The sequence below is a fragment of the Oryzias latipes genome, chromosome 19 (genome assembly GCF_053564925.1).
Source record: "Oryzias latipes strain Hd-rR chromosome 19, Olatipes_Hd-rR_3.1".
Taxonomy (NCBI): Eukaryota; Metazoa; Chordata; class Actinopteri; order Beloniformes; family Adrianichthyidae; genus Oryzias; species Oryzias latipes.
In genome coordinates this window covers 27,066,449-27,138,537 of record NC_136255.1, presented here as the reverse complement: position 1 = coordinate 27,138,537, position 72,089 = coordinate 27,066,449, and the positions used below count along the sequence as shown (strand labels likewise).

Genomic DNA, 72,089 nt, shown 5'->3' with positions numbered 1-72,089 from the left:
AAACCATAACGACCTGGCCTGACGATGCACTCAGCAGATTACAAGACTGCTTTGAGCAGACGGACTGGAATTTGTTTCACCACCAGGAGCTGGAAACACACACAAGCACGGTACTGGACTACATCAAGTTCTGCATGGGAAATGTGACTGTGGACAAAAGCATCCGGGTTTTCCCTAACCAGAACGATGGATGACCACCCAAGTCCGCAAACTCCTCAAAGCCCGTGACGCTGCCTTTCGGTCAGGCGACAGAGCTCTGTACAGAGCTGCCCGTGCTGACCTGAGGAAGGGGGTCAAAAAGGCTAAACTGGACCACAGGAGGACCATCGAGTCCCATCTGTCCAGCAACAACACGCGGGAGGTGTGGAAGGGCATACATGACATCACCAACTACAGGGGATGTCAAGTAACCACAGACCATCGAAATGCAGCGCTAGCAGAGGAGCTGAATAACTACTTCGCACATTTTGAGGCTCCAGAACAACAGAACTCTGCTGCACCAGTCCCACCCCCACCCCCAATCCCATCCAGCTCCACCTCTCCAGTCACGTCACTCACTGTGACTGAGGATGACGTCAGGAAGGCGCTCCAAGCTGTGAACCCCAAAAAGGCAGCTGGCCCAGATGGGGTTCCTGGTAAAGGTCTCAGAGCATGTGCTCCTCAACTCGCACCCATCTTCACAGAAATCTTCAACCTCTCTCTGGCCCAGGCAGTGATACCCTCCTGCCTAAAATCTGCAACCATCATCCCAGTGCCGAAGAAATCTCCCATCTCCAGCCTCAACGATTACCGTCCGGTGGCGCTCACTCCAGTAATCATGAAGTGCTTCGAGAGACTGGTCCTCCGGCACATCAGTGATCACCTCCCCCCAGACCTCCACCCCCACCAGTTTGCATACCGCACAAAGCGGTCTACAGAGGATGCCATCGCCTAAGCCCTGCATGCTGCGCTGAGCCACCTGGAGGAGCAGCAGAGCTATGTTCGAATGCTCTTTGTGAACTACAGCTCTGCCTTCAATACAATCATCCCGGACATTCTGATCAGGAAACTGGACACTATAGGTCTGCCCCCCGCCACATGTGCCTGGATAAAGGACTTCTTCAACGACCGGCCCCAGGCTGTGAGGCTGGGCCCCCACCTCTCCCCCACATGCACACTGAGCACTGGCTCCCCACAGCGCTGTGTGCTGAGGCTCTACACCCACGACTGCAGTCCGCAGCACGACAGCAACCTCATCGTGAAGTTTGCTGATGACACCACAGTCGTCGGACTCATCTCAAAGGGAGATGAGGCAGCCTACAGGGAGGAGGTCCTGAAGCTGGCTGCTTGGTGTTCAGACAACAACTTAGCTCTGAACACCAAGAAAACCAAAGAAATCATCGTGGACTTCAGGAGGCACAGCACCGACCCAGCTCCCCTCTACATCAATGGAGAGCGTGTGGAGAGGGTCCACACCTTCAGGTTTCTGGGAGTCGTATTCTCCAACAACATCTCCTGGGCAGAAAACATTACAGAAGTCATCAAGAAGGCCCAGCAGAGACTCTACTTTCTGCGGGTCCTCAGGAAGCACAATCTGGACCCCAGCCTGCTGACAACCTTCTACCGTATGTCCATAGAAAGCCTTCTGACGTACTGCATTACGGTGTGGTATGGAAGCTGCACCATGGCAGACAGGAAGAGACTGCAGAGGGTAGTCAAAGCAGCTCAGAGGATCATCGGCTCCCCTCTCCCCTCCCTGTCGGACATCTATTCTTCCCGCTGTCTTAGTGTTGGAATAATGTATATAGGTTATCTCATATTTGCTTATTTTATGCATCACCTTGCTGTATATATATAGGTGATTTAATCATGTTTGCAGAAGTGTCTGTGTGTGTCCAAATCTGTTTCACAGGAAGGTGGAGGTGACATCCTTGGGAGAAAATGTTTATCTTTGCGTCTTTTCAGAATTCTCCTGAGAACCTGTGTTAGCTGTGTCTAAAATGAATCGAAGGACGCTCTGTGTTAGTTTATCTGTGAAAAACAGCTTTGCAGGTCCAGAGATGATTTGAGAAGACTGTGGAAGGATGGACATGTTGTAATAAATGCTTTCTGATAGCGCTGCAGCTGTGCTTTTATCTGTTTCCCCTCCTTAGAGCTCAGCGCATGTGTAACTTAGGGACAACCTAAATCAACTTATTAAAAGAGGAGGCAGCAGAATTTGTGCCTGAGTGGAGAGAGATTGTTTACTGGGTAGATCTGTCTGCTCTCCTCGTAAAGGTACCTTTGTCTGTTTGTCTTTCTTTCCTTTTTGAATTGTTATGATGTTGCAGGTTGTTTGAACCCAACATTAATTTGGTCCCTTCGAACCGGATACCAACATACCTGAGGATTTCAGCGAGCGTGGTGGGCCCCAGGAGACTGTGGCCACAGCTGACTCCTAGGTGAGTCAACCCTTTGTTGGAACTGGTGCCCATCCCGTTGGCTGGAGTCCAAAAGGTTGACGGTATACCGAAGGAGAAAGACAACGGAAAGGACGACGGAGTCCTGTGAAATTCCGTAAGTACGGACGACGTACTATTTGGTTGGACGGCGGAGTCCGTGAAATTCCGTGTTAAATAAAATAATGAAAAGAATACATATATGTATGAATAGATATGATATACAAAATCCAAGTACCATAACTTTCAGATGTAGGAACTAAGATAATTAAAAAGCCGGCATTTATAAATTAGTAAAGTAAAGAGTGTGTGAATGTTGTGCAAATCGCCGTATTTGCTGTTTGTTTCTTGTTGCTGTGTTTTGTTGTTGTGTTTAGCAAATCGCTGAATTTGCAGATTGTTTTTTTTGAACTGCTAAACAAGGGTTTTTTGTTTTGTTTTTTTTTTAAATGAGAAAGGCACAGAGTAAGGAAAGTCCAAAAGAAAGTTTGCAGAGCGAGGATTGGAAGTATGTGGAAAGTCTGGATCCTGCAAAAATCGAGCATTTGGATAAATGGCTAAAAGACTATGGATTTAATGGAAGGTTAAACACTCAGAGAATAATTGCATTACAGGATGCGATTAAAAAAAAGACAGGAAAAGATCAGAAGAAAATGCAGAAAGCAGGATTTGAGTCTATGGAATTTTGGTTGAGAGAGGCGGAAAGAAGGAAAAAAAGGGCAGTGGGGCTTCAGAGAACAGGAGAGAGCAGAGGGAGGGGGCGCGTGCACGAGCCTGCAGGAAGGAGGACGAGAACGTGCAGGAAGGAGGAGCGCCTGCTCCACACGGAGCCCCAGTTAGTAAAGGATCCCCCACCTAATGATGGGGAATCCTCTCAAAAAGGAATGTTGACTAGATCACAGACAGGGCAGAAATTACAGTGGTCAAAAACGATGGGAGAGGGACTTTCTCCTCTTCCCTCTGAACCTGAAGAAACTTCAGCAATGACAGAATCATTTCCAATGATCCAGGTTGCAAATCCCCAGGCAGGAGATGATCAACTCCGACTATTTTAGTGTATAGGACATGGACAATGGAAGATGTTAAGATATAGAAGGTGTGATTTCTTACAAAGCAAAAGTGAATCAGTTTGTGCAGGACATGGAAAGTTTGAGTGGAAGTGTTTTATCATGGTGGAGGCAGCCGAAGAAGGAAAGTTCCAGAGAGGACATGACAGAAGAGGTTTGAGATGTAGTGAGGATGTCAGAGAGGAGCTTATGGTTACCCCTTTTCAGGGAGTTGGACCTGTGGAAAAGAAGGAAAAAGCATGACGAGGCCAGGGGACAGGGGGCTTTGCATTTTTTTTTTTTTTTTTTTTTTTTTCTTTTAAGCTTAAAAGAGCTTTGCATTTTTTAATGCAGGACTCCCTGAAAAGCAGAATGATGAGTCAGATGGAGATGATGAGGTGTTGATGAAGTTCTAGGATTTATTGGCTTATGCAGATGTGAAATCAGAAATTAAATTAAGGATAAATGGGAATGTGATGATTTTTTTTTGTATGACGATGGTGCATGTAGAACAGCTATCAAAGACCAAATTCCAGGCGCAAAGCTTGCAGCCACGCGAGTTTCAGTGAAAGCTCAAATGGTGAAACCGTGTGTATTTCTCAGTTAGAGTTAGTGCAACTAAAATCACTTTTACGTAATTGTATGCAGTGCAGCGGTAGCTGCAAAAATGGGGGAAAACATGTTGAATTTTAAATCACCTTTGGTACGTCTTCATGCTGAATGGGCACAATCAGCAGTGGCAGGATCTGGGGAATATGGTTAGGATGGGGGAAAGTGCTGATGACTGGATTCCAACACCATCACCCCACATCCAGGGAAGTCCCTCAACTGGACTGACTCGAGTGGCTTTGTTTGGACAACTTCTGTTAAAATGGGTGTGCATTTGCAAGAAAAACCAAAGGATTGGGTCAGATGATTATTAGCATTAACTGAGGAGGAGGATGATCTGTTAAAGGATCTCCCTGACACTCTGTGGTCTAAAGGACCCACAGATGTAGGGTTAATTAAAGGCGCTTTACCAGTTCAGATTAGACCAAAAACAGAATATAGACCATGTGTTCGACAATACCCTTTAAGACCAGATGCACAAGAAGGAATAAAACCAGTAATTTCAGATTTAATAGCTGCAGGAGTAATTATAAAGTGCAATGACTCACCATTTAATACTCCTATATTTCCAGTGAAAAAACAGACGCCCTCCACTGGTTGGAGGATGGTATGAGACTTAGAAGCAGTAAACAATGCAGTTATTCAAAGAGCACCCTGTGTGCCTGACCCCTATACATTACTGAACTCCTTAGGATCGGATGCAGCCGCCTTCACAGTGGTAGACATCAGTAATGCATTCTTTCCTGTGCCTGTCCACAAGGACAGCCAGTACTGGTTTGCGTTCACATATGACGGCCAAAGGTACACTTACACCAGACTACTCCAAGGTTAGTGCGAAATGATAGCGAGCATGGAAAAAATTTCCAACCTCCAGGGTAAGTAAAAAAATAATTTATGTGGATGATGTTCTGATAGCATCACCAGAGAAAAAAAAAAAAAACTTGTATGAAGGATTCAGTGGCACTGTTAAAACATTTAGCTGATGAAGGCCACAAAGTCAGTAAAAATAAATTACAGCTGTGCAGGGAACAGGTAAAATATCTTTGTTATATTTAAGCGCAGCAGGACTCACAATTATGAAAGAACGGAAAACTGCAATTCTGCAAGCACCAAAACTTCTAACGAAGAAGCAAATGATGTCATTTTTAGGTCTGATTAATTCTTGCAGGAACTGGGTACCAAACTATGCTGAAATAATGGTTTCTCTCCAAAAGTTGATGTATGACAAAATTTTAAAAATGAATTCCCCTGTAAACTGGACACAAGAAGCTTTTGTAATATATATCACAGGTTCTGGTGTCCAGCACAGCCTTAGAGTTACCTGATTATAGTAAACCTTTTGTATAAATGGTAGACTGCAAAGGTAATTTATTGACCTCAGTTTTAGTCCAACAACATGGAGACAAAATGAAACCTGTAGCTTATTTCTCGTCAAAATTAAATGGTGTGGCATGTGTACTGCCGCATTGTGTTAGGACACCAATTGCGGCATCAATGGCAGTAGAAGTAAGTGCAACAATAGTACTATTCCAGCCACTGACTCTTAAGGTTTCGCATGCAGTTTTAGCATTACTTTTACAGACGAACTTAACTTTTTTTTGTCGCCGGCATGAAACTTATCCTGCATGGCCGCATTACTGTTCCAACCGCACCTCACGATAGAATGGTGCACCCAGTTGGACCCTGCTACAATGTTGCCACTTCCTTATGGTGGAAGTGTGCATGATTGCCAAGAATTAGCAGAGAAAACAGCACAGAGCAGAAATGACTTAATAAATCAACCACTGACGAAAGGTGAAATACTTTATGTAGATGGTTCTTCAAAGAAAAATGAGGAGGTTGACAAAGAAATACTTTAAGAAATGCAACAATGGAGTTTGGAACCTGAAAAAGAGCTCTGGAACAAACATAATGCTAAACTCCTAAATGGTATATATGTATGACCAGAAAACAAACCTACTTTATAAAAAAAAAAACTATTTTTAAATGGGCAGCTATATTGACCCATGGGGGGACCCATGTGTCAACAGGGGGGGGGGGGGGGGGGGGTGATGGGGCAGGTAAACAAACATTGGATTTAATTCTTATTCAAAAAATCTTTTATAGGAGCATGTAAGCACAATGCTCAGGGAAATCTTAGACCAACACGAGGGAAGTTTCCAACTTCCGTTTCAGGTTATACACATGGACTTGATAGAATTAAAAGGAAAAGTTCTGTCTGGTCATAATAATGCATTCTCTAAATCAGTGTTTTTCAACCTTTTTTGAGCCACGGCACACTTTAACCCTGACAAAAATCCCGCGGCACACCAGCATCCAAAAAAAAAAAAAAGCAGAAATTCATGATCTGTATTGATCGTCAGCCCCGCCCCCCTGCAATCTCACGTGGATTTTTGTGATAATTGTGGCAGAAAAAGCAGGAAGTTGCGGCTGTTTTTTCTAAGAGATGAACCACCAGCTAAAGACGAGCTTAAGCTGGTATTTTTGTTAGAACTGAGCGACTTTATCAGCATAATTAAGAACAAGGAAGTGAAGACTTTAACCACTTCTGATTGGTCAGACTGATGACATGTGATTAAGCCTTCAAGAATGATTGGCGGAGACAGTTAAAGGGGCGGGACTTTTCCTTACACAGTTATAGCTGCAGCTAAATCGCGGTACCGTGATTCTTATCAAAATGTCTTTAATAAAATTAAATAAACACAAAGAAAAAGTAATTTTAAGATCTTTTATATTCCTAACTACTCCGTGTTTTATCAGGGCCTGTTTGGATGAACACAGAGCTGAAATCCTGGAGATGGGAAATGTTTTTAGATCAGTTAATGAGGGCAATTTCCCACGGCGCACTTGACCATCTCCCACGGCACACTAGTGTGCCGCGGCACACTGGTTGAAAAACACTGCTTTAAATGGACTGAATTGTTCCCAACAAAACATCCTGATGCAATAACAGTAGCCAAAGCATTATGCAAAGATATAATTCCTCTGTATGGTATACCTGGAAAAAATATATATATATATTATTATTTATAGTGACAATGGGTCTCATTTTGTTAATCGAATTATAAAAAGGATAGGAACTATGTTTCACATTAATACAATAACAAAGAAGGATGCCCACTCCATCAGCCCTTTAATTAAGTGCTTGAAGGAATTACAAATCTGGATGGCTCTTAAATTTCTCCACCTCAATGAGGAAAACACAGAGGTGATTGTCTTCAGTCCCAGTGGCAACAGTGAGTCACACCCAATAGCTCTGGGCTCTCTCACTCAATCGGTGAAATCCACAGTCACAAACTTAGGAGTGAAGATGGATAATGGGTTTAATTTGGACAAGCAGATCCGTTCGGTGGTGAGATCCAGCTTCTTTCAGTTAAGGCAGCTAGCCAAAGTCAAATTGTTTTTATCAAGAAAGTTCTTTGAGACAGTAATCCACGCCTTTGTTATAACTCAGCTAGATTACTGTAACTCTCTTTACTTCGGTGTCCCTCACTCATCCTTGTCCCGTCTCCAGCTGGTGCAGAACTTTGGTGCACGCTTGTTAACTGGAACGTGGAAGAGAGAGCATATCACACCAGTTTTGGCTGCCTGTCCATTTTAGAGTTGGTTTAAAAAAAAATCTTTTATTTGTTTTTAAGTCTTTAAATGGTCTGGCTCCACCCTACCTCTCTGAGCTGCTACACCTGCATTCCCCTTCCCGCTCACTTAGATCAGCTGACCAGCTGCTCCTGGATGTGCCAAGGACACGGCAGAAATTCAGAGGGGACAGAGCATTTGCCGTTGCTGGCCCCAGCTTGTGGAATGCCCTCCCTATGCAGATTAGGAAGGCCCGTTCGTTGAATGATTTTAAATCCAAGTTAAAAACCCTCTTTTTCTCCCTGGCGTTTAACTCGGTGTGAGTTGATGCTTTTATTGGTCTAATTTATTTTTATTTAATTTATTGATTTTATGCTGTTTGTTTTAGTTTGTTGTTTTGTTTTATTCTGCGCTGTTAAGCCCTTTGGTCAGCTCCTGCTGTTTTAAAAGCGCTTTATAAATAAAGTTGACTTGGCTTGACTTGACATTGTCTTAAAGAATCGCTGTGCCTACCACCTGCAAAGTGCTGGGTTAGTAGACATAATGACTGGTACAGTCAACATATAGACCCAGGTCCTCAATACATTCCTTCAACAATAGGCTGAAGGAATGTATTGAGGACACTGAGGACAAGTGTCTAGATTTAGTGAAACTGTGCATAAAGTTAACATTACCAGTGCAATAACGCCGAGACCCTTTTTGGAAGACCTTACAGGTTACCACAGTTTAAAAACCAATGGGAGACTAATAAAGAAGCAAACCTGGCTGACTATATGAGGGCCATTTTAGTAAAACAAAGAGACATCTTGACTAATGAAAAAAAAAACCTTTTGCCCCTCAGCAGGAAAACCAGCTTTTAGAACCAGGTGATTGGGTTCTGATAAGAAGAATCAAGAAATAACACTGGTATTCACCCAAGTGGGAGGGGCCATACCAGGCACTGCTGGCCACTCCTACTGCAGTCAAATTCCCTGGAAGATCCACCTGTGTTCACCTGACATATTGTTTATATTGTAAAAAGGTAATCTCAACTGGAAACTCAAAGGTGGAAGGTGAGCTAAAGTCTGATAATAGGGTGGACTCAGACGTTTAGAGTCTGGGTAGACCCGAAAGTCAGTGAAGCCTCCTGTAAAGCCACCAACCCATATCAGAATCAGAATCAGAATCAGAATCCTTTTATTGTCATACGCACAGCTTTTACACCGACATACGAAATTACTTCCAGTGCAACCCGAACAAGATCAGACATACAACAAATACACATACAGTTCGAGTTTTACTGAGGCAGCTGCAGCGACTGCGCACCTTTTTCTTAGGATGGGTAAAGATGGTTACAATAGGTGGGTAGGGTGATGATTGGTGACAAAAAAAGTTGTATCTCAACACTGTGATACAATGTGTAGGTACAAGAAAAAAACACCGTCTGAACACAGAAGCACATATTCTCACAGCCACGCAGTACACAAGGATCACTGGGAGGGTTGGATAGGGGTAACCTGTGTTACACTCCGGTCGCAGCTGCTCCTCACGGGCGCTCGCGTCTCCAGGAGTGCTCACTCGGGGGCGGGGGGTGAGTTCCGAGGAATGTCGAGGTCAAGGGGCGGGAAGCAGCAGCATCGGCCTTCAGCACAGCGGCGGTTTTCACACTCTGAGAGCGAATGATGTTTTGGTTGGAGCCAAGGAGTCTCAGCTCGGGGGGGGGGGGGGGGGGGGGGGGGTCCGATTAGATTAGATTTTCCGGCGCCAGCAGGTTGTTTGCTCTGCTGGCTGTGTCCTTGACTGGTCTTGCACTGAGAGGCAGATTTGATTCAAAATGTGGGCAATTTAGACCAGTCTAGCCTCAATTCGGGCAGAAACGCGCTCCAAGTTGGTATCCATCTTCTGCACAAGTTCAAAGATCGAGAGCATCCTGCTTAAGTGGGCAAGACAAGCACAGAGCTTTTGATCCACTTGTGAAAGTTTCTCGTACTGAGTCTCTCCTCCCCGAAGAATCCTTCCATAGAGCTCAGACGAATCGCCTCTCTCCGTCTTCTGCTCCCAGACTGCTTAGATCAGACATAGATCAGAAATCCTCCGATCCCAATGATGAGGAATCCAATTATCATGAATCCAAAGAGGTACACATCCTCAACGTCTTCCACAGACAGCTGGGCCAGGCACACCAGCCTCCACTTGCCCCATGGATCGTTGGTGTATCCAGCCGCGTGGGTGCCATATGGGCAGGAAGGGTCCGCTTTCCCGTTCCTTAGTGTGGAAAAAACTCTGTCGATCCAGCTGATCAAATCCATCTTTAGAGTGTAAAAAGAGCAGGAGAAGCAGCAGGCAGAAAGATGCAGCTCCAGGGAAGAAAGACAAAAGCTGGGGGGGGGGGGGGGGGGGGGGGGGGGCTGATACAGGAGGAGCGAGAAGAAAAGCGTCCGTCCTCGACAAGAGCAGGAAGCATATATAAGGTTATATGAGGAAGACGACAAAAAAAGAAATAACAGTTGGTCGAGATGGTAAACCAAGGTTTTCAAATTTGTGTGAAATGTATTGTTGTTGTGATCATAACCACTGTTATAGTGTGGCATACCTGGCAGTACTTGCGCCCCCCTGGGTATGAAAATGGAACAACCCTTTCTTTTTTTTTTTTTTTTTTTTTTCAGCCCAAAGTTCAAGTAACTTTGAAAGAAATCAGTCTCTCTGGTCTCCCATAGCTAACTCCATGACTTAGGGGGTGGGGGGCCTGGTCGTCGCTGCTCCTTGCCCTTCTGCCGTGGTTCGGGGTGGGGGTCGGGGCCTCCGGTGCCTGGCGGGGGGTGGTGGGGGCTCCGTTGATCGGGGGGTCAGGTCCGGTGCCTGGGTGGGGCGGGCTGGGGCGCTGCGTGGTCCTCTGGGCTTGGGTGTGGGGGTGCGTGGTGGGGGGGTGGGGTGGTGGTCTGGCTTGGCTTGGGGGGGGTGGCCCCTTTGCCTGTGCTGGGGGGGGTTGGCGGGGGGCCCTGCTCGGGGGGGGGCGTTCTGGGGGGGAGGGGGGGCCCACTATTGGTACGGGGCGGGGGGGCTGACGGGTCGGGGTTTCCGCTGAGGCAATCGGTGGTTGCCCCGGCCGGTTGGCTGCCTCAGTCCCGTCAAGGCCTGACCAGAGCTCTTTTAAGGCCGGCGTTTGGGGATGGGGGCCTGGGCTTGCTCTGGGGAGGGGGGGCGACGCTTTCTGGCTCCTCTCACTCTGTGTGGGGTGGGTGGTGCCGGGCCTGGGATGTCGGCGCCTCCGGGGGTGGGGCCCCTGGGCTGGGTGGGCCTGGCCCCTCTGCTGGGGGGGGCTGTTTGACCACCGGGGGACGGTCTACCAGCTGTCCCCAACTTACCCCCTTCCTCATATAACCTTATATTAGGGTGAGGGGGTGGGGGGTCTAGCCTGCAATGCACCTTGGGGGGGGGGGCTACTTGGCAGTGGCCACCCTCCTATGGTTGCCGTATGGAGTGGGCCCCCCTCTTTCGGTTTTATTTGCACGTTAGACATGTAGGGTCCTTGGTAGGGGGGGTGCTTGGACATCACTGCCAGCAAGCAGCAGATGTCCTCCTACCACCCTACCAGCCAATTTTAACCGCACCTTAGACATTTAGGGCCCCTTGGTGGGGAGGGTGAGGGGACATCACTGTGAGTAATCAGGAGATGTCCCCTTAGTGCCCTACTCGCCAATTTTAACTGCACCCCCCCTAGTACACACACCACTCCCCCTTCAATATATACATTCCAACATAAACACACACACATGCACACACACACCCTCTCAAACACACATACACGCACACACATTTTGCAAGGAAGGTGGGACCTGGGTCCATCTGTCCCTTACCCCTCCCCTGGTGGGGGGTGCGGGCCCCTTGGCAACGGCGGCTGTGTCCCCTGGGTGCCGGCTTCCTGGGCCCGGCGGTGCTCTCTCCGCGCGGTCGGGGGGTTAACATTACACCTGAGCCGGGGGTGTTTGTGTCCCTGGGGGGTGGGTCCTGGTCCTTGCCCCTGAGCGCTGGGCCCCGCCAAACTTCCAACAGTGGCTGAGCCTGGTCGGGCCATATTTGAAACACCCCTTGTGGGCCCCCTTTTTTCCCCGGGGTTCCCCCCCTCCTGGGCGGGGGCGGCGGGCCCCTGCCTTGCTCCTCCCTGGACAGACCGTGGGCCGTGTGGGTGGCTGCCTGGAGTGCGGAGCGGGTTTCCCTTGGGAGGTCCTGGCTCGTACCTGGGGTTGGGGCGGGGGGATGCCCGGAACTGCTGGGTGGTGGTGGGGTGCTCGTCTGGGGCTGTGGGCGTACTTCTCCGGTGGGGCTCTGCGTTGGGCTCTCCCGGCGCGGCGGGGGGGCTGCTTTCCTGGTTGGGCTGGGGCGGCGCTCTCTTTCCCTCTGCGCCTCCCTGCTCTCTGGCTCTGGGGGCCTCGCGGCGGTCTTGCTGGCCCCGGCCTGGGTGGCGGGCTTGGTCGCCCGGGGGGCGGTTTTTCCCTGCCTGTTCTTGTGTGGCGTTGGGGGGATTACGGCTGCCGCTGCTGCTGCGGCGGGGGTCTTTGGGTGGGGATGGCTGGGCACTCTCCCTCCTTCTTTTCACGTTCCACCACTATTCATTTAGAAGAACATAAACACTCACCTGAGCACAGGTGTTAGCTCACCTTTGCACTAACAGTTTGCATGATTGAATGACTGAAATATCTCACACTAGTTGGTTTTAAGGCATAAGTATGCGTTTGTGAACACTATCTGTTTTGTGTGCATGTCGACATGTGGACATTTTTGCAGCTAACAGGTGTGTTGATAACATTTGAGTGTGTGTGTGGACAGGCCCCGCCCTTTTTGGTACTACATCTGAACCTTACCGTAATGATAAACAACCAATAGACTTGTTGCTTTATGCTTCTTCATGGTCTTATCCCCCCTCCCCTCCCATTATCACTCTCCTACCCCCTTTCTAACATCCCTCCCTTTTTCTTCCCTTCTTTCCTTTTCCGTCCGGTCCAACACCCAAAATTTTCAAACATGGTTGAAATTAATAAAGTTTGGCCTTAATTTACAAAAGGGGTTTATTCAGACATACCTCTGGTTTGTCTGAAGATTAATAACCCATATTGTTAAAGCAAAATATGTCCAACACAAGAGGCCCTCAGCTCTCATCTGTTTTCCCAGCTGTTGAACAGGACAAGTTAAAAAAAAAAAAAAAAAAAAAAAAATGGAACAACCCTTTCGACTGAGAGGAGGATTGTAAGGCCACCCACTCATGTTTGCCCAAAACGACTAATGGCTAAAGGAAATCCACTAAACCCAGAGAATACTGCCACTATTTTTAACTTGCAACTCTTGAAACTAAATTCTGTTACCTTTTTCTGTGTATCCTATAACGGTTTACGTTTTGGTTGCTGAAATGTCTGGTATTTATCCTCACAGATGGAAACCTCGCCATAAGCGGTAAGTGTGGCTGACAGACACTGACCATACTTACATAGACGCCATAGGGGTTCCTTATGGAGTACCAGATGAATGTACATTGATTAATCAGGTGGCTGTCGGCTGGGGATCTTCCCTCTGTTGGTGGTGTACGATTGTCAAAGGCGTGGACAGGATCAACTACATCCACTACAACGTCCAAAAAATTAGGTAACTGGACACGAGAAGGGTTTAAAGCTGTGCATGAACAGCTTTCTGTTACATCTATAATGGCATTCAGGAACAGGATCACTCTCGACATGCTGATGGCTGAAAAGGGTGGCGAGTGCACCATGTTCAGTGAACAGTGTTGCACGTTCATTCCTAACAACACCGCTGCAGACAGCAGTCTGACCAAGGCCAAAGAGGGCCTTCGCACTCTCAATGGAAAGATGAAGGACCATTCCGGTGTTGATACCACCATGTGGGACTCCTGGCTGGATGTGTTTGGGAAGTACCACTCATTGGTAGCTTCCGCTTTGGTGTCCATAGCTATATTTATGGCCATCTTGACCTTGTGTGGATGCTGTTGTATTCTTTGCCTGCGGTCTTTGTGCAATCGTCTCATCTCCACAGCTATTAGACCTGAAGAGACCCAGCTGCGTCCCATCTGTGTAAGTGTCTCCAACACACACCCTCCAAGTGTAAATGTGTTTGTGCTCGTAAACATGATCTTACAGTTAGAAATCTTGTGAAGTGGCTAACTAATAGTGATGTTAGGTTTGCGCAGATATGGATAAACAGGGGGGAGTTATGTTGGAATAATGTATATAGGATATCTCATATTTGCTTATTTTATGCATCACCTTGCTGTATATATATAGGTGATTTAATCATGTTTGCAGAAGTGTCTGTGTGTGTCCAAATCTGTTTCACAGGAAGGTGGAGGTGACATCCTTGGGAGAAAATGTTTATCTTTGCGTCTTTTCAGAATTCTCCTGAGAACCTGTGTTAGCTGTGTCTAAAATGAATCGAAGGACGCTCTGTGTTAGTTTATCTGTGAAAAACAGCTTTGCAGGTCCAGAGATGATTTGAGAAGACTGTGGAAGGATGGACATGTTGTAATAAATGCTTTCTGATAGCGCTGCAGCTGTGCTTTTATCTGTTTCCCCTCCTTAGAGCTCAGCGCATGTGTAACTTAAGGAAAACCCAAATCAACTTATTAAAAGAGGAGGCAGCAGAATTTGCGCCAGAGTGGAGAGAGATTGTTTACTGGGTAGATCTCTGTCTGCTCTCCTCGTAAAGGTACCTTTGTCTGTTGGTCTTTCTTTCCTTTTTGAATTGTTATGATGTTGCAGGTTGTTTGAACCCAACACTTAGCAGAGCTGGGAAGATCATAAAAGACAGTTCCCACCCTGGCTCTGGACTGTTTGACCTGCTGCCCTCAGGAAGGCGCTACAGGTGCATCAGATCAAGGACAAACCGCCTTGAAAACAGTTTTTTCCCCAAAGCCATAACCATTCTGAATTCCCACTTGCACTGACAGCTCCACCCCCATGTCTCCCTCTTTCACTATGCTCATCTCAACATGTCAACACCATCTCATGATGTGCAATATATTCCCATCATTGTGCAATATAGTAAGTGCAATATACCTCTGCCACCATGGGCATAACTGTTTTTTGTTTTGTTTAACCACTACCTCATCGGGGAAATTCCTATTTTCTATTGCACATTTTACACTTTTTGCACCTTTGTACATTTTTTTTCACTTGGTATATTGTATTCTTCATTTTGTGAAATTATTTCATTATTCTATTATTCCGTGAAATTATTTTCTATGCATGCAAGTACTGAATAGTGAGCAGCTTTTTTTCATTTCATTGTACACGCGTATGATGCAAATTGTACATGTACACAGTGACAATAAAGGCATTCTATTCTATTCTTCTATTCTCCTGGTCAATGGGGCACTGATCAAAGAAATAAAGAGAAAGAAGAAGATCCCAGACCAGATTTAACAAACTACTACAAACGGTACATACAAGCCATTCACAGACTTGACATGAATGGCAATTTCAAACAATGCATAAGACAGTTAGCATTTTTTAATCTCTCCATAAATTCCACCGTAACTAATTGTATTAGAACGGCTGAGAGTGAAATTCTGAACAACACAAATTGCACCCGCCTCCAACATTTGTCTTGTGAATGTATGATGAAAAGAAATCGCCATATTTGTCTTTCTCTTCCAGCCAAGACCATTTAAATATTTTTCTTATCGTCTTCTCACAACTGAGGTCATGACCACGCTCAATAATGACGATGCCCACCATTATTTTAACACAAATTTGAACACAAACTCTTCAGATTTGTTTGTGAGAGTTTAGTGTGGGTCTGCCACTTTTGGTCTCTAGGGAATTCGTCACGCTGACAATGTGGTACAGACAAAGCCAATCAGAGCCGTTGACGCATCCAAAAGCAACTAAAACGTCCCGTCATTGGTCAATAAGGCTGGAAAAAGCGATCCACGGAGAAATATCGAAAATAAAGCCAAAATTCACTGATTTCAGACAATTTTTTCATCCTGAAAGCGATTGGTCCGTAAAGATCAGGTCTTTATTTCCCTGAAGGTACGATCGGTTTGCTCAAAAACCCGGATTTCCGGGAATACCCGGAAGATTTTCATCACTGGGAGAACTGTATGAAGCTAAATGCTTATTTTTTCTGGTTAAAACACTAAATTGTTTGATTTTTACCTTCTGGTTACCAAGCAAAAGTCTATCTTGTCTTTGTCAAACTTCCAACTTTATTGATTTGTATTGCACCTTTCATTTTGGTTAAAAACACAAAGCTCTTAACTTAAAAGCAGATAAAATAGTCATAAAAATTATTTAAAACAGAAAACACAAGACAACCACACACAGATGGGACCCAACCCTCACCAGATTCTAAAATCCTACCACCCACTTCCCCCAGTAGAACCCTGAACAAAAACGAAGAACTGCAGCATACAGAAAAGTCTGGCTTGGTTCTGCTGTGATGAAACAATATCATGGGGATCCATTTAATCAAAGGCCCTGCCCAACCATACGTCATAACAACAGCGCCCGCCCAGCTCAGGTTCACCCTTAAAAAAATTAAAAAATATAATTTTTTACATTTTTAGTATTTCTTCTTCTTATTTTTTTAATTGTCATTAAATTAAAAAAAAATGCTATTTAATAAAAATTTTTTTAATGTTGAATCTGTTTGGGTTCAAACCCTTTGAGGATAAAACGGACGATTTTAGATTGATCCCAAAGTGAAACGATAGAAAAAAGTCATGAAAGAGGATGGAATAAATGAATACATGAATAAAGGGGCGACTGTGGAGCAGCTGAAGGGCGGTCGACCTCTGATTGGAATATTGCAGGTTCAATTCCCATATGTCGAAGTGTTCTTGGGCGAGACTCTGAAGACACCTCGCCTCTGGTGGACGGTTGGCGCCAGTGTTCAGCAGAGTGTGTGAATGAGTGAATGGGTCAGAGACTCTAACGTGCTATATCAGTTTACACCATTTAAGCTTTAAAAAATGAATGGATGAGATAATGAATGAGTAATGCAACCACAAGGGGGCAATACCCAGTGGTCTATTGTACCGGTCCCAAGTCTGAATAAATGCAGAGGGTTGTGTGAGAGCAAAAACCAAAGAAACATGTGAATCTCAAACACAGATGACTTCATGTATGTCTCACAAACTTCTCTGTATGTACGTGTCATCAAGATTCTGTTACATGGCCCCCACTCCTGTCACTCTACACCACGCACACTCTGGGCTCATAAACTCAGTCCCTTGAGACGGATTGGACTCTAACATTCTGGAGCCGCTCCTGGAGAGAGCAGGCAGGTTAGTGGGGGCTTACTCCTGAACCCCCAGAGCAGCCCCCAAGTGTTGGAGTTCACCCTGGTTGACGGGAGGGTCATGCCCCTTCGCCTTTCTGTTGGCTCTGTAGGTCGGAAAATGAGTCAGGAGGTTGAGATGTATGAGGTCCACATCAGGTTCTGTAAGAACTTCACCGCCAATCTGATGCAGAGGAACCAGAAAGCTGTGAACCGGTCAGTCCACCTCTGAATGGCCAGGTTGACATGAATCTGGATCAAACTGAAACGGAGGAAACTGACTTAGCAGAGATAGAGACCTTTCCTGAAGAGACTGAAGCCAAAGCTTCACTACCAGATTCTTTGGAGAATGTGTTTGAGGAGGCATCAGCCCAAACTGAAGAGTCAGAGCCAGAGCGGGCCTCAGAACAACAACCCACTGCAGATCCTCCCAAAAGACACAAGAGACCTGTGGAGATGGACACCACAGAGTCGCCTCCCTCTAAACACCTGAGGATCTGCAAACCAGTCCCCATAAGGACACGTCTGGCCAAACACAGAGTGGAAGTCAACGCAAGACTTAGTCAGAGGACATCAGACAAAACTGGCTTAGGACTTCCATGGACCTTCACTGACAGTGAGCCTGAAACTGAAGCTTCACTTCCAAATCCAGTCAGCATAACCACACCTCCTTCCGACCCAGAGAGTGAGCCAGAATTAGATGCTTCTCCTCCACAAACATTGGAGAACATTTTTGAGGAGGTTCCAGTCCAAATGAACACTGAACCATCCAACAATGAAAGGCAGGAAGTGGAAAGTTGGGACATTCTAATGAAGCAGTCGTGTCCCAACTTCTGGAAGAAGAAACCAACTGTTCCAGCCAATCAGAGCCCCCCAAAAAGCCAAAGGTCTCCCTCTGGAGAAGGTTCAAAAAGGATCTGACACCAGCAAGATGGAGGAACTACAAGAGTGACACTCCTGTACTCTTGGGCGGCTGTGGTGCAGCGGTAGGGCGGTCGACCCATGATCGTAAGATTGCAGGTTCAATTCCCGCCTTGCAAGCCCATGTGTCGAAGTGTCCTTGGGCAAGACACTGAACCCCATCTTGCCTCTGGTGGGAGGTTGGCGCCAGTGTTTGACAGCGGAGCCGCCGCCAGTGTGTGAATGTGTGTGTGCATGGGTGAATGGGACTGTGACTGTAAAGCGCTTTGGGCCTTCGTAAGAAGCACTATATAAGTATACGCCATTTACCATTTACCATCTCCTGTGTCGTCCCGGCTCAAAGCTCTCCAGAGATTTCAGAGGCAGCTGAAGATCTGCTTCCATAACTATCTGTGGACCATCAAGACAGAGACTCAGTGCTCGACTCTCAGTCTGGATTGGCTGAATAGGAAATGTCTGAAGACAAAGAAAAGTCTGATGACAAAGACGAAGAAACATCAGATTACGAAGACAAGGAAACATAAGATGATGAAGACGAGGAGGAAATATCAGATCATGAAGATGAAACGTCAGCTGATGAAGATGTCAAGTGTACTGATCAATCTGAAGACACAAGTGGGCAGAAGATTTCCATGTGGAAAGAGATTTAAAAAGGTGCTCACGCCAGTGAGCAAACACCAGTTCAAAAGAAGATTAAAGAACTAAAACCCGGTTCCGGGTTGCGGAGAGGGCGCGTGGCGTGCCTCTCGCGGATACAACTATCTTTAAATTACTTTAAAAGTTGATTTTCTCCAAAAAAGAGAGCTGACCCTGGCCCCTAAAAAAACCCAGGAATACGAAGACCTCAAAAAGACTCTATTTTTTTTTTAACTTGTCCTGTCCAACAGCTGGGCAGGCAGATGAGAGCTGAGGTCCTCTTGTGTTGGACATATTTTACTTTAACAAGAGGGGTTATTAATCTTCATAAAAACCAGAGGTATGTCTGAATAAACCCCTTTTTTAATTAAAGCCAAACTTTATTAATTTCAACCATGTTTGAAAATCTTGGGTGTTGGACCGGACGGAAAAGGAAAGAAGGGAAGAAAAAGGAGGGATGTTAGAGAGAGGGGGGGTAGGAGGGTGATAATAGAAGGGGAGGGGGGATAAGACCATGAAGCAGCATAAAGCAACAAGTTTACTGGTTGTTTATCATTACGGTAAGGTTCTAATGTAGTACCAAAAAGGGCGGGGCCTGTCCACACACACACTCAAATGTTGTCAACACACCTGTTAGCTGCAAAAATGTCCACATGTCGACATGTACACAAAACATATAGTGTTCACACGCATACTTATGCCTTAAAACCAATTAGTGTGAAATATTTCAGTCATTCAATCATGCAAACTGGTAGTGCAAAGGTGAGCTAACACCTGTGCCCAGGTGAGTGTTTATGTTCTTCTAAAATGGATGGTGGAACGTGAAAAGAAGGAGGGAGAGTGCCCAGCCATCCCCACCCCAAGACCCCCACTGCAGCAGCAGGGCCAGCCGTAATCCCCCCAACGCCACACGGGAACAGGCAGGGAACAACCGCCCCCCGGGCGACCAAGACCGCCACCCAGGCCAGGGCCAGCAGGACCGCCGCGAGGCCCCCAGAGCCAGAGAGCAGGGAGGCACGGAGGGAAAGAGAGCGCCGCCCCAGCCCAACCAGGAGAGCAGCCCCCCCGCCGCGCCGGGAGAGCCCAACACAGGGCCCCACCGGAGAAGGACGCCCACAGCCCCAGACGAGCACCCCACCACCACCCAGCAGTTCCGGGCATCCCCCCGCCCCAACCCCAGGTACGGGCCAGGACCCCCCAAGGTAGACCCACTCCGCACTCCAGACAGCCACCCACCCGGCCCGCGGTTGGTCCAGGGAGGAGCAAGGCAAGGGCCCGCCGCCCCTGCCCAGGAGGGGGGAAGCCCCGGGGAAAAAAGGGGGCCCACAATGGGTGTTGTAAATATGGCCCGACCAGGCTCGGTCGGGAAATTGTGTTCACACAATCCTTTTCACAATAGTTGGAAATTTGGCGGGGCCCAGCGCTCAGGGGCAAGGACCCACCCCCCAGGGACACGAACACCCCCGGCTCAGGTGTAATGGAAACCCCCCCACCGTGCGGATAGAGCACCGCCGGGCCCAGGAAGCCGGCACCCAGGGGACACGGCCGCCGTTGCCAAGGGCCCCGCACCCCCCACCAGGGAAGGAGTAGGGGACAGATGGTCCTAGGTCCCACCTTCTTTGCAAAATGTGTGTTTGTGTATGTGTGTTTGAGAGGGTGTGTGTGTGCATGTGTGTGTGTTTATGTTGGAATGTATATATTGAGGGGGGATGGATGTGTGTACTAAGGGGGGGTGCAGTTAAAATTGGCAGGTAGGGCACTAAGGGGACATCTACTGATTACTCACAGTGATGTCCCCTCACCCTCCCCACCAAGGGGCCCTAAATGTCTAAGGTGCGGTTAAAATTGGCGGGTAGGGTGCTAGGAGGACATCTGCTGCTTGCTGGCAGTGATGTCCAAGCACACCCCCTACCAAGGACCCTACATGTCTAAGGTGCAAATAAAACCGAAAGAGGGGGGGCCCATTTCATACGGAAACCAAAGGAGGGGGGCCACTGCCAAGTAGCCCCCCCCAAGGCGCATTGCAGGCTAAACCTTCCACCCCTTCACCCTAATATGAGGTTATGTGAGGAAGGGGGTAAGTTGGGGACAGCTGGTAGACTGTCCCCCGGTGGTCAAACAGCTGTACCCCCAGCCCCCCCCCCCAGCAAAGGGGCCAGGCCCACCCAGCCCACGGGCCCCACCCCCGGAGGCGCCGACACCCCAGGCCCAGCACCACCCACCCCACAGAGAGAGAGAGGAGCCAAAAAGCGCCGCTCCCCCCCCCGGAGCAAGCCCAAGCCCCCCCCCCAAGTGCCGGCCCTAGAAAAGCTCTGGTCAGGCCTCGACGGGACCGAAGCAGCCAACCGGCCGGGGCAACCGCCGATTGCCTCAGCGGAAACCCCGACCCGTCAATCCCCCCCGCCCCGTACCAATAGTGGCCCCCCCTCCCCCCCAGAATGCCCCCCCACAGGACAGGGCCGACAAGCCCCCCACCCCACCCCAGACCCCGCAGCCGAAGCGGATGACACCCAGAGCGACCGGGGGCCCCGAGAGGGTTGTCCCGTCTCGTCCCAGAGCCAGGGAAGGGCCGATCCCAGCCCCAGGTGCAGATGGGCAGCCCATCCAGCGCCGCTGCCACCCCCCCCCCCCCCCCCCCCCCCGAGCAGGGCCCCCCGCCAACCCCCCCCAGCACAGGCAAAGAGACCACCCCCCCAAGCCAAGCCAGACCACCACGCCACACCCACGCCCAGAGGATCACGCAGCGCCCCAGCCCGCCCCACTCAGGCACCGGACCCAACCCCCCGACCAACGGAGCCCCCACCACCCCCCGCCAGGCACTGGAGGCCCCGAACCACGGCAGAAGGGCAAGGAGCAGCGACGACCAGGCCCCCCCAACCCCTAAGTCATGAAGTCAGCTATGGGAGACCAAAGAGACTGAATTCTTTCAAAGTTACTTGAAGCTCCAATATCCATCCAATTATAATCAGTGATCATGCACCAGTCTCTGTAAATATTTCTAGGGAAATATCCACACCCTCAGGTACAACCTGGAGGTTTAATACGTCTCTGTTAAAGGACCAGGAATTTCTTGAATTCTTTAAAAAAGAGTGGGCAAGCTTCTTAGACTTCAACAATACTCCAGACATCTCACCGTGCATTCTGTGGGAAACAGCAAAGGCAGTCATGAGAGGGAAAATCATTTCTTATTCAACGCACAAAAAACGCAAAGAGAAAGCAGATTTATTAGAATTAGAAAATAAAATCAAAACCCTGGGGACTGCTTATGCTGCTTCTGCACAGGAACACATTCTGGGAGATCTGAAAAATTTAAAGCTGCACTTAAATGACATCATTAATAAACAAACACAATTTCAAATACAAAGGCTATGACTTGAAAGATTTGAAAACTCTAATAAATCTGGCAAATTTCTGGCTAATCAGCTTAAAATTAATAGAGAAAAATCATCAATCACCTCTATTACGGACCAAACAGGAAATGTCACTCATGACCCGGTCAAAATTAATAACGCATTTGAAAACTTTTATAAAAACTTGTACACATCACAGATAAATCCGTCAGAGCGAAGTATTGACTCATTTCTTAATAATGTAAACCTACCCAGGTTAAATGAGGATCAAATCACAAACTTAGACTCTCCGCTCTCGTTGTCTGAACTTCATGAAGCTATGTTACTTATGCCTAATGGTAAAGCACCAGGGCCTGACGGCTTTCCTGCTGAGTTTTATAAAGAATTCTGGGAACAGCTGGCACGTACGTGTTATGAAACGGTCACATCTATCAATGAAAGACAATCACTACCACCTAACATGAACTCAGCCAACATAATCCTTCTTCTAAAACCAGACAAAGATCCCAATAGTCGTTCAAGCTATCCCCCTATTTCTCTAATCAATGCAGATGTAAAAATTATCTGCAAAGCACTAGCACAGAGAATAGAAAAAATCACTCCTCACATAATTGACTTCGACCAAACAGGATTCAATTTAGGCAGACACTCGGATGAAAATCTCCGAAGACTTGTTAATATAATAGACTTTGCCACCATTAAAAACCAGGAAATGACGGTACTATCACTGGATGCTGAAAAAGCTTTTGACAGAGTAAACTGGAAGTTCCTTATTGCTGCCCTCCATAAGTTTGGTTTTGGAGAATCATTCATCAAATGGATCAAATTATTATATCACAACCCCAATGCATCAGTTAGAACTAATAAACAGACTTCAAACAGGTTATTTTTTGGAAGAGGAACCAGACAGGGTTGCCCACTCTCTCCTTCTCTTTTTGCTATATTTATTGAGCCTCTAGCTGCAGCAATAAGACAGGATGAGAGCATTAAAGGAATTGAAACCAAACACAGCCATCATAAAATTAGTCTCTATGCAGATGACATATTACTGTTTTTAAGTAATTTACATTCTGTAAATGTAACGGCAACAATCATTAATGAATTCTCCTCTATATCAGACTATTCCATTAATTGGAATAAGTCTGTTTTATTACCACTGAACAATAATGTGGAGCAAAGACTCACAATACCAGTTAAATCAGGAAATATCAAATATCTAGGTATCAATTTTTACCCCAAACTATCAGAACTGGTGCAGCTAAACCACACCCCATTACTGAAAAACATACAGGACGATCTAACACGCTGGACCAACCTGCCTTTGTCCCTTATGGGCAAGGTAGCCACGGTTAAAATGAAAATCTTACCCAAAGTTAATTATCTCTTCTCAATGATTCCCACACAACCGCCATTAAAATGGTTCAAAACATTAGACTCATCCATATCAAGCTTTTTATGGAACAATAAACCTGCAAGAATTAGTCTAAAAACTTTAAAATCAGCAAAAAGCTGTGGAGGATTAGAATTACCTAACTTCCACAATTACTTTCTTGCAAATAGATTACAATACATCTTAAAATGGTTAAAAAATAATCCAGAAACCAACTTATGGTTAGACTTGGAACAGGCGTTATGTGGAAAGATCAACCTGTCAGATCTTCCATTTATTAGCCAAACAGTTAAAAAACAGGATTGTGTCAAAAGTATTTCAGTCAGACAACTCTTGCAGTAAGAAATATTTATTTGACATTTTCCACATTCTTTAAGTTGGCATTCACATCTTTTCGTTTGGCATAAGGCTCCGTTCAATTCCATGAGAAATTTCCATAACACTTTCGGGTAACAAAACCCCCCCTTTACGGAGCCCACAGGTGGAAGCCGGGGAGGAGGGTGGGGCGAAGAATGAGCGCTGAAGGTAAGAAAGAGAATGAACGACTGCGCACCTGGGCTTAAATAGGACGCTGAGCAGGTGAGTTAATTGACTGAACCGCCCTAGGGTATTTACCTGTAAAAACACTGCAGCGAGTATCTGCCCGAAATACGATAAATCGTCATTTCAGTCAGACAACTCTTGCAGTAAGAAATATTTATTTGACATTTTCCACATTCTTTAAGTTGGCATTCACATCTTTTCGTTTGGCATAAGGCTCCGTTCAATTCCATGAGAAATTTCCATAACACTTTTGGGTAACAAAACCCCCCCTTTACGGAGCCCACAGGTGGAAGCCAGGGAGGAGGGTGGATTGAAGAATGAGCGCTGAAGGTAAGAAAGAGAATGAACGACTGCGCACCTGGGCTTAAATAGGACGCTGAGCAGGTGAGTTAATTGACTGAACCGCCCTAGGGTATTTACCTGTAAAAACACTGCAGCGAGTATCTGCCCAAAATACGATAAATCGTCATTTCAGTCAGACAACTCTTGCAGTAAGAAATATTTTTGACATTTTCCACATTCTTTAAGTTGGCATTCACATCTTTTCGTTTGGCATAAGGCTCCGTTCAATTCCATGAGAAATTTCCATAACACTTTCGGGTAACAAAACCCCCAACACTAAAATCATCCAGAAGCAGAAAAATGTGAATGTATAATCAGTATGTAATAAAATGGGGTGTGTTTTCGGCAGCATTCCATTTTCATTTCATTTCCCAGTATGACTGCTATGTGTGACCCAGCACCATTGACCGTTTGGGCCGCCCCCGTTCGAGTACAGCGCCACGAAGGGAACATGCTATCTAGTGGATCTGCTATGTGTGACCCGGCACCATTGACCGTTTGGGCCGCCCCCGTTCGAGTACAGCGCCACGTAGGGAACATGCTATCTAGTGGATCTGCTATGTGTGACCCGGCACCATTGACCGTTTGGGCCGCCCCCGTTCGAGTACAGCGCCACGATGGGAACATGCTATCTAAAATGGTAAAATGGTAAATGGCGTATACTTATATAGCGCTTTCTACCTTCTTACGAAGGCCCAAAGCGCTTTACAGTCACAGTCCCATTCACCCATGCACACACACATTCACACACACATTCACACACTGATGGCGGCTCCGCTGCCGAACACATTGGCGCCAACCTCCCACCAGAGGCAAGGTGGGGTTCAGTGTCTTGCCCAAGGACACTTCGACACATGGGAGTGCAAGGCGGGATTCGAACCTGCAATCTTACGATCATGGGTCGACCGCCCTACCGCTGCACCACGGCCAGATCTAGTGGATCTGCTATGTGTGACCCGGCACCATTGACTGTTGGGCCGCCCCCGTTCGAGTACAGCGCCACGAAGGGAACATGCTATCTAGTGGATTTGCTATGTGTGACCCGGCACCATTGACCGTTGGGCCGCCCCCGTTCGAGTACAGCGCCACGAAGGGGACATGCTATCTAGTGGATCTACTATGTGTGACCCGGCACCATTGACCGTTGGGCTGCTCCCATTCGAGTACAGCGCCACGAAGGGAGCATACTATCTAGTGGATCTGCTATGTGTGACCCGGCACCATTGACCGTTAGGCCGCTCCCGTTCGTGGAAACCACTAGGGGAACATACTATCTGAAAGAGAGAGGGAAAGAAATAAAAGGGGAGCCAACATAAGCATTACTCATACCTGATCTTAGAACGTAAGCTCACGTCCACAAACGCTGTGCGGAACTATAATTTAAACCGCCCAAAACAACCCGTATGAGACACTAACTTAACATCCAATCCAAAGCTTCCGATGGCGTATTATGACATGCTTAACAGCCATTATTCAAACTTCTATTAAACTAAGATCAAGCTTGATGGCCATAAACTTCTTCCATTTTGGCAACTATATATATACACGCGCTTAAGTAACATCCATTATTTCGAAGCTCCCAACGACAGTACCACGAACGAGCTTAATAGCCATAATTTTTTCCATTTGGCATACCAATTATAAGCGCTCAAGGAACATCCATTTAATTGAGGTTCCATCCATATATTAAGAACGAGTTCAACGCCCATAATTACTATGCTTCATTGGCATACTATAAACAAATGAACTTAAGAATCAGATTCGAGCTCTCGCATACTATGATACAACTTAGAACATCCTAAATTTTGAGGCTTCCACCTGGCTATAATTTTCTTTTAACATCTATAATCGAATAATTTACATTCATTCTGCGGTTGACATTGATTAATTAATTCAGTCAGAAGTGTCATTGGAACGCAGAGGAGGTCCACCGCTCCGTCACTTTCAGTGCAGCAATAGGTACGTCGAGCAGTCATCGTTGCAGCACCAGATCAAGGAATGCATGGGTGACATCATTTCCTGGAAACGGAGAAGCTGATCGGGGCGTAGGGGTTCGCAGGCTCAGGATGCAATGCATAGATAAAAACAAAGCAGTATTAGTCTTGACAAGAATATATAAATAACCCAGAAACTGATCAGTTTCAAAATGGTTTAGATAAATTAAATAACAGTGCTATTAAAGAACAAATCTGAGAAGTGAAATTTAGTAGATAGTTAAGGTAAAGACCCATTGTGGATTTATCGCACCCTAGAAACCACCATAATTACAAATTCCGACAGTGAAATGATAGTGAAATATATAACCTGCACGAAATCTTAACACCAATTTTTTATATAATCAAATGATAAGAAAAGTAAACTTTGACAGTTTCAGAGGGACGCACCTTCAGGAGGCCATCGAGGAGTAGGTGATGGGAAGAGTAGCCAAGGAGATTTGTAGATGAGGAAGGTCAACATCCCACGTAGCAAAGGATTACAGCTCAGCTGGATTTAATATTAGTGGTTCTCAAATTGGTGGACAACAAAGTACAGACTACTAAAATTTTAATTAGCCAAGGGCGTCTGAATACTGCAAAAGAGAACTTGAGAGCCATGAGGGATCATAGGTTTTGATAGTATTTTTGCTAGATTGAACCTTAAGCATTTAGAGGCGGAGTAAAACAAGACTCTAAATGGGGATGCATCTAGCAGAGTGTCATCTGCTTAAGCAAGGCAGACAGAAGACTGACTTGTGGACATAAGATTTAACACTTGAACTAAGCTTGAGAGCGCATGTGATATATTTCCTACGTTCAGGGTAGAAGTTGCTCAAGGTGTTATTTAAACATTAACCAAGTCAACCGATGACACAATACTATCATTCAATATTGAAACATCCTTAATATAATATCCAAGGATGAAATAACCGGACGACCCCTTAAAAACCATCAGAGCTGTGGATTCTGGCGGCCGGACAAACACAAACCACTCTTCTTAAATCTTTTTCCCCCAAACCAGAAGGCGCAGACTCAGGAGAACAAGTGGAGGGAGCCTGAAGACACGACAGTCATCATAACAATACCACTCCAAGCATAGAGAGGGAAAGATCAAACGCAAAACACAAAAATCCAGAACAGGAACACTGGGCCCAGGATCGAACTACCCAGAACAAGAACACAAGACGAACGGATGACCATAGGACCAAAGCTACAGCAAATGTCAGGTGGCCCAATCATTGACAAATCATATTCAACCAAAATTTGAATAAACGACATGCTGCACAAAAGCTAGAGATGACATAATGGGGAGAGACAAGCATCAATGAACCACCCAAATTCATAGAAGAAAAAATAAATCCGGACGGGTGGAGGACCATACATTATAGACAACGTGGAAACCCAGATTTGAAAATGATGTTTTTTCCACAGAGATTCAAAAGACCAGGGATACAGAGGAAAGTTGGCCACCAAGAAATCATCAATAACATGCAAAACGAAGTTCACCCATCGCCTACAAATATCCAGGACAGGGCTTCAGATAATAAAGTCGATTTTTATGAGGACCGCCACGACAGCGGAAAGGTAAACCGACAAATACTTCGAGCGCCAACTGAAGGCCAAGAGACACCACTGAGAGGCATAGAGGCAGAACAGTGAGACCATCAGTGATAACAGTCATCCTCAGCCTTATATCGCTTTCGGAGGAAAATCATGGAGACAGCATGGGGAGCTGAAGAAAATATATACCAATCCTGAAGGCGCATGGGGAACCAGGCCGCTGATGCCCAGAAGATGAACTGCGAAGCGCTAACAGGTCCAGATCAAGTCACGTCAACCTGAAAACGTCCCAGGGGCCACCCTCAGTGGCGGCTTTGAAAACGATGCCCTGGAAGAATCCATCACACAGCCCCCACAAACCTCCAAACCAGAGAGAGAATAACAAATTAACTGTCCAGCCGAGAAAACAAGGCCGCGACGAGACTAACACACTCACCAATGCGGCCGACGCAAGTCCCTGAAGCGAGGGCAGGACCCACTGGGGTACACAGAGCAGGGGAAAAACAGGCGGAGCAGAACCAGATGCAGAAGGTGCGGGGGCAACGAACGAGGATCACTGATTGAATAAAATGAGCCATAGACGCTGCATAAGAGAGACCAACCGTAGGGAAAATGTCCACAGAGCAGAGACGGGTCCAAGAGAGACTGATTCACATTCTGACTAACCAGCAGCTACAACAACGAAGAAAATAAACAGAAGAACCGCCATAATAATAAAGCCAGCAACGAATTAAAAACAGTCAAGATTCACACTCAGCTCTCAAAAAACAAAACAGCAACAAAAAAAAAAAGCTAAAATCCACAAAAAAAAATTCAGCCAGCATGAGAAACCTGTCCAAACGAGGACCGCCAGCCTTCACAACCACAGAAGAGACCCCACACCCCTGAAATAATAACCGGACGACGCCGAACTACACAGCAGAAAAGGAATCAGAAGTGCATCATGAAGGACCATGAGTCAAAACTACAATTCCCAGGGTCCTTAGGGGCGTGACGTCACCGAAGTAAACAGGAAGCAAAACGCAGCCTTAGAAAACTACACGGGAAAGACCCGCATGATGCTCACCGTAGATAATTGGGGTGACCACGGCAGACGAGAAGACCCGGACTGCTCCTGATCGGGGGCCACGGACATCCCGAACATCGCGGAAAGCACACCCCCTGCAGATGCACGCGACCTCGGTGAAACGAACGAAAGGAGAGCAGACGAGGCGAAACGAAAACCCCACATCAGGAAAATGGGGATCATCCATCCGAAGGACGGGGGGAACACAGCAAGACGCCGAAAAAGAAGGAGACCCGCGGGCTTTTTCTTCCCTTCTTTCCTTTTCCGTCCGGTCCAACACCCAAAATTTTCAAACATGGTTGAAATTAATAAAGTTTGGCCTCAATTACAAAAGGGGTTTATTCAGACATACCTCTGGTTTGTCTGAAGATTAATAACCACTATTGTTAAAGTAAAATATGTCCAACACAAGAGGCCCTCAGCTCTCATCTGCCTGCCCAGCTGTTGGACAGGACAAGTTAAAAAAAAAAAAAAAACTTAATGTTAATGTGTTTAAATTAAACTCAATAACAATAACTATTTGTTTTAAAAGGCTGCTAGGAGTTGAAGCTGGGGTAACTATGGTGCTCTGGGGTTCTGTCCTCTTTTTCTCATCTACTTCTACCCTTCCTCTCTTCTCTATTTTTGATCATCATTTATCATTTAGCTCTCAAAGCCTCTGTTTGGTGCAGTGCGATTCATGTATTGTCCCTCTTTCCCTCTCCCCTCCTGGGGAGTGGGAGTGCTTCCAGACTCTATTTGGTTCATTCGTGCTCCAGTTCCTGACCGTGTACCTCGCCTTTGCTCCTGCTCCTACACCTGGCTGTGTATCCTGCCTCTGGCTCATTTCTGGCTCGTCTCTGCTCTGTACCTGACCAAATACCTCAGCTCTGCTCCCGCTCCTACACCTGGCTTTGCATCCTGTCTCCGGCTCGACTCGCGCCTTTGACTTACCCCCCAACAACGGCTGGATGAAGCTCGTCTGCTGGACTTTACACATGTAGTTGTAGGGTTAGATAAGTTCATTCTTCTCTAAGAGTTCTGGTAAATCGCCTGTCCATCCTGGGGAAGGATCCCTCCTTCATGTGGACACCCCTGAGGTTTCTTCGGTTTTTCCGGAATCCGTTTTTTTTGGGAGTTTTTCCTTACCGCGAAGGGGGGTCTAAGGGCAGGGATGCGAGTATAGCTTAGTCAGTTTGTTAGTTCATTTTAGTATTTTTCTATTGAACTCTTTGTATTCGTGATCCTTTTGAGTTCATGTTTTACTTCGAAGCCCATCGAGACGACTGTTGTTGTGATTTTGGGCTATACAAATAAAATTGAATTGAATTGAACTGATTTGAACACTTACGCTAACTATCAGAAATCCAGGATTTCAGGGAAAGGAGGTGGTTTGGTAGTAATATCACAGTCTAGCTTACTTCTCTGCCCTAAAGTCAAACATCTTTAATTGATACAGTAAAACAAAGTTAAATGGGTTCCCAGAAAACATGGGGGATTCTGTGCAAGAGTTTGTTGAGGACTTTCATGCAGAACCAAACCAGGAACCTGATGATAAAAAATGCTTGAGGAAGGGGTTGAGTCATTTTAGTCACAGAGAGAGACATGATTACTTTCCAGAATTTCTGTGGGTAGTTAAGGTTCTCATTAGTGACGGACAAAAAAATATTCAGATTTGGCCTGTTTTTTTAATAACAGAAGGACACTTATTCCTGAGCTGTTCAAAACCAGACCAATCAGTGGAAGAACCAGTTTTAAATCAGTTCTTTGACATGGAGAAGTAAGACAGAGTCCTCCACTGAGTGAACAAGTGACATCATTATACAGAGCAAGGATGCACTGAAGTTTGGACAGGTCTCTGGGCAAAGCTGGCATCAAGTTTATACCAGAATCCAACAGAGTCAGTGACTGTTCTGAACTCAGAAAAGCTACAGAGCATGTGAACTGGTAGCAAATAGATCAGGGGGATTTTCAGTTCCCCTGCTATAGGCCCAGAAAAAACGGCTCATCCCAAGATCCCAAAAGACCAATATGCCTATGAATGAAATAAGTAATCCCATCATTCACAAACGAAAACACTTATCAGAAGTGAAGAGTACAGACCTCAGAATGAAAGGCAGGTCCAGACCTGTTAGTTCCAGGTGGATGTTGCAGATCCAGACCTGTTAGTTCCAGGAGGATGTTGCAGATCCAGACCTGTTAGTTCCAGGTGGATGTTGCAGATCCAGACCTGTTAGTTCATCATGCAGCATCAGGTCCTGACCTGTTAGTTCCATGAGGATGTTGCAGATTCAGACCTGTTAGTTCCAGGTGGATGTTGCAGATCCAGACCTGTTAGTTCATCATGCAGCATCAGGTCCTGACCTGTTAGTTCCAGGAGGATGTTGCAGATTCAGACCTGTTAGTTCCAGGTGGATGTTGCAGATCCACACTTGTTAGTTCCAGGAGGATGTTGCAGATCCAGACCTGTTAGTTCCAGGTGGATGTTGCAGATCAAGACCTGTTAGTTCCAGGTGGATGTTGCAGATCCAGACCTGTTAGTTCCAGGTGGATGTTGCAGATCCAGACCTGTTAGTTCCATGTGGATGTTGCAGATCCACTCTTGTTAGTTCCAGGTGGATGTTGCAGATCCAGACCTGTTAGTTCCAGGTGGATGTTGCAGATCCAGACCTGTTAGTTCCAGGAGGATGTTGCAGATCCAGACCTGTTAGTTCCATGTGGATGTTGCAGATCCACTCTTGTTAGTTCCAGGTGGATGTTGCAGATCCAGACCTGTTAGTTCCAGGTGGATGTTGCAGATCCAGACCTGTTAGTTCCAGGAGGATGTTGCAGATCCAGACCTGTTAGTTCCAGGTGGATGTTGCAGATCCAGACCTGTTAGCTCATTTTCAGCATCAGATCCAGACTTGTTAGCTCATTATACAGCATCAGGTTCAAGCCAGGTAGTTCCAGGAGGATGCAGTTGTCAAAATCCAACAGCATTTATAGACCAAGATGTTTATCATTCAATCCATAAAAATATTGACAGTCAGGTTTAAAAAGATTAAAAAAATACAATAACAAAGAATTTGTCTTTTTAAAAACAGCAAAAGCACAGACAGACACTCAACAGACAAAAAGAACATGCAGCCACCTGGGATTTAAACCCTCAGTTCTAGAATAATATTCCTGCAGAACTCTGCCTGATATCTGACCTTAACAGCCTGAAATGTCAATTTAAAACTTTCCTTTTTAGAATGGCTTTCAGTGCTCAGTAGTTGGTGATTTCTTCCTTTTCTCTTATTTGTTTTAGTGAAGTAAAGCTTCAATAAACCTATTGTCATTCCTGCAATAGAGTTGATTCTGTTTTTCATTGAAAAGAATCCTTGAATGCATGTTTAGATGTTTTCTTCTTATAAGTCATTAAGTTCTTATATGTTTTCTGGTCCTCAATCAAATGTTGAAGTTCATTCAATAAACTGAAAGGATGAATCCGTCCTAAAGAGTCTATTTTCATACAGATGATGACAACGTCCCAAAAGACAAAGACAAATCGGAGGAATATTTTTGATGGTTAACCCTTGTGCTATCCTATGGGGTCAAGATGACCCCCCCCTTCCATTGACATGTTCTCCCAACCATGATAAAGGTGGAAAGATTTCATGTAATCCATGGACACCAGTGAAGATCACAAATCATAGAAGAAAAAAGGTTCAGTTCTCTGTCTAGTGGGTCTAGATGACCCAACTCCCAATGTTAAAGTGCCTAAGATAGCACCATGGTTAAAATAGTCAATAAAACTTTACAAGAAGCATACATTAAAAAAAAAAAAAATTTCAGGACATAACATTTTTTTGATCATTTGCTGAAGTGGGAATTCTGTCAAACCAACTTCTGTTGCTGCTTGATGCTTCTGTAGTGAAAGCTGAATCACTAAACTTGTTCAAATGTTTCCAATCTTTTCACTTCAAAGCTCTTCAGTCCTGGATCTGATTTCCCACATCTTCCTCTACTTTCAGGCATCATCTTCAGCTTCCAGAGGTTTATGGGACTGAAGGGTCTGAGTCCACAGACTGGTTGTGGTCTTGGTCCTCGTCTCCGTCGGTCTCATTGGTGGCGTTGCAGCCTTTCTGTCTGAACAGACACCATAGCAGCTCTGAGATTGTGTCATCAGCTGGACCTCATTGATGATTCCTAATGATTCCAGAGACACAAAGTAGACTCTTTTCAGACCTTAAACCCCATTATAGAAGAAAAAAACAATGAATCTCTCAGTTTTAAAGGTTTCTGTCAGTTGGTCACTTCTTAAATGATGACAAAGACTTCAACTAAATCTCCAAAAGCTCTCAGTCAGAAAATTTTGCTTGTTAACAAGAAGGTAAAAATTAGACAATTTAGTGTTTTAACCAGAAAACGAAGCATTTGGCTTCATGCAGTTCTCCAAAAGTTCTTGTCACAAATGATCTAAATGAAGGGGGGAAGGATAGAAGAGGGAAGGAAAGAGGGAAGAAAGGGGGGAAAAGCGAGGGTAGGGAGGGATGATGAAGGAAGAGGGAGAAGGAAGAGGTAAAAGAACATGTGTTTATATGTGCATATTCGTGTTGTTGGTATGTTTTGTTTTGTTCTCATTTTATTTTGTCATAAAGTCAATGACGTGGCAGACCCTGACGCTGAAACCCGGAAGTAAACTCAGACCAGCAAAGGGAGGGGGGAGGTAGGCTGACAAAGGCACCATGACAGGACCCCCCCCCCCCCCAACAACCGCCTCCAGGTGGTCCAGGGTGGCAATCCAGATGAGCCCAATAGAAGTGATGTGATGTGATGAGGGAACGGTCCAGAATAAGGGAGCGGGAGATCCATGAGCGTAACCCTCCCACATGGCCCCGGTGACGAACGTCCAGGACCTGACTGACCGTGAATGCAAGAGCGCCGTCAATGATAAGGTGGGGAAGAGGACAGCGGGCACAGAGGGCTCTCCTGAAAAGGCTTGATCTGTGATATGTGGAAGGAGGTATGTACCATAAGACCCGCCAGGAGCTGTAGACGAACACAGGTGGGATTTATGATCCGCTCTATGTTATAGGGACCAATGTAATGAGGAGCCAGTTTCCGTGACGTGGCCTGAATGGGAATGTTCCGTGATGAGAGCCAAACCCTCTGACCTGGCTGGTAAGTGGGCCCCACCACCCTGGGATGATTGGCGATTTCGGCAGTTGCTTTCCCTGGTGCGCAGGAGAGCTGCCCTGGTCTGGTGCCAGATACGTTGGACACGCTGGAGATGGTGCTGGACTGAGGGCACTGCCAAATCGAGCTCCTGGGATGGAAACAGAGGTGGTGGGTACCCGAGGGAGCCTTCAAACGGAGAAATCCCGGTTGCAGTGGATGGATGATTATTGTGTGCATATTCCATCCACACCAAAAACTTGGACCAGTCAGATGGGTTCTGGGCCGCCAGGCAACAAAGGGCGGCCTCACGTTCCTGGTTGGCTCGTTCTGCCTGCCCATTAGATTGGGGGTGATAACCTGAGGTCAAGCTGACCGTCGCACCAAGGGCAGAGGAGAAGGCCCTCCAAACTTTTGAAACGAATTGAGGCCCCAAGTCTGAAACAATGTCCATGGGAATCCCGTGGTGATGGAAAACCTTCCGAACCAGGACGTCGGCCATTTCAGTAGCTGTAGGAAGCTTGGGGAGAGGAATGAATTGTGCTGCCTAAGAAAAACAGTAAACGATGGTGAGGACAGGTTTGGGGACAGGCAGCAGATGTAGCAGACCAGCAGGTGGAGAGTTGGGAGATTTAGAGCGGGCGGAGATATTACAGGCACAGATGAATTCTCTGACATCCCGTTCCATGGATGGCCAGAAAATCTGCGTTTGAGAAGGTTGAGTGTTTTTTGGACCCCGCCATGGCAGGATACGCGGGAGGCGTGTCCCCAGACTAAAATGTCGGAACGGAGCGATGACGGCACAAACAAAGTGTTGGCAGGAGCGGGAGGATTTGATCTTGATTTGAAATGGTTTATTTCAATCAATCAAATAAGAATACACAAAAACAATACAATCATCAGTTATACATTCATACAACGACGAATCAAACTTAGGATAATTAGACATATTAATAAATAGTGCTTGAAAGGGAGTGGAAGGAAGCAAATTTATATAATCCCACCCCCATGATTGGGTTCTTCATCTTGAGCCTGAAGAACTCGGGTCTCAATGTCCCATGTGAGGTTCCCTATCATGCAGGTGGAGGTAATAATAGGAGTAGCTTCCTGGTTGTCACTGGAGCTGAAAATGTGAGAGAGGGTGTCTGGCTTGACTTTTCTACTGCCTGGCCTGTAGGTTATGGTGAATGAAAACCGGTCAAAAAAGAGGCACCAACGGGCAAGAGTTTAGTCTCTTGACGGTACGGAGATAGGCCAAGTTTTTATGATCCGTCCACACTATAAAAGGTTGTTCTGCACCTTCAAGCCAGTCGCGCCACTCCTCCAAGGTGAGTTTAATAACTAGTAACTCTCGATTGCCCACATCGTCATTTTGTTCAGCCATAGAGAGTTTGCTAGAGAAGAATACGCAAGGTTTTAGTTTGCCAGTGGTGCAGTCACATTGAGATAGGACAGCCCCAACGCCAGAATCAGAGGCATCCACTTCGACTATGAACTGTTGCTGAGGTTCGGGCTGGATGAGAATGGGAGCGGAGATGAATAACTCCTTAAGTTTGTCAAAAACTGCTTGAGCCTCAGGATTCCAAATGAACTCTTTATTGACAGACGTGAGTTGTGTGAGGGGCGTGTCATTGCTACTATAACTTCTGATAAACCGACGACAAAAATTAGCAAAGCTGAGAAACCGCTGTAACTGTTTCCTGGTGTCAGGAGGTTCCCAGTTAGAGATGGCGGAAACCTTCGCTGGGTCGGGACGCATGTTACCTGCTTCATGAAACTCGCATTTCTCAGCTTTAAAAAATAGCTGGTTCTCCGGTAAGCGTTCGAGAACCTGACGGCATGGTGGGCATGCTGATCCTGATCCCGAGAGTAAATAAGAATATCGTCAAGGTAGACGAAAACGAAACGGTTCAAAAAATTAGAGAGAACATCATTAACGAGGTGGTGAAAGATGGCGGGGGCATTGGTTAACCCGAAAGGCATCACCAGATATTCAAAATGACCTAACGGGGTATTGAACGCGGTCTTCCATTCCTTCATACAGACCAAATGATAAGCATTACGGAGATCTAATTTTGAAAAAACCTTTGCTTCTTGGACGGAGTGTAAAGCAGAGCTGATGAGGGGAAGAGAATACTTGTTTTTCACTGTAATTTGATTAAGTTCACGGGAGTCGATGCAGAGTCCCAACGACTTATCTTTCTTCTGGACGAAGGAAAACGCTGCAGCTTCTTGGGGCCTGATAAGTTAAACAACCTGCCTTTAGGTAGGGTGGCGCCGTTCAGTAATTCTATGGAGCAGTCATAGGGTCTGTGTGGGGGAAGAGCCATTCCCTTGGATTTGCTGAACACGGCTTTAAAATCATGATAGAAGGGGGGTACCTTAGAGAGATCAATGAACTCTGGAACTGGATTATGACTGGGTGGAACCGAAGGGATAGCAGAACGGAGGCAGTTAGCCATACAGGCAGTACTCCAGTTGGTGATGTGGTGATTCGCCCAATCGAACTGCTGGTTATGAGTACGCAGCCAGGGAAACCCTAGGATGATGGGAGATTGGACTGTTTGAGTGATATAAAACTGCATGAATTCGTGATGGTTACCGGAGGTGATGAGTAGCACTGGCTTCTTACGGTGCGTAATGCGAGAGAGAAGCTGGACCCCCAGTCCAGCGGCCTTGACAGGGTGATCCAATGGTTCTGTGGGAAGATTGAGTTCGGTAACAAGATGGTTATCAATAAAACTTTTTTCAGCACCAGAGTCTATGACGGCTTTGCATTCACGGGTTCTTGAATGGGGATATAGCTTGACAGGGACTTATAGGAAGTTTATCTCCGTGGAAAGAGATGAGTGACCCGCCCGCGGCCTGTCATCAAGCGGGGGTTAATGGGGCCTCATTTATTAAACTTTGCGTAGCATTTGCGTCAGAAGTGGCGTACGGATGAAACATAGGACGTGCGTACGCACAGAAATATTCTTATTTATAAAACCGTGCGCGCGCACATCCTACGCATCTTTCCTTAATAAATCACAATCAATTCTAAATGTGGTGCAGCTTTTGCGGCTTCATGACACGCCCATAGTTGCCCATAAATAGTCTGTGAAACGCCCACAAATGAATATTCATTGATTGCGAAACCATGGCAAACACAAAGAGGAAATCAAAAAAAACGTAACTTCACTCAATGTGAAGTAGAAGTTATCATCGGCGAGGTGGAAAAGAGGAGAAAAATGTTGTTTGGAGGGCACAGTGTGGGCATTACTAATGCCAGAAAGGCACGTGAGTGGCAAACGGTGGCAGACAGCGTAAATGCAGTAGCCTCACAACCTCAGGACCGTGGCCGAAATAAAAAAGAAATGGTCGGACATCAAAGTCGAGGCATAAAAAACGTCTAGCGCTCCATCGCCAGAGTGTGTCTGCCACGGGCGGGGGAAAAGGGATCACCGGAGCTGACCCTCTTGATGAGAGACTGGCGGCAATTATTCGGGAATCCCTAAGTGGAGTGGTGACTGAGGCGGAGGGGGACATCGACGCGCCAGATGAACTGGGTGACACAGGTAAGAGAAATAATTCAAATGAATGCAGTCAAGTCACGTGTATGCAGGCTACACAATTACAGTTTATTAATATAGAACAATTTTATTTTAGCTGCTGGGTGTTCCAGCGGGGCCAGTGGTTACGACGCTGCAGCTGACCAGCTGTCTGGACCCAGCATCTCCACGGCACGCGGCTCTCAACCCTCCAGCAGTGGACGCGTCCTCACCGATGCAGTTCTTGAAATGCAGAGGGGAAGTCAGTAGTTCAATCAGAGAGGTGCCAAGGAGTTGGGCGAAATCAAGACTGCCCTGACTAACATACACTGCACGATGAGGGAATTCTTGAATAAATAATATTTTCCACACCTCTTGTTGTTCTTTACAAGCGACTCATCGCTTCGGAACGCTGGCGCACAGGGTCGGGGCCAACACAGCAATCGGCGCCAGGGGGTAGAGGCACGTTTTTAAGCTGTGCCACATTGTGTAGCACAGCACATGCCAGCACGATTTGGCACACACTGTCACTTTCACGTGTTTCTTCCATCTGCCGACGGTGTCACCATTTCTCATTTCACCGGTTTTTATGCGTACGCCTGGGTCAGAGCTTGCGTGAAGGACACCACATTTTCCCCTTCAAGTTTGCTTTTTATAAATATCAATTATTGCGAGAGTGGCGTACGCCTTCTTTTGTGCATACGCAACGTTTATATGACGTATAACCCAGAGTGCATTGATGGACGAGATGAGCTGGTTGCCCGCAATAAAAACAGGTACCTTTATCTCTGCGATTATGTCATTCCTCAGGTGTAAGTTTTGAGTGTCCAATTTGTATTGGTTCCTCTGAAGTTCTTCCAACGTGCTCCCGGGGTATGGATGAGGGAGGTTCTGGATTCATGGATGGATCAAAAGGATTAGTAACAGTTTTCTTTTTGTGATGGGTGCGTTCTACCTGATGTTCCCGGAGACGGATGTCTGACCGCAGACATTCGTGACGAGCTCCTCAAAGGTTCTAGTTTCTGGTTGAGAACACAAGTGGTCTTTGATCGTTTCATTTAGTGACTGGTAGAACACACCTTTTAGAGCAATACCCGGCCAACCCGCCTCCACCGTCAAGATTCGGAAAACAATTAAATTATCTTTCACCGATCGGTTGCGTTGCTTGAGGCCCAAAAGTCGACTGGCCACCTCCTCCTCCTTGCGGGGTTGATCGAACACCAGGCAAAATTCACCTATGAAACGCTCAAAAGGTACTTAAAAAATGGGGTTAGAGTTAGGCATGCCTGAGCCCATTGTAGTGCTTCGCTCCTGAGAGAGTTTACTATGAGGGTAATCTTGCTGTGGTCAGCGTGGTAATACCGCAGAGCCTGCTGGAAAATAAGTTGACATTTTAAGGCTCTGGTTGAAGCTGGAAATTTTCGTGAGTCCAGGTAGCGGCGGAAGATGCCAAGTTCCCGGAAGTAGGGGGTGAGGTGCTAGTAGTAGCATTAGCTGATTGTTGTCCGGTTAAATCCATCAGGGTTTGGGATATCCCATCCAGGCGTCAAAACATCTTGCTGCGCGGTGGCTATCTGATTGAGTGATCTGGCTTCCCGTCCTAGAGCTAATCCTTGCTGTGTAACAGCGAGGCGGAATCCTTCCGGGTCAGACCGGAGCATGGCGAGGATGACGACGTAGCTTGAGCAGGATGAAGCAAGGAGCTCTCAACGAGGAGGAACCAGCAATACCCGTGGAGTGGAACCTGAAGACGAGCGACCAGGCGTGGTAAGTACAAAGGACAAGGCATGGTAAGTACAAAGCCAGACTAAGATACTTAGCTTAACTTGGAGGCCAGACATAAGCACTGCAGGGTGTAACAAACAGGCGATGAATGCTGGGGTTGGATCTCCTTAAGAAGGAAGGCATTTGATCAGGAGAGTATCGGCAGCTGGTTCCAATCAGCAGAGCAGAGGAGAGAAGGGAGGGGGAAGTAGGCTGACAGAGGCACCATGCACTTTTTCAGCTGAGGTGTTCTGTTTTTTTCTTCCCTTTTATTTTTCCTTCTCTTTTAGGTGGGTGTGGTCGGAGTGTTTGGGCATGTTCGTCTGTCTTTGTCTTGTGTATGTAGTGTCTTAACGTTATGTCAAATGCTTAATTTTTTTGTTGACGGTTAGGAGTGGTGTTGAGTGGGGGTTGGATTTGTATAAGCATAAGCTCCTTCCAATTCATCATTCATTCATTTTCTTAACCGTTTTATCCCTTTCGGGTTCACAGGGCTGCCAGAACCTATCCCGGCCACTTGTGGGCGAAGGCAGGGGACAACCTGGACGGGTCGCTAGTCTGTCGCAGGGTAGTATGTCCACAAACACACATCCATTCACTCTCACACTCCCACCTATGGACAATTTAGAGTTTGCCAATCAACCTATGACGCGTGTTTTTGGACGGTGGGAGGAAGCTGGAGACCCTGGAGAAAACCCACGCATACACGGGGAGGACATGCAAACTCCACACAGAAAGGTCCCCCGTTGATGTAGTTTTTCATGTCCCTGGGTTCTTCTTGCTGTGAGGCAAGAGTGCTAACCACTGCACCACAGTGCAGCCTAGCTTCTTCCAATTCCCTTTAAAATTCAAATTTTCAAAATCTTGTATTGACTGATTTGAAATAAAAGAATTGAGTCATTGTTTAAAAAATGATCTGTAACAAAATAACACCAGCAAATCTTTGATAAACCTTTTGTTGTCATTTCTGCAACAGAGATGATTCTGTCTTTGCACGTCTGCACATATACTCCTTCCTTCTGAGACACAAACTAGTCTGTTCTTTCAGTTTTTCTAAGAAATGACCTGTTTAGGCTCTGGCAGCCCCGTTACCCCGTCAAGGATAATACAGGTTCAGAAAATTGACGGGTGTCTGTTCATGCCCCCCAGACCACCAATGAAATGGTTTCTCCTCCAGGTGGGTCACTCACATTCCTTCAAAATGGTGACTTTCTTAAGGAGAACAAAGAAGGAAACAGGAGAAAGGTGAATCAGAAAGGACCTCTCTTCTTGAACCTCCCCTGACATCACAGGACTGTAGTTTGTGTTTATGTCAGACGTTTGGTCTTCTCTGGAGCTAATAAGAGAGTCGGATATCTTTTTTCAATTTCACAACATTAAAACAGAATCACGTTGAAACATGAAAAGGTTTTTGTGCTTCAGAAAAACAATAGAAACTGGTTATAAAATGTTTCTGATGCCCTGAAGGTTGGAAAGAGGTTCGTGGGAAAACATGTGACATTTTGGAGCCACTCTGACTTCTTCCAAATGTTCTCATGAAACATCGTGAAAAATTAACTACACAGTGAGAATGAAAAGTGTTTGATCACTTGCTGATTTAGTTGGTTTGCTCACTAACACAGACATGATAATTCTATACTTTTAATAGTAGATGTATTCTAACATGGAGAGACAGAATATCAAAACAAAACTCCAAAAAAATACTTTAAAGAATTCATATTCATTTATTTGTATTTCCCTGAGGGAAGTAATTATTTGGGGCTGCACGGTGGCACAGTGGTTAGCACTCTTGTCTCAGAGCAAGGCCTCCGGTTCAAGTCCCGGCTGGGGGGCCTGAACCAGAACACCAATGTGGGACCTTTCTGTGTGGAGTTTGTGTGGGTTTTCTCTGGCTTTAATTGGTTAATTAATAATTGGTTACTTTAAATTTTCTGAATGTGTGTGTGATTGTGACCTGGTGACCTGTTCAGGGTGTCCCCGGCCTTAACCTACAAGAGATGTGGATAGGCTCCAGCAGCCCCGTGACCCTCGAAATGGAAAAAATGGAAGAAGAAAACTAATAAATAAATGAATGAGGGGATGGATTTTCCACCATTCTGGAGTTGCTGAAGGTGTGAGGCAGCTGTCTGGTGGGGGCTTACTCTCCAGCCCCCGCTCAACCATGTGGACTTTAATGCCCATGGGGGGAACAACAGTGGCGCCCAGAAGGACGTGATGTGAACGGCCTCCCTGCTCTGAACCGGAGCTGCGTTCTCTTGTTGGACCTCGTCATGGTTTGTCCGTGAACAGACACCATGTTTGACCCCAAAGGTGTTCAGGTCATTACAGGTGGCTCCAGGAGTCATGGTCTACTTTGGAACTGATGAAAGAGGAACCTCTGGATTTGTTATTGCACAACATAAGACAGCGAGGAGTCTGAACAAGATTTAGTTTTACTGAGAAAAACAGAAACTGGTTTTAAAGAATGAACCTGATATCTTGACGGTTGTAAAGTGGCTTATGAAAAACCTCAAACTCCGCTCCATTTGTCTCCAACTGTCTTAATATGGGATGAAATGTTCTTGGCTGTCATGAGATGAAGGCGTTCCCTACAGACATGGAACAAAGTTCTATGTGAGCCCCGCCCACTTTGAGTCTGATTTAAGGATGAGACTCAGCCTCAACCAGCACAACTTCAGCTTCAGCTGCTCTGGTGAGTTTTCTTGATGTCATGCTTTCATTCATTTGATTTTTTCATCAAACATTCTTCTAGAATGTCTCCATTTCTTTCAAATGATGCTGTGGTCTTTGTCCTGTTTTAGTTTTTTAGAAAGTTCTTGGTTTTTGTGTATTTTCTACAGACAAATGTTAGGATCTTGGTGTTTTTTAGGCTATGAGTTGGTTAAGATTGTTGGATTTTCTAATCTTTTTCAGTCTGGTCCTGCTCCAGACCGTCTTCAGAGGAAACAACTTCTCCCAGAAGTCTAAGGGAAGAAACTTTTGCTCCTTTTGCAACAAGCTCAGGTTTGTCAAATGGATCAAGTTTGAAAAAGTCATTTGGTTCTGCTGTGTTTTTATAATGAACAAAACAAAATATCTGCTTCTTTATCTTCATTAACTGTCATTCTAAAAAATACATTTTTTTCTATTTTAGACTTTTCAAGTCAACGACAACATGCCGTACGTAGCACCACTTACCCTGGTTGGTGGACAAGGAGGAGGCCCGTGTAGTTTTGACGGTGCACAAAATGGAGCTGTGCTTAAAAAGCTGGATGTGTGGGCTGGACCAACCCAAGTGAGATGTATAAAGGTCCAGATGTCTGACGGAAATGAAAGGATGTTTGGGAGAGAGGGTGATAATCATTACTCTTTCACTTTTGAGGATGGAGAAAAATTTTCCTCCCTCACTCTTTGGCCCAACAATGCTGGAAATCGTCTGGGTGGCTTTAAATTCACAACATCCAACAACCGAAATTTTGAGGCGTTTATGACAAATGGAAAACCTTCGGTACCGGCAAGAGAAGTAGATGTTGGCTCTGGAATCTGTTTTGGAGTTCAGGGCAGGTCAGGATCTGAAATTGATGCATTTGGGTTCCTGTTCTTCAAAGTTCATTAAGTAAACCGGTTCTAGAGGGCTAGATGGTGAAACAACAACCTGTGTGGGTTCAGCTTCTTGATGAGAACAGAAATAAATGTGTCTGACAGAAATGATTTCACCTTCTAGCCTCCAGACAAAGACAACAGCTAATGATATCTGCTGTCATGAAAAGGGTTTGGTTCTTTGAAACAATCAGATGACATCTTTGAACAGATGTGTTCATGCTGCATCTGTGGCTGATGGGGACAATCACCTCTTTGATGGTTTTTCTTTTCTCTTTGATTTCTTCATCTGGTTTGTGTTTTTTTCTTTGGACTTTTACTGCAGTTTTCTGAATGTTTCCATCAGATTTTTGGATTTGCTGTCATTTTCCTGCTGTACTGAGAAACTCCTGATGATTTTCCTGTTATTGTCACTGGAATCCAATGTTTCTGTTGTCCTCATCATCTCTTCTGGAAATGGCATTCTATCAGTAAATCTTGTTGGTGTGGACGCTGGAAAAAGCCCTTCAGTTCATGTCAAATCCCTTTTTGTGCTCATCTAGTCTGTATGATTTGGAAAATAAAAACTCAACCAAATCAGGAGTGCTATGAATTCTTAGACTGAACACAAATACATGTTGAAACATTTCTACCAGTTTGGGAGCATCCCTAAAGATGTAGGGGGTTAAACCCCTCCCACAAGGAAGGTGACGGCAACACCCAATGTCAGGTCTGGATGATGCAGATGCCGACCAATCACAAGCGATGACAGCTCAACAGCTCCAGAACAATAAGGAGGTCAACAGGGACGTCTTTCAAGAAAGACAACCAGACAGACAATAGTACACACACACACACACACCAACACACACACACACACACACACACACACACACACTAGTACACACAAACACACACACACACACACATACACACCAGTATACACACACACACACAAGCACACACACACACACACACACAGAGATTCCAGAGGGGAGCTGTCAGGTACCGGCCATCAAAAGGAAGCTTCAGCCAAGGTTGTGTGGAGGCCACTTCCTCCTGAATACACCTGTTCTTTTTCAATTCCAGTTCTTTGCATCCTGAGGCTCAATTGCTGCATTATGATTTCCCCTTTACTTGCTGCAAAGCGGAGCCACCAGAAAACTAAAACTAAACTGAATGCAGGCCTCTCCCACACCGAAAGCTGAGACAGGTTATGTACAAAAACACAAATATTTAATAATAAAAATACCATTGTTAAAAGACCCAGAAAGACACAAACCCTAACACCACAAATAATAGGTCATGCCAAAGCCAGAACACCATCCTCCTACAGTTCCAGTGTTTGCTCCCCAGATTCAGCAACAAGTCCTGTTAGCCATGCCCATGGCATCCACCAGCAGAAGCTGATGCCCTTCTGTTGTCCGGTGTGGGAAAACTTCAGGCTCCAGAGGCATCCGGAGAGTCACAAACCCTCTGCAGGTGATGAGCTGGTGGACAAAGGAAGAACCAATTTACTAAAGGGTAGTAAAAGGCAGTAAAAGAGCTCCTGAGTTTCAAGGTGGGGGGGTTAGACAAGCTCTTACCCGAGTACCTCAAGTCCCTGGATTCTGTGGGAGTGTCCTGGCTGACACATCCCTTTTCCAGAAGGGAGGCTTGAGGGTGTGTTCCAACCACCGGGGAATCACACTCCTCAGCCTCCCTGGGAAAGTCTATGCCAGGGTTCTGGAGAAGAGAATTCATTTGATAGTCAAAACTCAGATCCAGGAGCAACGGTGCGGTTTCTGTCCTTGTCGTGAAACAGTGGACCAGCTCTACAGTCTCTGCAGGGTTATAAAGGGTTTTGGGGAAGTTCACTCATCCAGTCGATATGTATTTGGTGGATCTGGAGAAAACATTCAGCCGTGTCCCCTCTGGTGTCCTGTGGAGGGCGCTCTGGGAGTACGGGGTCCAGAGAGCCTTACTGTATGGTGGCTGCCCTGGCTGAAGCTCTTCTCACAGAGGTCGCTGAGACACATTTGGCAAACGTGGATGTCTGAATTCACTTCGCCTCTGCCGGCGCCTTTCTTACCGTGCCAGGGGTCTCGTGGTTCCGTGGGACCGATGGCTGGCGTCATTCAAGGACTATTTGCTGGCTTTGGGCCACATGGATCTGGCCGAAGCGCGGAAATGTGCGCTTCTCCGCCATTGCCTTGGACAGGAGGGACAACGAATCTTTGCAGTGCTCACCTTCTCAGATGATAAGTACGCTACGGCCAAGGCCGCACTTAAGTTCTGTTTTGTTTGGGTAGGAGCCGTCGGATGAGTCGTTTTGAGTTTCGGCAGCGCTGTCAGCAGCCAGGTGAGACAGTCGCACATTTTGTATTGGCGAGACGTGAGCTGGCAAAACTCTGCGATTTTGGGACATTAGAGGATGGACTCATAGTTGAATATTTATTTAAAAAACAGTCTTCAGCTGAGGGACAGGCTGTTACTGGAATCTGACTCCATGACATTAGCAGATGCTTTAGTGATCGGGAGACAGTTGGAATCTGCCCTGTTGGAGGCGTACTGATTCGCCCGCGCTGCAGACTCACCTGTGACGTCATCATCACCGACGCATGATGATCTACCGTACAAGAACGTTGACAGCAGACCCAGAATGAGTGGGTCCTGGCGTTGTAACAACTTTGGCTCCAATCAACACTCTGCTAGAGACCAGTCATGTCCTGCAAACGGGAAACGCTGCCGTAACTATAACAAGCTGAACCATTTTGCACCCTGCTGTCGCTCTTCTCCGACGCGCGCTGGCCCTTCCACCATTCCCATTAATTCAGTGCAGAGCTCACTTCCAGCTTTCAAGCTTTGCACCTGTCGTGTGGGCACAGCCCAAATTCCACTGCTCGTAGATACAGGTGCTAAGGTGTCAATTTTAAATAAATCCACATATGATCGTTTCTTCAGCCGTGTGCGTCTGGAAGCTACAGTTCGGAATCTATCTGGTTATGGCCATTTTCCTATCTCCACTCTGGGCGTTGTTCGTCTCCCTGTTACTTACAATCAACATTGTGCTCCGGATGCAGAGTTCTGTATCACTCAGGGAGGGGCTAACATCATGGGCCTATATTTGTTCCTTGCTCTCGGGTTTTCGGTGATGGATTCTAGTGGCACTTGTGTCCTGCAGGTCGTCTCGTCCTGGCCAGATCGCTACCCCCAACTCTTCACAGGGCTCGGTCGCATGTCCGCCTTTGTGCACCAGCCCACTGTTGACTCGTCTGTACACCCAGTTATCCAACCACTGGGGTGCATTCCTCTGGCTCTGCGCAATAAAGTTGAGGCTGAGCTGGGTCACCTAGTGGAAGAGGATGTTATCGAACCGGTTGACGCCTCACCGTGGATGTCTAATTTGGTGGTAGCAAGGAAAAAAGGGGGCGGTCTGCATCTTTGTGTTGACTCGTCAGATGTGAACAAAGCCATAATTCCTGATTAGTACCCTTTGCCTACAGCTGAGGAGTTCGCCAGTCATTTTCATGGTTCCACTGTCTTTAGTAAGATGGACTTCCAAAATGGCTACCTGCAGGTTCCCCTTGCACCTGCTAAGATGGACCTCACAGCTTTTGTTACACATGTGGTGGTGTTCAGATTTAAACGCATGGCTTTTGGTCTTTCCTCAGCTTCAAGCTGTTTTCAGTAGATTATGTCGCTCATCCTGGCAGGTAGGCCGGGTGTCTCCATCTATCTGGATGATGTGGTCGTACACGCACCCACCATGGCACTGCATGACGCTCATCTGGTGCAAGTTTTTCAACGTTTCAAACAGCATGGCGTGAAACTAAATGCTGGGAAGTGCGTGTTTGGTGATACGGAGGTTGAGTTTTTGGGTTTCAGGCTCTCACAGGCAGGAATAGCGCCCATTTTGTCTCACATGGAGGCCATTCTGTCTTTGCCAGATCCTCAGTCACCAGCCCAGCTGTTCTCTTTCTTGGGGATGGCTGCCTACTACCTTCGATTCATCCCACATTTCTCCAACTAGACAGCTCCTTTGTGTAGCTTGCTTCGGAAAGACACATTCTGGGACTGCACCCCAGCCTGCCACGAGGCTGTGCGTGTCATAAAACAGCAGCTCACCTCTCCTCCCACTTTGACCCATTTTAGCCAGATGGCATCTACGTTGGTCACCTGTGACGCCTCCAGCGTGGCCCTTGGTGCTGTGCTCTCCCAGATCCACGAGGGGGTGGAACGACCAGTGGCGTTCGCCTCCAGGGCTTTCACTCCAGCTGAGCAGAAGTACTCGGTGGGGCAGAGGGGACTCTGGCATGTCTATCTATATGGTAGGGCTTTCACCATACGCACAGATCACCAGGCACTGACGTCATCGTTGGCAACTCAGGGGTCCGGACACAAAACCATGAGATTGCTGAGGTGGGCTGACCGGCTACACCAGAACAACTTCAGCTTGGAGTTTATTCCAGGGCGTGCTAACACAGTGGCAGACATTCTGTCCACCATTGGGGTGTCCCTGGCTCTGCTCATGATTAGTCACAAACTGAAACAACCCCTGGACTGTTTGAGGGCACAGCCTGTCCCTCCACAGGGAACTCAAGGTTTGCAGAAAGTCAGGGCCCGGGTTATAAATTCACAGGCTCGGATGAAGAGACAATTTGACGACACACATTGAGTGCAGACCCCTTCACTAGCTGTTGGGGATTGGGTCAGGATTAAACGGGCTCACCGCCAGCATAAATTTCAGTCATACTGGTCAGATCCTCTCCAGGTCACTCAGAAGCTGGTGTCGGCCACCTACAGACTAGAAAGTGGGACACGGTGGCACTCAAACCGTCTGCACAAAGTCCCAGCCCCGAAAACACCTATGTCATCTCCGTCATCCACAGCAACCTTGGTTTGGCCAGCCAGGCCGGGGACCAACCGGGCTCGGAAGTGTGCCACTCAGGCCTGAAGCGAAAGTTCAGCCAGCACGGCCAGAGAGGATAAGAGGCCCATCTATCTGGCACAGAGACTATGTGACTGGGTGATGGTGACATTGGGGTGGGAGAGTTGGAGGTTCCGTTTCAGTGAAGGGGGGGAAGGAATGTTATGTCTGAAAGTGTTCAGATTAATGTCGTGTTGGTTGCGGTTAAAGCAACGTTAATAAGTAGTGAGTTACTGCACCTTTAAGAGCTGAAGCTCTTTGACTGCAAAGGTTGAGATAAAGATGTTGGGGGGGTTGGGGGAAAATAAAGAAGTTTTGAGCAGCAACGCCGCGTGATCCTTGTCTTGATGCAGACACAACCGACCTGAACACCTTTGGGGTCAAACATGGTGTCTGTTCACGGAAAATCCATGACGAGGTCCAATGGCCTCCCTGCTCCGGTTCAGAGCAGGGAAGCCGTTCACATCATATGTTTCTGGGCGCCACTGTTGTTCCCCACATGGGCATTAAAATCCTCATGGTTGAGCGGGGGCTGGAGAGTAAGCCCCCACCAGACAGCTGCCTCACACCTTCAGCAACTCCAGAATGGTAGAAAATCCAACCTGTCTGGAGGGATTGAGTTTGCAATGTGAGGTCTAAAGGTGAGAGAGTCATCAATCCAGACACCCAAGTACTTGTATTCGTGAAAATACTCTATGACTTTTCCATCCAAGGTGGACACCATTGGAATTGTTTCAGGGACCTTCTTTGAGTTTGAAAACAACATTAGCTTAAAATTGTCAGCATTGAGAAGTCATTTTAACTGAATAAGTGAATGCTGGACAGCAACAACAGCTTTGTGCAGGGTTTCAATCGTTTAAGACTGTGGCACCCCCCTGTGGACAGTAACAATTATAGAACAGAGACCTTCATGTTTAAAGCATTGGGTCCTGTTGTTCAGATTATAAAGAATTGTAAGTGGTTCTGCAATAAAATCTGCTGCCAGTTTCAAAAAGTAAGACTCCATTAAGTCACGGGGGGAAAGGGAAGTACCCAGGCGCAGAGAGGAGAGGAGGCAGGAGGTTGCAGGGGAACGGGGTTTAATAACAAAACTAAAGACAAAACCAAAACCACTGCATACGGCAGGCTAGAAACTCGAAACACTAAAAATGCACTAAGCTCGAAAACCGGGGAAGAATACAATATGGACCAGCACAGGAGGAAGGGAAAGACAGCACTTAAATACATACAAGGCAACAAGACACAGGTGGAAACACTCAGGACTGATGGGCAAGGTAAAACTCAAAACAACAACAAAACAGGAAATACTACAAAATAAAACAGGAAACCCAGGAACAAAACACAAAGGAACTGAAACCGTTACATAGGCCTATGAATGAAATAAGTAATGCCATCATCCACAAACGAAAACACTTATCAGAAGTGAAGAGTACAGACCTCAGAATGAAAGGCAGGTCCAGACCTGTTAGTTCCAGGAGGATGTTGCAGATCCAGACCTGTTAGTTCCAGGTGGATGTTGCAGATCCAGACCTGTTAGCTCATTATACAGCATCAGGTTCAAGCCAGGTAGTTCCAGGAGGATGCAGTTGTCAAAATCCAACAATATTTATAGACCCAGATATTTATCATTCAATCCATAAAAATATTGACTTAGTCAGAGGACATCAGACAAAACTGGCATAGGACCTCCATGGACCTTCACTGATAGTGAGCCTGAAACTGAAGCTTCACAAATCCAGTCAGCATAACCACACCTCCTTCCGACCCAGAGACTGAGCCAGAATTAGATGCTTCTCCTTCACAAACATTGGAGAACATCTCTGAGAAGGTTCCAGCCCAAATGAACACTGAACCATCCAACAATGAAAGGGAGGAAGTGGAAAGTTGGGACATTTCTGATGAAGCAGTCGTGTGCCAACTTCTGGGAGAAGAAACCAACTGTTCCAGCCAATCAGAGCCAAAGCAAAGGTCTCCCTCTGGAGAAGGTTAAAAATGGTTCTGACACCAGCAAGATGGAAAAAGTACAAGAGTGACACTCCTGTGGTCGTCCCAGATCAAAGCTGTCCAGAGATTTCAGAATATTTCAGAAGATCTGTGAGTCCATCTGTGGATGATCAAGACAGAGACTCAGCGCTTGACTCTCAGTCTGCTGAGTCTGGATTGGGTGAAGAGGAAACGTCTGACGACAAAGAAAAGTCTGATGACGAAGACGAAGAAACATGAGATTATGAAGACGAGGAAACATCAGATGATGAAGAGGAGGAAATATCAGTGTGACAAAGCCACATAAATGTATCATGTTTTCTGTATTTTACACCCTATGAGGTGATTTTTATTTATTCTATTTTAGTGTATGTGTGTAATTTGGGTATTTGTGTACCGGGGATGCCGCTGACGTCACTCCTCACAGCTGATGCGATCAGCTGGGGTGCGTTAACACACGGCATGGCTTCCGGGTTAAAAAGGGACAGACAAGGTGGGCTGGAAGCCTAAGGAGAGTGGAAAACTCTGACGAGAGGGAAAGGGAGACTAAGAAGGCCCTTCCAAGGAGCAAGCACGCACGGAATACCCCGGAAACCGACCATCGGGAGATACAGAGGAGGATCTGACGTGGACCTTTCAAAATTCTGCCGTTAGGATTATTATTAGTTTCTTTTGGGGATGGACGTGGCTGGAAAGTGACCAAGAGCAAAGTGAGACTCCCTGACGTTAACCCGAAGGACGGGGTGAGATCTTTTTTTCTTTTTCGTTTGACTTTGGGAGGAATTTTTAAGTTGGAGCGCTTACACGCGTACAGGTGGAAGTCGCTAGACGGACAATAGGGAATCATTGTAAATGCGTGCACGGACCTATAATGTAATCGGGAGCGCCATTCATGGAGTGTGACTGGGTTCAATGAAATTATGATGGTTAAAGAACATTTCTTGATTTGAGTGGTTGTTCATTTGTTCATTTGTGTTCCATAGTCAACCCACGACAATTATCTTAAGACTCTAAATGAACTGTAGAGTGTTACATCAGATGAATAAGAAGAAGGAACATCACATGACGAGGAAGAAATGTCCGCTGATGAAGATGAAACATCAGCTGATGAAGATGTCAAGTGTTCTGATCAATCTGAAGACACAAGTGGACAGAAGATTTCCATGTGGAAATAGATTTAAAAAGGTGCTCATGCCAGCGAGCAAATGCCAGTTTAAAAGAAGATTAAAGAACTAAGACTTGAACTAAACCAAAGTCGGGTTTTCTCCTGGTGCTCTGGTTCACCCTTAAAAAAACTCAGAAGTTTTTACTTTTATGTAGACATCTGAATGGCATGTTGCGGAGACAACTCTTGCAGTAAGAAATATTTATTTGACATACTTAATTTTCCACATTCTTTAAGTTGGCATTCACATCTTTTCGTTTGGCATAAGGCTCCGTTCAATTCCATGAGAAATTTCCATAAAACTTTCGGGTAACAAAGCCCCCAACACCAAAATCATCCAGAAGAAGAAAATTGTAAATGTATAATCAGTGTGTAATAAAATGGGCTGTGTTTTCGGCGGCATTCCATTTTCATTTCATTTCCCAGTATGGCTGCTATGTGTGACCCGGCACCATTGACCGTTGGGCCGCCCCCGTTCGAGTACAGCGCCACGAAGGGAACATGCTATCTGTTGGATCTGCTATGTGTGACCCGGCACCATTGACCGTTGGGCTGCCCCCGTTCGAGTACAGCGCCATGAAGGGAACATGCTAACTAGTGGATCTGCTATGTGTGACCCGGCACCATTGACCGTTGGGCCGCCCCCGTTCGAGTACAGCGCCACGAAGGGAACATGCTATCTAGTGGATCTGCTATGTGTGACCCGGCACCATTGACCGTTGGGCTGCCCCATTCGAGTACAGCGCCACAAAGGGAACATGCTATCTAGTGGATCTGCTATGTGTGACCCGGCACCATTGACCGTTGGGCCACCTCATTCGAGTACAGCGCCACGAAGGGAACATGCTATCTAGTGGATCTGCTATGTGTGACCCGGCACCATTGACCGATCAGCTGGGGTGCGTTAACACACGGCATGGCTTCCGGGTTAAAAAGGGACAGACAAGGTGGGCTGGAAGCCTAAGGAGAGTGGAAAACTCTGACGAGAGGGAAAGGGAGACTAAGAGGGCCCTTCCAAGGAGCAAGCACGCACGGAATACCCCGGAAACCGACCATCGGGACATACAGAGGAGGATCTGACGTGGACCTTTCAAAATTCTGCCGCTAGGATTATTATTAATTTCTTTTGGGGATGGACGTGGCTGGAAAGTGACCAAGAGCAAACTGAGACTCCCTGACGTTAACCCGAAGGACGGGGTGAGATCTTTTTTTCTTTTTCGTTTGACTTTGGGAGGAATTTTTAAGTTGGAGCGCTTACACGAGTACAGGTGGAAGTCGCTAGACGGACAATAGGGAATCATTGTAAACGCGTGCACGGACCTATAATGTAATCAGGAGCGCCATTCATGGAGTGTGACTGGGTTCAATGAAATTATGATGGTTAAAGAACATTTCTTGATTTAAGTGGTTGTTCATATGTTCATTTGTGTTCCATAGTCAACCCACAACAATTATCTTATCCAATGAGGATTATGAAGTGGATGATGTGAATGAGGATGCTGGGGTTGAAGGTGCTGAGACAGAAGAAGCTCATACACAAGAACAAAACTGTCAAACGGAGAATGCCAATCTAGCTCAGGAGGTGGCAGCACTTAAAGATCATGTGAAGGAATTAGAATAAACTTTCAGAGCATCTGTCACAAGCTCTCTTAACCGAGAAAGTAATTTCAGGGAGTATGTGGACATCAGCTTTGCTAAGCTAGAAAAACCTTTAATGTCCAGCATATAAAAGCTAGAGAAGGATGTGGTGAACTGTTTATTGCGAAGGGATGAGAAATGGCAGAACCAACTAAAGAAACTTAGGACTGTTAGTGCCCCTCTACCACGGCGAACAGTAGCCATATCCATCGAAACAGATTACATTGTAAGACCCACTCCCTGTCATTCACACCAAATAAGTCAGTCTGGTGCAACCTCCTTTTACTCCAAACCTCCCGTTCGGTTGGATTTTCCCACGTTCGGTGGTCCGCAGACCTCGGATGCGCTGAATTTCATTGAACAGTGTGAAAACTATCTTGACCTTAGACCCTTATCAAATCATCAACTGTTAGGAGCCCTGTCAGCGGTTCTGAAGGGACCTGCTTTAAGCTGGTGGAAAGCCACTAAATCTGTTGTGCATGATTGGTTGACATTCAAGGAGGCTTTTTTATCCGCTTTTCTGCCAACTGATTATTTAAGTGAAGTGGAAGAGTAATTAAGAACAACTGTGCAGAGGCCGGAGCAGTGTTTACGTGACTTTGCCTATGACTATAGGACTTTGTGTCTGAAGTGGAAACGCGACATGACAGAGGAAGAAATAGTTCGGCGGATACTTAATAACATCAACACCAAAATAGCTGGTTCTCCGGTAAGCGTTCGAGAACCTGACGGCATGGTGTGCATGCTGATCCTGATCCCGAGAGTAAATAAGAATATCGTCAAGGTAGACGAAAACGAAACGGTTCAAAAAATTAGAGAGAACATCATTAACGAGGTGGTGAAAGATGGCGGGGGCATTGGTTAACCCGAAAGGCATCACCAGATATTCAAAATGACCTAACGGGGTATTGAACGCGGTCTTCCATTCCTTCATACAGACCAAATGATAAGCATTACGGAGATCTAATTTTGAAAAAACCTTTGCTTCTTGGACGGAGTGTAAAGCAGAGCTGATGAGGGGAAGAGAATACTTGTTTTTCACTGTAATTTGATTAAGTTCACGGGAGTCGATGCAGAGTCCCAACGACTTATCTTTCTTCTGGACGAAGGAAAACGCTGCAGCTTCTTGGGGCCTGATAAGTTAAACAACCTGCCTTTAGGTAGGGTGGCGCCGTTCAGTAATTCTATGGAGCAGTCATAGGGTCTGTGTGGGGGAAGAGCCATTCCCTTGGATTTGCTGAACACGGCTTTAAAATCATGATAGAAGGGGGGTACCTTAGAGAGATCAATGAACTCTGGAACTGGATTATGACTGGGTGGAACCGAAGGGATAGCAGAACGGAGGCAGTTAGCCATACAGGCAGTACTCCAGTTGGTGATGTGGTGATTCGCCCAATCGAACTGCTGGTTATGAGTACGCAGCCAGGGAAACCCTAGGATGATGGGAGATTGGACTGTTTGAGTGATATAAAACTGCATGAATTCGTGATGGTTACCGGAGGTGATGAGTAGCACTGGCTTCTTACGGTGCGTAATGCGAGAGAGAAGCTGGACCCCCAGTCCAGCGGCCTTGACAGGGTGATCCAATGGTTCTGTGGGAAGATTGAGTTCGGTAACAAGATGGTTATCAATAAAACTTTTTTCAGCACCAGAGTCTATGACGGCTTTGCATTCACGGGTTCTTGAATGGGGATATAGCTTGACAGGGACTTATAGGAAGTTTATCTCCGTGGAAAGAGATGAGTGACCCGCCCGCGGCCTGTCATCAAGCGGGGGTTAATGGGGCCTCATTTATTAAACTTTGCGTAGCATTTGCGTCAGAAGTGGCGTACGGATGAAACATAGGACGTGCGTACGCACAGAAATATTCTTATTTATAAAACCGTGCGCGCGCACATCCTACGCATCTTTCCTTAATAAATCACAATCAATTCTAAATGTGGTGCAGCTTTTGCGGCTTCATGACACGCCCATAGTTGCCCATAAATAGTCTGTGAAACGCCCACAAATGAATATTCATTGATTGCGAAACCATGGCAAACACAAAGAGGAAATCAAAAAAAACGTAACTTCACTCAATGTGAAGTAGAAGTTATCATCGGCGAGGTGGAAAAGAGGAGAAAAATGTTGTTTGGAGGGCACAGTGTGGGCATTACTAATGCCAGAAAGGCACGTGAGTGGCAAACGGTGGCAGACAGCGTAAATGCAGTAGCCTCACAACCTCAGGACCGTGGCCGAAATAAAAAAGAAATGGTCGGACATCAAAGTCGAGGCATAAAAAACGTCTAGCGCTCCATCGCCAGAGTGTGTCTGCCACGGGCGGGGGAAAAGGGATCACCGGAGCTGACCCTCTTGATGAGAGACTGGCGGCAATTATTCGGGAATCCCTAAGTGGAGTGGTGACTGAGGCGGAGGGGGACATCGACGCGCCAGATGAACTGGGTGACACAGGTAAGAGAAATAATTCAAATGAATGCAGTCAAGTCACGTGTATGCAGGCTACACAATTACAGTTTATTAATATAGAACAATTTTATTTTAGCTGCTGGGTGTTCCAGCGGGGCCAGTGGTTACGACGCTGCAGCTGACCAGCTGTCTGGACCCAGCATCTCCACGGCACGCGGCTCTCAACCCTCCAGCAGTGGACGCGTCCTCACCGATGCAGTTCTTGAAATGCAGAGGGGAAGTCAGTAGTTCAATCAGAGAGGTGCCAAGGAGTTGGGCGAAATCAAGACTGCCCTGACTGACATACACTGCACGATGAGGGAATTCTTGAATAAATAATATTTTCCACACCTCTTGTTGTTCTTTACAAGCGACTCATCGCTTCGGAACGCTGGCGCACAGGGTCGGGGCCAACACAGCAATCGGCGCCAGGGGGTAGAGGCACGTTTTTAAGCTGTGCCACATTGTGTAGCACAGCACATGCCAGCACGATTTGGCACACACTGTCACTTTCACGTGTTTCTTCCATCTGCCGACGGTGTCACCATTTCTCATTTCACCGGTTTTTATGCGTACGCCTGGGTCAGAGCTTGCGTGAAGGACACCACATTTTCCCCTTCAAGTTTGCTTTTTATAAATATCAATTATTGCGAGAGTGGCGTACGCCTTCTTTTGTGCATACGCAACGTTTATATGACGTATAACCCAGAGTGCATTGATGGACGAGATGAGCTGGTTGCCCGCAATAAAAACAGGTACCTTTATCTCTGCGATTATGTCATTCCTCAGGTGTAAGTTTTGAGTGTCCAATTTGTATTGGTTCCTCTGAAGTTCTTCCAACGTGCTCCCGGGGTATGGATGAGGGAGGTTCTGGATTCATGGATGGATCAAAAGGATTAGTAACAGTTTTCTTTTTGTGATGGGTGCGTTCTACCTGATGTTCCCGGAGACGGATGTCTGACCGCAGACATTCGTGACGAGCTCCTCAAAGGTTCTAGTTTCTGGTTGAGAACACAAGTGGTCTTTGATTGTTTCATTTAGTGACTGGTAGAACACACCTTTTAGAGCAATACCCGGCCAACCCGCCTCCACCGTCAAGATTCGGAAAACAATTAAATTATCTTTCACCGATCGGTTGCGTTGCTTGAGGCCCAAAAGTCGACTGGCCACCTCCTCGTCCTTGCGGGGTTGATCGAACACCAGGCAAAATTCACCTATGAAACGCTCAAAAGGTACTTAAAAAATGGGGTTAGAGTTAGGCATGCCTGAGCCCATTGTAGTGCTTCGCTCCTGAGAGAGTTTACTATGAGGGTAATCTTGCTGTGGTCAGCGTGGTAATACCGCAGAGCCTGCTGGAAAATAAGTTGACATTTTAAGGCTCTGGTTGAAGCTGGAAATTTTCGTGAGTCCAGGTAGCGGCGGAAGATGCCAAGTTCCCGGAAGTAGGGGGTGAGGTGCTGGTAGTAGCATTAGCTGATTGTTGTCCGGTTAAATCCATCAGGGTTTGGGATATCCCATCCAGGCGTCAAAACATCTTGCTTCGCGGTGGCTATCTGATTGAGTGATCTGGCTTCCCGTCCTAGAGCTAATCCTTGCTGTGTAACAGCGAGGCGGAATCCTTTCGGGTCAGACCGGAGCATGGCGAGGATGACGACGTAGCTTGAGCAGGATGAAGCAAGGAGCTCTCAACGAGGAGGAACCAGCAATACCCGTGGAGTGGAACCTGAAGACGAGCGACCAGGCGTGGTAAGTACAAAGGACAAGGCATGGTAAGTACAAAGCCAGACTAAGATACTTAGCTTAACTTGGAGGCCAGACATAAGCACTGCAGGGTGTAACAAACAGGCGATGAATGCTGGGGTTGGATCTCCTTAAGAAGGAAGGCATTTGATCAGGAGAGTATTGGCAGCTGGTTCCAATCAGCAGAGCAGAGGAGAGAAGGGAGGGGGAAGTAGGCTGAAAGAGGCACCATGCACTTTTTCAGCTGAGGTGTTCTGTTTTTTTCTTCCCTTTTATTTTTCCTTCTCTTTTAGGTGGGTGTGGTCGGAGTGTTTGGGCATGTTCGTCTGTCTTTGTCTTGTGTATGTAGTGTCTTAACGTTATGTCAAATGCTTAATTTTTTTGTTGACGGTTAGGAGTGGTGTTGAGTGGGGGTTGGATTTGTATAAGCATAAGCTCCTTCCAATTCATCATTCATTCATTTTCTTAACCGTTTTATCCCTTTCGGGTTCACAGGGCTGCCAGAACCTATCCCGGCCACTTGTGGGCGAAGGCAGGGGACAACCTGGACGGGTCGCTAGTCTGTCGCAGGGTAGAATGTCCACAAACACACACCCATTCACTCTCACACTCCCACCTATGGACAATTTAGAGTTTGCCAATCAACCTATGACGCGTGTTTTTGGACGGTGGGAGGAAGCTGGAGACCCTGGAGAAAACCCACGCATACACGGGGAGGACATGCAAACTCCACACAGAAAGGTCCCCCGTTGATGTAGTTTTTCATGTCCCTGGGTTCTTCTTGCTGTGAGGCAAGAGTGCTAACCACTGCACCACAGTGCAGCCTAGCTTCTTCCAATTCCCTTTAAAATTCAAATTTTCAAAATCTTGTATTGACTGATTTGAAATAAAAGAATTGAGTCATTGTTTAAAAAATGATCTGTAACAAAATAACACCAGCAAATCTTTGATAAACCTTTTGTTGTCATTTCTGCAACAGAGATGATTCTGTCTTTGCACGTCTGCACATATACTCCTTCCTTCTGAGACACAAACTAGTCTGTTCTTTCAGTTTTTCTAAGAAATGACCTGTTTAGGCTCTGGCAGCCCCGTTACCCCGTCAAGGATAATACAGGTTCAGAAAATTGACGGGTGTCTGTTCATGCCCCCCAGACCACCAATGAAATGGTTTCTCCTCCAGGTGGGTCACTCACATTCCTTCAAAATGGTGACTTTCTTAAGGAGAACAAAGAAGGAAACAGGAGAAAGGTGAATCAGAAAGGACCTCTCTTCTTGAACCTCCCCTGACATCACAGGACTGTAGTTTGTGTTTATGTCAGACGTTTGGTCTTCTCTGGAGCTAATAAGAGAGTCGGATATCTTTTTTCAATTTCACAACATTAAAACAGAATCACGTTGAAACATGAAAAGGTTTTTGTGCTTCAGAAAAACAATAGAAACTGGTTATAAAATGTTTCTGATGCCCTGAAGGTTGGAAAGAGGTTCGTGGGAAAACATGTGACATTTTGGAGCCACTCTGACTTCTTCCAAATGTTCTCATGAAACATCGTGAAAAATTAACTACATAGTGAGAATAAAAACTGTTTGATCACTTGCTGATAATTCTATACTTTTAATAGTAGATGTATGGAGAGACAGAATATCAAAACAAAACTCCAAAAAAATACTTTAAAGAATTCATATTCATTTATTTGTATTTCCCTGAGGGAAGTAATTATTTGGGGCTGCACGGTGGCACAGTGGTTAGCACTCTTGTCTCAGAGCAAGGCCTCCGGTTCAAGTCCCGGCTGGGGGGCCTGAACCAGAACACCAATGTGGGACCTTTCTGTGTGGAGTTTGTGTGGGTTTTCTCTGGCTTTAATTGGTTAATTAATAATTGGTTACTTTAAATTTTCTGAATGTGTGTGTGATTGTGACCTGGTGACCTGTTCAGGGTGTCCCCGGCCTTAACCTACAAGAGATGTGGATAGGCTCCAGCAGCCCCGTGACCCTCGAAATGGAAAAAATGGAAGAAGAAAACTAATAAATAAATGAATGAGGGGATGGATTTTCCACCATTCTGGAGTTGCTGAAGGTGTGAGGCAGCTGTCTGGTGGAGGCTTACTCTCCAGCCCCCGCTCAACCATGTGGACTTTAATGCCCATGGGGGGAACAACAGTGGCGCCCAGAAGGACGTGATGTGAACGGCCTCCCTGCTCTGAACCGGAGCTGCGTTCTCTTGTTGGACCTCGTCATGGTTTGTCCGTGAACAGACACCATGTTTGACCCCAAAGGTGTTCAGGTCATTACAGGTGGCTCCAGGAGTCATGGTCTACTTTGGAACTGATGAAAGAGGAACATCTGGATTTGTTATTGCACAACATAAAACAGTGAGGAGTCTGAACAAGATTTAGTTTTACTGAGAAAAACAGAAACTGGTTTTAAAGAATGAACCTGATATCTTGACGGTTGTAAATAGGCTTATGAAAAACCTCAAACTCCGCTCCATTTGTCTCCAACTGTCTTAATATGGGATGAAATGTTCTTGGCTGTCATGAGATGAAGGCGTTCCCTACAGACATGGAACAAAGTTCTATGTGAGCCCCGCCCACTTTGAGTCTGATTTAAGGATGAGACTCAGCCTCAACCAGCACAACTTCAGCTTCAGCTGCTCTGGTGAGTTTTCTTGATGTCCTGCTTTCATTCATTTGATTTTTTCATCAAACATTCTTCTAGAATGTCTCCATTTCTTTCAAATGATGCTGTGGTCTTTGTCCTGTTTTAGTTCTTTAGAAAGTTCTTGGTTTTTGTGTATTTTCTACAGACAAATGTCAGGATCTTGGTGTGTTTTAGGCTATGAGTTGGTTAAGATTGTTGGATTTTCTAATCTTTTTCAGTCTGGTCCTGCTCCAGACTGTCTTCAGAGGAAACAACTTCTCCCAGAAGTCTAAGGGAAGAAACTTTTCCTCCTTTTGCAACAAGCTCAGGTTTGTCAAATGGATCAAGTTTGAAAAAGTCATTTGGTTCTGCTGTGTTTTTATAATGAACAAAACAAAATATCTGCTTCTTTATCTTCATTAACTGTCATTCTAAAAAATACATTTTTTTCTATTTTAGACTTTTCAAGTCAACGACAACATGCCGTACGTAGCACCACTTACCCTGGTTGGTGGACAAGGAGGAGGCCCGTGTAGTTTTGACGGTGCACAAAATGGAGCTGTGCTTAAAAAGCTGGATGTGTGGGCCGGACCAACCCAAGTGAGATGTATAAAGGTCCAGATGTCTGACGGAAATGAAAGGATGTTTGGGAGAGAGGGTGATAATCATTACTCTTTCATGTTTGAGGATGGAGAAAACTTTACCTCCCTCACTCTTTGGCCCAATAATGCTGGAAATCGTCTGGGTGGCTTTAAATTCACAACATCCAACAACCGAAATTTTGAGGCTTTTATGACAAATGGAAAACCTTCGGTACCGGCAAGAGAAGTAGATGTTGGCTCTGGAATCTGTTTTGGAGTTCAGGGCAGGTCAGGATCTGAAATTGATGCATTTGGGTTCCTGTTCTTCAAAGTTCATTAAGTAAACCGGTTCTAGAGGGCTAGATGGTGAAACAACAACCTGTGTGGGTTCAGCTTCTTGATGAGAACAGAAATAAATGTGTCTGACAGAAATGATTTCACCTTCTAGCCTCCAGACAAAGACAACAGCTAATGATATCTGCTGTCATGAAAAGGGTTTGGTTCTTTGAAACAATCAGATGACATCTTTGAACAGATGTGTTCATGCTGCATCTGTGGCTGATGGGGACAATCACCTCTTTGATGGTTTTTCTTTTCTCTTTGATTTCTTCATCTGGTTTGTGGTTTTTTCTTTGGACTTTTACTGCAGTTTTCTGAATGTTTCCATCAGATTTTTGGATTTGCTGTCATTTTCCTGCTGTACTGAGAAACTCCTGATGATTTTCCTGTTATTGTCACTGGAATCCAATGTTTCTGTTGTCCTCATCATCTCTTCTGGAAATGGCATTCTATCAGTAAATCTTGTTGGCGTGGACGCTGGAAAAAGCCCTTCAGTTCATGTCAAATCACTTTTTGTGCTCATCTAGTCTGTATGATTTGGAAAATAAAAACTCAACCAAATCAGGAGTGCTATGAATTCTTAGACTGAACACAAATACATGTTGAAACATTTCTACCAGTTTGGGAGCATCCCTAAAGATGTAGGGGGTTAAACCCCTCTCACAAGGAAGGTGACGGCAACACCCGATGTCAGGTCTGGATGATACAGATGCCGACCAATCACAAGCGATGACAGCTCAACAGCTCCAGAACAATAAGGAGGTCAACAGGGACGTCTTTCAAGAAAGACAACCAGACAGACAATAGTACACACACACACACACACACACACACACACACACCAACACACACACACACACACACACACTAGTACACACACACACACACACACACACACATACACACCAGTATACACACACACACACAAGCACACACACACACACACACACACAGATTCCAGAGGGGAGCTGTCAGGTACCGGCCATCAAAAGGAAGCTTCAGCCAAGGTTGTGCTGAGGCCACTTCATCCTGAATACACCTGTTCTTTTTCAATTCCAGTTCTTTGCATCCTGAGGCTCAATTGCTGCATTATGATTTCCCCTTTACTTGCTGCAAAGCGGAGCCACCAGAAAACTAAAACTAAACTGAATGCAGGCCTCTCCCACACCGAAAGCTGAGACAGGTTATGTACAAAAACACAAATATTTAATAATAAAAATACCATTGTTAAAAGACCCAGAAAGACACAAACCCTAACACCACAAATGATAGGTCATGCCAAAGCCAGAACACCATCCTCCTACAGTTCCAGTGTTTGCTCCCCAGATTCAGCAACGAGTCCTGTTAGCCATGCCCATGGCGTCCACCAGCAGAAGCTGATGCCCTTCTGTTGTCCGGTGTGGGAAAACTTCAGGCTCCAGAGGCATCCGGAGAGTCACAAACCCTCTGCAGGTGATGAGCTGGTGGACAAAGGAAGAACCAATTTACTAAAGGGTAGTAAAAGGCAGTAAAAGAGCTCCTGAGTTTCAAGGTGGGGGGGTTAGACAAGCTCTTACCCGAGTACCTCAAGTCCCTGGATTCTGTGGGAGTGTCCTGGCTGACACATCCCTTTTCCAGAAGGGAGGCTTGAGGGTGTGTTCCAACCACCGGGGAATCACACTCCTCAGCCTCCCTGGGAAAGTCTATGCCAGGGTTCTGGAGAAGAGAATTCATTTGATAGTCAAAACTCAGATCCAGGAGCAACGGTGCGGTTTCTGTCCTTGTCGTGAAACAGTGGACCAGCTCTACAGTCTCTGCAGGGTTATAAAGGGTTTTGGGGAAGTTCACTCATCCAGTCGATATGTATTTGGTGGATCTGGAGAAAACATTCAGCCGTGTCCCCTCTGGTGTCCTGTGGAGGGCGCTCTGGGAGTACGGGGTCCAGAGAGCCTTACTGTATGGTGGCTGCCCTGGCTGAAGCTCTTCTCACAGAGGTCGCTGAGACACATTTGGCAAACGTGGATGTCTGAATTCACTTCGCCTCTGCCGGCGCCTTTCTTACCGTGCCAGGGGTCTCGTGGTTCCGTGGGACCGATGGCTGGCGTCATTCAAGGACTATTTGCTGGCTTTGGGCCACATGGATCTGGCCGAAGCGCGGAAATGTGCGCTTCTCCGCCATTGCCTTGGACAGGAGGGACAACGAATCTTTGCAGTGCTCACCTTCTCAGATGATAAGTACGCTACGGCCAAGGCCGCACTTAAGTTCTGTTTTGTTTGGGTAGGAGCCGTCGGATGAGTCGTTTTGAGTTTCGGCAGCGCTGTCAGCAGCCAGGTGAGACAGTCGCACATTTTGTATTGGCGAGACGTGAGCTGGCAAAACTCTGCGATTTTGGGACATTAGAGGATGGACTCATAGTTGAATATTTATTTAAAAAACAGTCTTCAGCTGAGGGACAGGCTGTTACTGGAATCTGACTCCATGACATTAGCAGATGCTTTAGTGATCGGGAGACAGTTGGAATCTGCCCTGTTGGAGGCGTACTGATTCGCCCGCGCTGCAGACCCACCTGTGACGTCATCATCACCGACGCATGATGATCTACCGTACAAGAACGTTGACAGCAGACCCAGAATGAGTGGGTCCTGGCGTTGTAACAACTTTGGCTCCAATCAACACTCTGCTAGAGACCAGTCATGTCCTGCAAACGGGAAACGCTGCCGTAACTATAACAAGCTGAACCATTTTGCACCCTGCTGTCGCTCTTCTCCGACGCGCGCTGGCCCTTCCACCATTCCCATTAATTCAGTGCAGAGCTCACTTCCAGCTTTCAAGCTTTGCACCTGTCGTGTGGGCACAGCCCAAATTCCACTGCTCGTAGATACAGGTGCTAAGGTGTCAATTTTAAATAAATCCACATATGATCGTTTCTTCAGCCGTGTGCGTCTGGAAGCTACAGTTTGGAATCTATCTGGTTATGGCCATTTTCCTATCTCCACTCTGGGCGTTGTTCGTCTCCCTGTTACTTACAATCAACATTGTGCTCCGGATGCAGAGTTCTGTATCACTCAGGGAGGGGCTAACATCATGGGCCTATATTTGTTCCTTGCTCTCGGGTTTTCGGTGATGGATTCTAGTGGCACTTGTGTCCTGCAGGTCGTCTCGTCCTGGCCAGATCGCTACCCCCAACTCTTCACAGGGCTCGGTCGCATGTCCGCCTTTGTGCACCAGCCCACTGTTGACTCGTCTGTACACCCAGTTATCCAACCACTGGGGTGCATTCCTCTGGCCCTGCGCAATAAAGTTGAGGCTGAGCTGGGTCACCTAGTGGAAGAGGATGTTATCGAACCGGTTGACGCCTCACCGTGGATGTCTAATTTGGTGGTAGCAAGGAAAAAAGGGGGCGATCTGCATCTTTATGTTGACTCGTCAGATGTGAACAAAGCCATAATTCCTGATTAGTACCCTTTGCCTACAGCTGAGGAGCTCGCCAGTCATTTTCATGGTTCCACTGTCTTTAGTAAGATGGACTTCCAAAATGGCTACCTGCAGGTTCCCCTTGCACCTGCTAAGATGGACCTCACAGCTTTTGTTACACATGTGGTGGTGTTCAGATTTAAACGCATGGCTTTTGGTCTTTCCTCAGCTTCAAGCTGTTTTCAGTAGATTATGTCGCTCATCCTGGCAGGTAGGCCGGGTGTCTCCATCTATCTGGATGATGTGGTCGTACACGCACCCACCATGGCACTGCATGACGCTCATCTGGTGCAAGTTTTTCAACGTTTCAAACAGCATGGCGTGAAACTAAATGCTGGGAAGTGCGTGTTTGGTGATACGGAGGTTGAGTTTTTGGGTTTCAGGCTCTCACAGGCAGGAATAGCGCCCATTTTGTCTCACATGGAGGCCATTCTGTCTTTGCCAGATCCTCAGTCACCAGCCCAGCTGTTCTCTTTCTTGGGGATGGCTGCCTACTACCTTCGATTCATCCCACATTTCTCCAACTAGACAGCTCCTTTGTGTAGCTTGCTTCGGAAAGACACATTCTGGGACTGCACCCCAGCCTGCCACGAGGCTGTGCGTGTCATAAAACAGCAGCTCACCTCTCCTCCCACTTTGACCCATTTTAGCCAGATGGCATCTACGTTGGTCACCTGTGACGCCTCCAGCGTGGCCCTTGGTGCTGTGCTCTCCCAGATCCACGAGGGGGTGGAACGACCAGTGGCGTTCGCCTCCAGGGCTTTCACTCCAGCTGAGCAGAAGTACTCGGTGGGGCAGAGGGGACTCTGGCATGTCTATCTATATGGTAGGGCTTTCACCATACGCACAGATCACCAGGCACTGACGTCATCGTTGGCAACTCAGGGGTCCGGACACAAAACCATGAGATTGCTGAGGTGGGCTGACCGGCTACACCAGAACAACTTCAGCTTGGAGTTTATTCCAGGGCGTGCTAACACAGTGGCAGACATTCTGTCCACCATTGGGGTGTCCCTGGCTCTGCTCATGATTAGTCACAAACTGAAACAACCCCTGGACTGTTTGAGGGCACAGCCTGTCCCTCCACAGGGAACTCAAGGTTTGCAGAAAGTCAGGGCCCGGGTTATAAATTCACAGGCTCGGATGAAGAGACAATTTGACGACACACATTGAGTGCAGACCCCTTCACTAGCTGTTGGGGATTGGGTCAGGATTAAACGGGCTCACCGCCAGCATAAATTTCAGTCATACTGGTCAGATCCTCTCCAGGTCACTCAGAAGCTGGTGTCGGCCACCTACAGACTAGAAAGTGGGACACGGTGGCACTCAAACCGTCTGCACAAAGTCCCAGCCCCGAAAACACCTATGTCATCTCCGTCATCCACAGCAACCTTGGTTTGGCCAGCCAGGCCGGGGACCAACCGGGCTCGGAGGTGTGCCACTCAGGCCTGAAGCGAAAGTTCAGCCAGCACAGCCAGAGAGGATAAGAGGCCCATCTATCTGGCACAGAGACTATGTGACTGGGTGATGGTGACACTGGGGTGGGAGAGTTGGAGGTTCCGTTTCAGTGAAGGGGGGGAAGGAATGTTATGTCTGAAAGTGTTCAGATTAATGTCGTGTTGGTTGCGGTTAAAGCAACGTTAATAAGTAGTGAGTTACTGCACCTTTAAGAGCTGAAGCTCTTTGACTGCAAAGGTTGAGATAAAGATGTTGGGGGGGTTGGGGGAAAATAAAGAAGTTTTGAGCAGCAACGCCGCGTGATCCTTGTCTTGATGCAGACACAACCGACCTGAACACCTTTGGGGTCAAACATGGTGTCTGTTCACGGAAAATCCATGACGAGGTCCAATGGCCTCCCTGCTCCGGTTCAGAGCAGGGAAGCCGTTCACATCATATGTTTCTGGGCGCCACTGTTGTTCCCCACATGGGCATTAAAATCCTCATGGTTGAGCGGGGGCTGGAGAGTAAGCCCCCACCAGACAGCTGCCTCACACCTTCAGCAACTCCAGAATGGTAGAAAATCCAACCTGTCTGGAGGGATTGAGTTTGCAATGTGAGGTCTAAAGGTGAGAGAGTCATCAATCCAGACACCCAAGTACTTGTATTCGTGAAAATACTCTATGACTTTTCCATCCAAGGTGGACACCATTGGAATTGTTTCAGGGACCTTCTTTGAGTTTGAAAACAACATTAGCTTAAAATTGTCAGCATTGAGAAGTCATTTTAACTGAATAAGTGAATGCTGGACAGCAACAACAGCTTTGTGCAGGGTTTCAATCGTTTAAGACTGTGGCACCCCCCTGTGGACAGTAACAATTATAGAACAGAGACCTTCATGTTTAAAGCATTGGGTCCTGTTGTTCAGATTATAAAGAATTGTAAGTGGTTCTGCAATAAAATCTGCTGCCAGTTTCAAAAAGTAAGACTCCATTAAGTCTGGCCCAGGAGGTTTTCTGTGATCCAATGCCTTTAAAGCATCATGCACTTCATGCAGAGTAAAAGATACAAAGTTAAATGGGTTCCCAGAAAACATGGGGGATTCTATGCAAGACTTTGTTGAGGACATTCCTGCAGAATCAAACCAGGAACCTGATGATAAAAAATGCTTGAGGAAGGGGTTGAGTCATTTCAGACCCAGAGATAGACTTGATCACTTTCCAGAATTTCTGTGGGTAGTTAAGGTTCTCATTAGTGACGGACTAAAAAGTATTCTGATTTGGCCTTTTTTATAACAGAAGGACACTTATTCCTGAGCTGTTCAAAAACAGACCAAACAGTGGAGAAATCAGTTTTGAATCAGTTCTTTGACATGGAGAAGTAAGACAGAGTCCTCCACTGAGTGAACAAGTGACATCATTATACAGAGCAAGGATGCACTGAAGTTTGAACAGGTCTCTGGGCAAAGCTGGCATCAAGTTTATACCAGAATCCAACAGAGTCAGTGACTGTTCTGAACTCAGAAAAGCTACAGAGCATGTGAACTGGTAGCAAATTGATCACGGGGATTTTCAGTTCCCCTGCTATAGGCCCAGAAACAACGGCTCATCCCAAGATCCCAAAAGACCAATAGGCTGTCACGGGGGGAAAGGGAAGTACACAGGCGCAGAGAGGAGAGGAGGCAGGAGGTTGCAGGGGAACGGGGTTTAATAACAAAACTAAAGACAAAACCAAAACCACTGCATACGGCAGGCTAGAAACTCGAAACACTAAAAATGCACTAAGCTCGAAAACCGGGGAAGAATACAATATGGACCAGCACAGGAGGAAGGGAAAGACAGCACTTAAATACATACAAGGCAACAAGACACAGGTGGAAACACTCAGGACTGATGGGCAAGGTAAAACTCAAAACAACAACAAAACAGGAAATACTACAAAATAAAACAGGAAACCCAGGAACAAAACACAAAGGAACTGAAACCGTTACATAGGCCTATGAATGAAATAAGTAATGCCATCATCCACAAACGAAAACACTTATCAGAAGTGAAGAGTACAGACCTCAGAATGAAAGGCAGGTCCAGACCTGTTAGTTCCAGGAGGATGTTGCAGATCCAGACCTGTTAGTTCCAGGTGGATGTTGCAGATCCAGACCTGTTAGCTCATTATACAGCATCAGGTTCAAGCCAGGTAGTTCCAGGAGGATGCAGTTGTCAAAATCCAACAATATTTATAGACCCAGATATTTATCATTCAATCCATAAAAATATTGACTTAGTCAGAGGACATCAGACCTTCACTGATAGTGAGCCTGAAACTGAAGCTTCACAAATCCAGTCAGCATAACCACACCTCCTTCCGACCCAGAGACTGAGCCAGAATTAGATGCTTCTCCTTCACAAACATTGGAGAACATCTCTGAGAAGGTTCCAGCCCAAATGAACACTGAACCATCCAACAATGAAAGGGAGGAAGTGGAAAGTTGGGACATTTCTGATGAAGCAGTCGTGTGCAAACTTCTGGGAGAAGAAACCAACTGTTCCAGCCAATCAGAGCCAAAGCAAAGGTCTCCCTCTGGAGAAGGTTAAAAATGGTTCTGACACCAGCAAGATGGAAAAAGTACAAGAGTGACACTCCTGTGGTCGTCCCAGATCAAAGCTGTCCAGAGATTTCAGAATATTTCAGAAGATCTGTGAGTCCATCTGTGGATGATCAAGACAGAGACTCAGCGCTTGACTCTCAGTCTGCTGAGTCTGGATTGGGTGAAGAGGAAACGTCTGACGACAAAGAAAAGTCTGATGACGAAGACGAAGAAACATGAGATTATGAAGACGAGGAAACATCAGATGATGAAGAGGAGGAAATATCAGTGTGACAAAGCCACATAAATGTATCATGTTTTCTGTATTTTACACCCTATGAGGTGATTTTTATTTATTCTATTTTAGTGTATGTGTGTAATTTGGGTATTTGTGTACCGGGGATGCCGCTGACGTCACTCCTCACAGCTGATGCGATCAGCTGGGGTGCGTTAACACACGGCATGGCTTCCGGGTTAAAAAGGGACAGACAAGGTGGGCTGGAAGCCTAAGGAGAGTGGAAAACTCTGACGAGAGGGAAAGGGAGACTAAGAAGGCCCTTCCAAGGAGCAAGCACGCACGGAATACCCCGGAAACCGACCATCGGGAGATACAGAGGAGGATCTGACGTGGACCTTTCAAAATTCTGCCGTTAGGATTATTATTAGTTTCTTTTGGGGATGGACGTGGCTGGAAAGTGACCAAGAGCAAACTGAGACTCCCTGACGTTAACCCGAAGGACGGGGTGAGATCTTTTTTTCTTTTTCGTTTGACTTTGGGAGGAATTTTTAAGTTGGAGCGCTTACACGCGTACAGGTGGAAGTCGCTAGACGGACAATAGGGAATCATTGTAAATGCGTGCACGGACCTATAATGTAATCGGGAGCGCCATTCATGGAGTGTGACTGGGTTCAATGAAATTATGATGGTTAAAGAACATTTCTTGATTTGAGTGGTTGTTCATTTGTTCATTTGTGTTCCATAGTCAACCCACGACAATTATCTTAAGACTCTAAATGAACTGTAGAGTGTTACATCAGATGAATAAGAAGAAGGAACATCACATGACGAGGAAGAAATGTCCGCTGATGAAGATGAAACATCAGCTGATGAAGATGTCAAGTGTTCTGATCAATCTGAAGACACAAGTGGACAGAAGATTTCCATGTGGAAATAGATTTAAAAAGGTGCTCATGCCAGCGAGCAAATGCCAGTTTAAAAGAAGATTAAAGAACTAAGACTTGAACTAAACCAAAGTCGGGTTTTCTCCTGGTGCTCTGGTTCACCCTTAAAAAAACTCAGAAGTTTTTACTTTTATGTAGACATCTGAATGGCATGTTGCGGAGACAACTCTTGCAGTAAGAAATATTTATTTGACATACTTAATTTTACACATTCTTTAAGTTGGCATTCACATCTTTTCGTTTGGCATAAGGCTCCGTTCAATTCCATGAGAAATTTCCATAAAACTTTCGGGTAACAAAGCCCCCAACACCAAAATCATCCAGAAGAAGAAAATTGTAAATGTATAATCAGTGTGTAATAAAATGGGGTGTGTTTTCGGCGGCATTCCATTTTCATTTAATTTCCCAGTATGGCTGCTATGTGTGACCCGGCACCATTGACCGTTGGGCCGCCCCCGTTCGAGTACAGCGCCACGAAGGGAACATGCTATCTGTTGGATCTGCTATGTGTGACCCGGCACCATTGACCGTTGGGCTGCCCCCGTTCGAGTACAGCGCCATGAAGGGAACATGCTAACTAGTGGATCTGCTATGTGTGACCCGGCACCATTGACCGTTGGGCCGCCCCCGTTCGAGTACAGCGCCACGAAGGGAACATGCTATCTAGTGGATCTGCTATGTGTAACCCGGCACCATTGACCGTTGGGCTGCCCCATTCGAGTACAGCGCCACGAAAGGAACATGCTATCTAGTGGATCTGCTATGTGTGACCCGGCACCATTGACCGTTGGGCCACCTCATTCGAGTACAGCGCCACGAAGGGAACATGCTATCTAGTGGATCTGCTATGTGTGACCCGGCACCATTGACCGATCAGCTGGGGTGCGTTAACACACGGCATGGCTTCCGGGTTAAAAAGGGACAGACAAGGTGGGCTGGAAGCCTAAGGAGAGTGGAAAACTCTGACGAGAGGGAAAGGGAGACTAAGAGGGCCCTTCCAAGGAGCAAGCACGCACGGAATACCCCGGAAACCGACCATCGGGAGATACAGAGGAGGATCTGACGTGGACCTTTCAAAATTCTGCCGCTAGGATTATTATTAATTTCTTTTGGGGATGGACGTGGCTGGAAAGTGACCAAGAGCAAACTGAGACTCCCTGACGTTAACCCGAAGGACGGGGTGAGATCTTTTTTTCTTTTTCGTTTGACTTTGGGAGGAATTTTTAAGTTGGAGCGCTTACACGAGTACAGGTGGAAGTCGCTAGACGGACAATAGGGAATCATTGTAAACGCGTGCACGGACCTATAATGTAATCAGGAGCGCCATTCATGGAGTGTGACTGGGTTCAATGAAATTATGATGGTTAAAGAACATTTCTTGATTTAAGTGGTTGTTCATTTGTGTTCCATAGTCAACCCACAACAATTATCTTATCCAATGAGGATTATGAAGTGGATGATGTGAATGAGGATGCTGGGGTTGAAGGTGCTGAGACAGAAGAAGCTCATACACAAGAACAAAACTGTCAAACGGAGAATGCCAATCTAGCTCAGGAGGTGGCAGCACTTAAAGATCATGTGAATGAATTAGAATAAACTTTCAGAGCATCTGTCACAAGCTCTCTTAACCGAGAAAGTAATTTCAGGGAGTATGTGGACATCAGCTTTGCTAAGCTAGAAAAACCTTTAATGTCCAGCATATAAAAGCTAGAGAAGGATGTGGTGAACTGTTTATTGCGAAGGGATGAGAAATGGCAGAACCAACTAAAGAAACTTAGGACTGTTAGTGCCCCTCTACCACGGCGAACAGTAGCCATATCCATCGAAACAGATTACATTGTAAGACCCACTCCCTGTCATTCACACCAAATAAGTCAGTCTGGTGCAACCTCCTTTTACTCCAAACCTCCCGTTCGGTTGGATTTTCCCACGTTCGGTGGTCCGCAGACCTCGGATGCGCTGAATTTCATTGAACAGTGTGAAAACTATCTTGACCTTAGACCCTTATCAAATCATCAACTGTTAGGAGCCCTGTCAGCGGTTCTGAAGGGACCTGCTTTAAGCTGGTGGAAAGCCACTAAATCTGTTGTGCATGATTGGTTGACATTCAAGGAGGCTTTTTTATCCGCTTTTCTGCCAACTGATTATTTAAGTGAAGTGGAAGAGTAATTAAGAACAACTGTGCAGAGGCCGGAGCAGTGTTTACGTGACTTTGCCTATGACTATAGGACTTTGTGTCTGAAGTGGAAACGCGACATGACAGAGGAAGAAATAGTTCGGCGGATACTTAATAACATCAACACCAAGGTGGCCGGCTGTCTGCGTGGCACCGTTTCATCGGTAGCCCAGCTGGTGAAAATAGGTTCAATGGTAGAGAAGGACTGTTCAGGAGCTAAGGAGTACTGGCAGAAGGTGCATGCTGGTGCTGATAGACCACCCAAAAGACAAACTGAGCGGAAAATGATACCAAAAGGAGCAATAGGGGTCACAGTGGGAAAACAGAACCCACAGAAAGGTCATGAGCCTAAACTTTTAATGATCCCAATCACCATACGGGGGGTGAAAGTTGAGAATGTAGTGGACACTGGGAGCACGTTTACATTGATGAGGAATGGTTTATGGAGAGAATTAGCTCGGAACGAGGAAAGCATTCAACCTGCTGAAAGACAATGGTTTGTCATGGCGGATGGAACAGTGCATCAAGCCCTTGGTAAAAAGACCATTTGTTTGGAAGGACAAGTGCCACGAAGGGAACATGCTTTCTAGTGGATCTGCTATGTGTGACCCGGCACCATTGACCGTTGGGCTGCCCCATTCGAGTACAGCGCCACGAAGGGAACATGCTATCTAGTGGATCTGCTATGTGTGACCCGGCACCATTGACCGTTGGGCCGCCCCATTCGAGTACAGCGCCACGAAGGGAACATGCTAACTAGTGGATCTGCTATGTGTGACCCGGCACCATTGACCGTTGGGCCGCCCCCGTTCGAGTACAGCGCCACGAAGGGAAAATGCTATCTAGTGTATTTGCTATGTGTGACCCGGCACCATTGACCGTTAGGCCGCCCCCGTTCGAGTACGACGCCACGAAGGGAACATGCTATCTAGTGGATCTGCTATGTGTGACCCGGCACCATTGACCGTAGGGTCGCTCCCGTTCGTGGAAACCACTAGAGGAACATACTATCTTAAAGAGAGAGGGAAAGAAATAAAAGGGGAGCCAACATAAGAATTACTCATACCTGATCTTAGAACGTAAGCTCACGTCCGCAAAACGCTGTGCGGAACTATAATTTAAACTGCCAAACAACCCGTATGAGACA

The 72,089-nt window shown here is 46.4% G+C and overlaps 2 long non-coding RNA genes across 2 annotated transcripts; both read left to right on the top strand.

Moving 5' to 3' along the window:
- The first annotated feature begins 41,715 nt into the window (after positions 1–41,715).
- Positions 41,716–42,384, top strand: LOC105358154 (uncharacterized). Its single transcript, XR_002872084.2, has 3 exons — positions 41,716–41,806; positions 42,028–42,117; positions 42,248–42,384. It is a non-coding gene; the product is annotated as an uncharacterized LOC105358154 (long non-coding RNA).
- Positions 42,385–59,116: 16,732 nt separating this feature from the next.
- LOC111946385 (uncharacterized) lies at positions 59,117–60,673 on the top strand. The gene is made up of 3 exons (XR_002872081.2): positions 59,117–59,207; positions 59,429–59,518; positions 59,649–60,673. It is a non-coding gene; the product is annotated as an uncharacterized LOC111946385 (long non-coding RNA).
- Positions 60,674–72,089: the final 11,416 nt, after the last annotated feature.